Here is a 72,089-nt window from a genome sequence, read left to right on the forward strand (position 1 = left end):
ACTTATAAAACGCTATAAGAATAAATTCACTCACCAAAAGATAAGCGACCCTCCGATCTTCATCCGGTGCAGCTGCACATGAGCTCACTTGGCGATAAGATAAAGCCTGGCGCGACTGCCTGGCACGGCGAACACCTGCGTCCGGTGCGATAAGACCAACTCGCCACATCTTTTGTTCAAAGAACTGCAACGGTTAAAATACTTTTATATTATAATGCAACACAATTATTATTAACAATTATTTAATCAATATTAATCAAAAGTACATGCACCTATATACACATGTACAGATACATCTATATATACCGTATAATTATTAAATAACAACTGTAATTATAATGGTTTATAACACCAGAATTTATTAACAATATTATTAACTAAAACTATACAATTAATGGAAGATGAGTTAAATATTACTTTTGAACGGAGCATGCTAGAAAGACCGTTCACATTTCTTTTGAAAGAGGCTAAAATTTTGCATTGAAAAATATATGTCTGCAAACTACAATAATTCTGGTTGTTAAAAGACTATTATAAAAACCTTACCGTTTGTAAGATGAATTAACGAGCTCGACGCACGGATAATACTGACAGCTCCGTCGTCCCCACTATCCCCACGCAAGAGCACGCCCACTACGTCACAGCGCGCTCGAAGAAGAAGGACAGCTATAGCGGCAAACGGCGGTCGAGCCGCCTACGCCCGGGAGCGCCGCATTCTCCTACCACTGCGGACGCCCGGCATGGAGTAGGGACCAGAGGGTACCTCAGGGAGCGCAGCTCAGTCTTCCGTGCATTTGACCTGGAGATCTCTAGAAGAAAGGAACAACAGCGATCACGAGCAAATAAAGACTTAGTCTCTGAACATTTTCCGAGCTAAGGACTTAGTCCAGAGAGCTGTTAAATATCAGTGTACTTTAAATAATAAAGTGCCTTATTCGAAACATCATTGAGGTCTCCTGCCAATTCTTTATCACCGGCTCCTTCGACTCTCCCTCAAAGGCATCGCCGAGGCTGACTGTCTTCCACGGAGATTCGACGCACGTTCCAACGGCAGTACTTTTGGGTAAGTACTCACTTTAATTATGCAATATTTTCCTTTTCATCTCTCGTGATCTGCAACTAGTAACCGAATATTATTATTACTTTACCATACCCTATTGAAGAATTTTATTACGCGTAATAGAGTCAACAACTTACCTTCATACAGTTCCAACGTCTCCTCCTGATAACACGAGTACGTCGATTGCATTTGAACATTAAACGCTCAGTCTGTCTTTGGTTTTATCCACAAGAGTGAATCGTCGCCTTCGACTTGTCAATCGATGTGCATTGGGTAGCCTACCCCTCTGCCGTTTCCGCGAATAATTTTCTCTAGAGAAATTTCTTTACGGACTCTGTGCCGCTGTGACGTGACGTCTTGCACATCGACACTTGTCGTAGAGCACGGGACGCGCTCTTTAAGGACCGACTGACACCTAGTATGATAACTCTGGTTTAGTATGATACATTAGAAGAATAATTTTATAATAATAAAACTAAACCAGCAGGCACGGTATCCATCTCATCTTCACACATCCCTGCACCCCTCCCTTTACCTTGTCATGAGAAGTAACTAATTAATAATCTTCCTTTATAATAATTGAGTTGAGTCGCGATTTCAGAATCTATCCTGTCTCTTTCTCTAAACGTGTTACGAACCTCCTTACTTACGCGCCACATTCATTTTGACAGGTGTCCCCTCTCGAAACTCATAACCGTAAGTAACTCTAACCTCGAGTCATTTCGAAACAATAGAAAGAAAAAATTTAATGAACAATAAATATTTCTCGGTAGATGGTTAATGCACGGCGCATCGATTCCGTTCGCCGCCGCGAGATCCCCCTCCTCCAAGCAGGCATAAGGCGTCGCGAGCTATTTAGACAGCGATTATTAAGAGACCGACGTTCCGTCGCGCGCCAATTATTCGTAGATCGGGATGAAATTCCAGATGAAATAGTACGAGCAATAAACGATCGCGAAAATATTCCTCAACATTTTTCATTCGCCCCTTTGCCCCCCGAGGTTAACCCCGAAATCAACAGCGGACAACCTCCAAGCGATATCGGCTGGTGAAGAATCAGAAGAGGAGCTAGAATCAACTGACGAAAATTCGAGCAGTACGAGCGACGACTCTACAATAGTTTACGACCTGGACGGTCATACGGCCGGGATTCCGCCAGGACTGCTCCGCGCTTGGGAGTGCAACGCGGAGATAAGAAGAAGCCCAGTGACGCAGGACCGACAGGTCCAGACTACATTTCTCCGCCGTCCCGATAGCCCGGCCTCTTTCTCCGACTACTCAACCCCGAATTATTCTCCCGTTAGACCCGGAGAATTCGAGTTCGACCCCATAGAAATCACTCCTATAGACGAGAGCTTGGCGGACCAAGAAGTCAATAATCTTTTAGACTATCTAAATAGTGAGGAGTTCTTGGGAACTATAGATGACATGTATCATACATAATTTAACGATAAATTGAGAAAAGAAGGGATAATCCAAATAGATTTAAATGATTTTGTTAAATATACCTTATAAAATCAGGCTAATAAAATTGAAAAAAAAAATATATATATATATATATATGTATTTTTTGTATGACAATAATAAATAAGGAAATCTTGTAAGGAAACATAATAACAAGGATTCGACTTTCATTCATTCGTCAACCTAAGCATCTCTGAAAAGAAGCTTCCTACATAGCCGGCTTAGCAGGTTGCCCTGAAAAAGAAATAGAGAGATACAACATTGTTCGTCCCTGCATGGTACGCCCTGCGGAATCGTCGAAAAACGATAGAATAGGACGTAACACCGTGCATTTGACCACCAGCTCTCTAGAAGAAAGGAAGCAACCGAGTTACCAAGCGTCTTAAGAGCCGTCAAATATTGTATCGAGAGTTTATTTAAATAAAGTGCATTCAAACTTGCAACTTGGGTCTTCTGCCGTTTATTCACCGGCTCTTCTGACTCTCCTGAAGGGACATCGCCGAGGCGGATAGCCCTCTACGGAGACCAGTCATCTTCATCCAACATCTGCAGCATAACATCAACTGGTAAGTACATCTTAAACCAATTCAATTTTCTTTGCTTCCTGATACTTATTAATAATTAATAATCTACACAGTCGCATGCTACTTGACTGTCATTTTCTATATCTTTTAATTCTTTACCTTCAACTATTCATATTCCCACATCCATACACACAATTTATTTAAATCTTACTTCGAATTGAAAGTCTTTTATGGGGCTTATCCCTTTATTTTCGAGACGACTCGAGTAACAGTGAATAGTGCGAAACTGCAGCGGCAGGACGAACCTAACCCCGGCCCAGTGAAAAGGCAATTATCTTGAGGAATTTATTCCTATGATAGAGGTTTCCTCTTGACTTGGAGCTGGTGAGGCAAATAAAAAATTAGCGGCCTCCTGTTATCGTTCATCGTTTGGAAAGTGATTTTACGCTAAACAAATAGAAATGATTAAATGTGTGGATGTTTCTTAACCAAACAGAAATAAAACCCCATACCCTTTTTTTTTCTTAAATATACACATACGTTGATTTTACTTGAACATCGAGTGTTCAGTCTGTCTTTGGTTTTAACCACAAGAGTGAATTGTCGCCTTCGACTTGTCAATCGATGTGCATTGGGTAGCCTACTCTACTCCTCTGCCGTTTTCGTGAAGTATCTTCTTCAGGGAGATTCCTTTACGGACTCTGTGCCGCTGTGACGTGACGTCTTGCACATCGACACTTGTCGTTAGAGCACGGGACGCGCTCTTTAAAGACCGACTGAAACATAAAATAATTACTCTGGTTTAATGTGATATATGGAATGAAATTATTAATTAATAAAACCTAAACCAGCAGATACGGTATTAATCCTTCTACTTTTCTTCATCCCTACATCTCGTTCTACCATCATGGCACAGAGAATAACTATTTAATAACCCCTTCATTAAATAAATGAATTAAACTGAGACTTTAGGATCTATCCTGTCACTTTCTTTAAAATCATTCGTGGAACTTTAGACTTACGCGATACGTTCTTTTTGACAGGTGACCCCTAGAAATTTCCATCATAAGTATTAGATGCCGCGAAATAATTCCAAACTATCCTTTCGATAAAACAAATCTTAAAATTTAAATTATTTCAATAATAGATGGTTAGCACTCGACGACCGGATCCAATAACTCGCCGCGAATTTCCCTTACAAAACGCAGGTGTAACTCGCAGAGAAATATATAGACAACGGTTATTGCGAGATCGTCCTTCCGTTGCACGTCAATTATTTGTGGATAGGGATAACATTCCTTCTAATATTATACGCGCCGCCACCGATCGTGAGGATACCCTCTTTGATTTGTCTTTCGCCCCCTTGTCCCCTGAATATAATCCAGAATCCGACAACGGCAATCTCCCAGCGATACCAGCGGGCGCAGAGTCTGATGAAGAGGAACTTGAATCAGCAGGCTCGGACACATCAAGCGACGCGTTTACAATAATTGTCGACTTAAACAATCCTACGGACGGGATCCCGCTAGGACTGCTCCGCGCTTGGGAGCGCGGAGCAGTGCTAACGAAGAAATAAGGAGAAGCCCTGCGACAAGGGATCAACAAGTCCAGACTTCACCGCTGCCTAGTCCTCCGCGAACCCCAGACTATTTTTCGGGGTACTCGACGCCAAATTATTCCCCCGTCTTGCCCGGGGAGCTAGAATTTGAACCCATAGATATTTCCCCTCTTAATGAGAGCTTCATTGATTTCGAAGCCAATGAAGTTTTAGATTACCTAAATAGCGAAGAGTTTCTCGACACAATTGCCGAATTATAAGAATATTAATTATATAAATGAGCATTTCTAATGTATAAGGAAGGAAATAAAATAAATAAAGGAAGAATTTTGTAACTATATATATATATATACAGGGTTTGTCAAAAGTGTGGAAACCCCTAAATATCTCACAAACAGTGCATTTTAGAAAAAAATGTTTCAGGCAAAAGTTGTTTGGTTTCAAAGGGGCCATAAGACGGTACCATTGGTTTGACCTTGAAGAGTCATTTGAAGGTCACGTGAAGGTCACTTCAATTTTTTTAAATGGAATACCCTTTATATTTTTGCACACTCTTGTAGATTATCTCGAGAGCTTTCCAAAACACTATAATTAAGTACCTTTTCGTTAAGTACTTTTTGAGTTATGAGGCTTGAAATAATTTCTTAATTTTACATAAACCGTAAAATATCTTGTAAAATATTCATTTTTCGATTATCTTACCTTAATACTTTTACGTACAAAATAATGAGAGGAATCAATTGGTGTAAAGAAAACACATAGTTGTTTTGAAGAAAAAATATGTAATTTACAATTAACAATTCCATATTTTTTCTTAAAAACAACTATGTGTTTTCTTTACACCAATTGATTCCTCTCATTATTTTGTACGTAAAAGTATTAAGGTAAGATAATCGAAAAATGAATATTTTACAAGATATTTTACGGTTTATGTAAAATTAAGAAATTATTTCACGCCTCATAACTCAAAAAGTACTTAACGAAAAGGTACTTAATTATAGTGTTTTGGAAAGCTCTCGAGATAAGCTACAAGAATGTGCAAAAATATACAGGGTGACCCATTTTAACTTAGGCAGCCAAATAACTCGAAAAATAAGCAAGATAGAGAAAAATGTTTTAGACAAAAGTTGTATGGTTTCGAGGGGGCCATAAGATGGTATTATTGGTTTGACCTTGAAGAGTCATTTGAAGGTCACGTGAAGGTCACTTCAATTTTTTTAAATGGAATACCCTATATATTTTTGTACATTCTTGTAGCTTATTTCGAGAGCTTTCCAAAACACTATAATTAAGTACCTTTCCGTTAAGTACTTTTTGAGTTATGATGCTTGAAATAATTTCTTAATTTTACATAAACCGTAAAATATCTTGTAAAATATTCATTTTTCGATTATCTTACCTTAATACTTTTATGTACAAAATAATGAGAGGAATCAATTGGTGTAAAGAAAACACATAGTTGTTTTTAAGAAAAAATATGGAATTGTTAATTGCAAATTACATATTTTTTCTTCGAAACAACTGTGTTTTCTTTACACCAATTGATTCCTCTCATTATTTTGTACATAAAAGTATTAAGGTAAGATAATCGAAAAATGAATATTTTTGATAATAAATTAAATAATAAATTATTATTGATAATAAATAGTTAAAAATAAATAGGTGAAATAGATAAATAAATAAATAAATATATAAAATAGTTAAATAAATATATAATATTAATATTTTATATGATAATAGTAAAAGTAATAAATATTTTAAAAACACTTATTTAATCTAATTAATTTTTAAATAGATATCATACGATGTATGGATATCACACACATTCATGATAATAATAATATTAATATGTTAAATGTTTATTATGTTCACCGCATTCTTCAATCGAACACATGATCGCGTTCGATAGCGCCAGTAGTACATTAACTTACCGTAACCTACCGTGACAAAAAACTGCTTGCAGTCGCCGAATAATTATCGTCGCATTGTCGCGTCGTCGCGTAGTAACGTGTCCGCGCGTGTTTCTTTCATCGAGTGATTTTTAATCGCCAACAGTTATTATTCGACAGTGATTAATAGTGATTAGTGATTAGTGATAGAGTCATTAGTAAATTTCTCGTCTCATCGAGTGAGTAAATAAATGTGATTACGTTAAAGTTTATAAAAGAATACAGTTCATGAAAGAAGAAAAACTTTCAGTTAATAATTTAGTGTGGATTTCTTGTCTTTTGCAACGTGATATCTACGTTAAATTTGAGAACGTACGATCTATCAGAAAATTCATTTCTCCTTCAAGCAATTACAGCAATACATCAAAAGTCATCGAACAAGGTAATGATAACTATTTTTTGACGTTATGTGAAAACAGATCTCGGGAAGTCAGAGGGACAGTGTGTCAAAGGAAATTCGTGAAAAGAGAGGGGTTTTTAGTGGGTAGGGAGTACCGAGTTGGTAATTAGACTTGGTACTCGAGTCCCACATAACTCACCGGACCGACCGGTGAGTATGCATAAAATGCATTTTCTCCTCGTAAAAAAAAACACGGGTAAGTGAGCGAATGAGAGAGAGAGAGAGAGAGAGAAGAGAGAAAGAGAATGTATGTATTCGCATGTATGTCCGTGCATAGTATAGCGACCAGCTGATCGCAGCAGGCGCCCCGCGTAAGCACCCGCGTCTGACGGTGAATCGCGCCACCCTTGCCTGCCTCTTGTATTCGACCCGTCATACGTTAACTACTTCCTTTAATAATTCAAAAACTATGCTTTGCACGAAATTTTGCCAAAGGAAAAATTGTCTTAGAATGGTGTCAGGAATACGTCATTTTACAGACAGAACGTTTTTCGGGATCGCCCTGTACATCTCAACTTATTTATTCGTCAACCCGAGTTCCTCTCAAAAGAAGCTTCCATAGATCCTGAATCTCTCGGCGTCCCAGGGTATAGCCGGCCTAGCAGGTTGCCCTGAAAAAAAATAGAGAGATACAACATTGTTCGTCCCTGCACGGTAAGCCCTGCAGAGTCGTTGAATAAACGATCGAATAGGACGTAACAGTGTCCTTGACCTCACCTTAGCGATGCCATCCAAGGTCAAACCAATGACACCATCTTATGTTCCCCTCAAAACCATACAATTTTTGTCGAAAACGTTTTTCTCTAAAATTCTTAGTTTTTGAAAGAAAAGGGGTATACGGGTGGTCTAGGACACCCTGTATAATATTCATACATACATTATTTTTGAGTCCCCTTAGTCTTAAGACTCGGGCGCGGATGTTGAAAACATTCAGGGGAGATAACGCGGCGATAGGGGAGATAACGCGGCACGCTGGACTTAGTCTGTGCGCTTAATTCAATTCAATAAGTCGCGCGTACAAAATTATGCTCGTTAAATATTCATCATATATATATATGTGTTCGTTCTTCATTATCAAAGCCTCTTAAATTTTAATTTTCAATTTTTATGTTCGGTATATATATATTACATGTTTCTTGTGGCTATGAATCTTGCAGTACATAATGTAAGTTGTATTTTATTAATAATCATATATGCTAATTGCTTAAGCAAAAGTCGGTCTGAATTTGTTTCACGTCTTAGTCTTATATTATTTTCGAGTCCCCTTTGTCTTAAGACTCGGAGCGGACGTTGAAAACTTTTAGGGGGGATAACGCAGCGCGTTCGTCTTGGCCTTGGGCTCTTATAATTAGACTTATAATTCATCTCAATCATGCGTAGTGAATTTTTATAAGACCGTATAATTATTACTATTAAAGCTGGAGTTAAATTTTGTATTTTACTTCTCTTATACATATATAAATATATATATATATATATGTATAGGTTTATTTTTTCCTTATTAAAATTTTTAGTTATTTATATATATTTTGTCACTACTTTGCATTATTTATTATTATTTAATTTAATAACTGAATCTTTAATTTTTATGTTTCATATGTACATGTGTTACATATTCTTTATTTATAATTTATTATTTTATCATATTGTAAAATATGTTTTATTAATATTTATGTGTGTTAAAGGTTAAGGCAGAGAGTCTTAATTTTATTTCACGCCTTGGTCTTATAAGAATATTACTGTAGAGTATCTTTTGTCTGAAGGCTAACGCATGAACGTCGCATGCAATAGGGGAGATAAGACTGTTGGTGCATTCCAACAGATAATGCGGCGCGCTGGCTCAGCCTTGAGCGCTTAGATTGACTTATTAATTCACGCGTATAAAATCACGTTGCTATTTTATTCTTATTATTAATTTCCCGGTACATACACTTGTCATTTTGATTTTGACATTAATTATTACGTTTTTTATGCTTAGATTTTAAATGTATTATTAATTAAATTTTTTTCTCATTTGTCTAGGTTGCATTTACATATATAATATATGTGTTGGAAAGATATATAGGGCCAATGAATTATCCACGGATGACAGGCAGGCTTAAGGCATATGAGAATGTGCAGTATTGAAATGGTTTTGAGGCTGCTGCGTAACTTATTTCGGAAGTTTATTTGATAAATTTATTAATTAAAAGTCTTATTTAATTGCATAATGCATTTATTAATTATATATATATATATATATATATATATATGTGTGTACTTTTTTATTATTTTAATGTATTGTCTTTTAAATTTTTATTAATGAATTAATTTTATTCTCAGCGTAGCGCGTTCGGGTGACGCAAGTATTGACGTACACCGGACATAGGAGAGATAATGGAGCGAACGAAGATTAACCTTGGACGCTTATAAGACTTATAATTCTGCATGCAGCAAAGAGTTATGTATAAAATTTTATTCATACTAATTTTTTGAAGTTTTCTTGATAGTTATTATTTAATTTAATATATTTATTGTTAAAATTTAATATATTAATGTTTGATTTATCATACTTCTTTATAGTTGTACGCATTTGTAAAATATTAAACCTTTTTAATATAATAATTTTGATTAATCGAACTTTTATAATGATAATAGATTTTTTGTATAGATTGGTTTTTTAGTATATTTTTATTAGGTTAATTTTTCATACGGCCAAATATTATTTGGTTGTCATTTTCAGCTGCTGGGACTTGGAATTCTTGCTACTTATTTATGACAAGTTGTCTTATATTATTATGAGGAGGATATATATATATATATATATATATATATATGTATATAGGATCGTAAAATGTGTGTAAGTATGTATTATATTTTAAATGTTTTACTTAGTAATTTTTATAATGGATTTTCTTATATATTTATTATATTTTTCAGGTATCAAGACTCTGAGGAAAATTATTTTCTAATAGTGAATATGTATATATATATGTTTGGATTTACGGGAACTCAGCGAGGATTGAAAATTAAAGTAATCTAGGATTTTAAAGGAAATTCTTGCCCGATTAATTATATTTTATTCGTTAAGAAATATTTAAATCATTAATTTTTAAGATAATCTTGTTACTTTACAAAGGATTATTATTCAGTCGTTACTGGCCATCTGTTTTTACATTTTAATTTTGTAATTAAATAATCAAAGTAAATATATATGTTATTCAATAATAATTAAAATTTTATATAGACATATTTGGCCAGTGATGTTAATGTACAATGAAGATTTTATTAGAATACTTAGAAAGATAATTTGTCAAGGAAAATTTATTAATTTTATTTCTCTTGAATGTATATATATATCGTCAATTATTTTATTATTGATTATTATTGCTGATTGAAATTAACGTATTTTAGTAATAATTATTATTCATGGATATTAATTTTTGATTGACTCAGTACATTTATTTATTGTTCGTTGGTTTATATTTTGTATGTAGAATATTAACCTTATAACTTTCCTTTTATTATTGATAATTCTTTGTAAATTTTCGAATTAATATTTTTATGTGGCTCGCTTTCGGAGCATTTTTATTATAGGTTATGTCTTTTATTTATCCAAATATTAATTAGTTATTTTCCATTTTCAGGTTTCAAAATTTGTAATTGTTGCATCTCACTTATGGCAGCCCAGTTACATCATCCATCGAAGCGATCCGTATAGGACAATAAGATCAATCATTAAGAGATTTTAGGTAAGTATTATTTTGTAATTAAAGATGTTTTTACTTAGTCTTTAAATAAATTGTTTCTAATATTATTTTATAATTTTCAGGTGAAGAGTTATGTTTTATGAGGTAGCTTGGTTGGTCCATAAATATTTCCGTATTTTATTGTAAAGGAAATTTCATGGAACTTTACAGTATAGTAAGTATATATACTTATATGAACGTATTTTCCTTTACGGTATTTTTGCTCTAACAATAAAAATTACTTGAATTCAAAAATAGAAATTTAAATTTGTCTTCTCTTTGACTAAAAGAGTTAATTATAATAGTGTTTTATATAACAGTTATGCTCACTTTTCTGTTATTAATTTAAAGTATATAATTATTTTACATACACGATTACTGCAGGTATAATATAGTATTTTGCCTAGATTTTTGGTTATATATATATATATATATGTTAATTGATATTTTAAATAGTAGAATTTTATGGTAATATTCATATAATGATTTATACTGAATGATTTATACTGAATTTTGTCGCGAACACCTTTAACACATTTTGCATTATTCAAAATAATTTGTTGGAGGTTTTCTTTAGTAACAAAATTTCGAATCTATTTCTCTCTTGAATAAAGTTGATTAATAATAATACTTTATATAAATATCTTCGTACATGGTTAGTACTCTCTCTCTCTCTCTCTCTCTCTCTGCCAATATATCATAATATACTTCTGGCTATATACTATATTAATCAATTTATTATTGATGATTGAAATTTGTGACATATATATATGTATAACAATTCGGTAATTTTCGATAAATTAATTAATTTGAGAAATATATTAATTTTATTTGATTAATATATGTATGTAAAACCAGCTATTCAGTTAGCACTGGTAGTTTGCTAGTATTTTAGTTATATAGGATAACTAAATAATATGAATATTGATTGATTACACATAATATATATAATGATATGAATATATAGTGATTATATATAATTACATTTAAAAATTATATAAGATGAAAAATTCTTGATATTATTCTACAAAGCAATATTTAAAATTTTTTGTTGCGGGACGTAACAGCGGAACGGGAATCATCGTACCCGCATTACGCGACAGTGCTGAATCTCCGGGACATTGAGTTTCCAGTGACTGTGAATCAGATTAAGAAATTTGAACTTGTTAATGACATTTCTATAAATGTGTACAGCATCGAAAACGAAGGCATTGTTTCGATACGTCTTACGGAGCAGAAGCGGGATAAGCATGTGAATCTGCTATACGTGGAAGACGGTAACAACGTCGGACATTTCGCGTGGATCAAGAACTTATCCTGGCTCGTGAGCTCGCAACTGAGCAAAAAGGACCATAAGAAATATATCTGCGACCGGTACGTATAATTTATGTAATTATAAGTTATATAACAAATTGTATATAAATTATAATTAAAATTTTTCTTTTACAGATGCCTGCATTATTTTAATTCGGACGCCAAGTTGCAGTCGCATACAGTCGACTGCGGAAAGATGAATGACTGCGCTATCCGGTTACCGAGCGATAAGGACAAGTGGCTCGAGTTTAACAACTTTAATCGGAAGGAGCGGCTTCCATTCATCGTATACGCCGACTTGGAGTGTGTTCTGACCAAGACGGAGGAAGAACAACAAAATTTGTGCCAGCATCACCAAGTATTTAGTATAGCCTATTATGTACATTGTTCGTTCGACGAATCGTTATCGGCATATTATTCGCGTCGCAGTGCCGATTGTATAGCATGGTTCGCCGAAAACCTCAAAAATTTAGCAATTCGCGTTAAGAATAGTTTAACGACAAATGTCACCATGGTAAATTTGACGTCCGAAGAGTGGGAGAAATTCCATAGCGCCACTCAATGTCATATATGTGAAAAACCGTTCGAGCAAGACGAATACACGCGTTCGCGATCATTGCCATCTGACCGGACGGTACAGAGGTCCCGCCCATTCAAATTGTAATTTAAATTATAAAGAATCTTTTTGTATTCCGATAGTTTTTTATAATTTGTCCGGTTACGATTCACACTTTATTATTGAGGAAATAGCCACAGCGTTCGAAGGGAGAGTCGAGTTACTTCCAATAACGAAAGAGAAATATATATCGTTTACTAAAAATGTTAAAATTACGGAAGATAAATCGAGAAATCACGTAAAATTACGTTTTATCGATTCCTTTAAATTTCTCGCATCGAGTCTCGACAAATTAGCATCACTTTTGGACAAAGACAAACTCAAAATTTTAAAATCAGAATTTCAAAATTTATCAACAGAAAATTTCAATTTATTAACGCGAAAAGGTGTATTTCCGTACGAATACATCGACTCTGTGGTGGACAGGTTGCATGATACGTGTTTACCACCGCGCGAATCGTTTTACAGTTCCTTGACCGGCGAAACTGTATCCGAGAGCGATTACACGCAAGAGACGCGATTCTCCATTCGGACGCTAGGCGAATATAGCGACTTGTACCTCAAAATCGGTGTCTTGTTATTAGCCGATATTTTCAAAAACTTTCGCGATAAATGTATCGAAAGTTACGGACTCGACCCCGCGTATTACTATACTCTCCCCGGATACACGTGGGACGCCATGTTGAAGCATACCAAGATTACGTTTGAATTGCTTACCGACATCGACATGGTTATGTTCATCGAACATGGTATACGCGGCGGTCTGAGTCAATGTTCCAACAGATACGCTCGCGCTAATAACAAATACATGCAGTCGTACGATCCATCGAAACATCGTCATACTTGATGTATTTCGATGTAAATAATTTGTACGGATGGGCAATGTGTCAACCGTTGCCCTATGCCGATTTTCAATGGGTCGACGACGTGTCCAATTTTGACGTATCATCGATCGCGCTAGATTCGCCTACAAGCTATGTCTTCAAAGTTGATCTCGAGTATCCGCAACATCTTCACGATGCGCACACTGACCTACCGTTTTGCCCGACACGCGATGAACCACCTGGCAAGCCAGAGCTCAAGCTGCTCGCAACATTATACGATAAAAAGCGTTACGTGATACACTACCGCAACCTGCAGCAACCTGCTGCAGACCTGTACACGTCACGGTCTTCGCGTAACAAAAATACATCGAATTTTACAGTTTTCTCAATCTCCATGGCTTCGAAATTATATAGATCCAAATACACATTTTAGAACATTGGCTAAAAATGATTTCGAAAAAAATTTATACAAATTAATGAACAATGCGGTATTTGACAAAACGATGGAAAATGTGCGCAATCGTGTAGACGTTAAACTCATAACGCACTGGGACGGACGATACGGCGCAGAGGCAATGATCACAAAGCCAAATTTCCACAGCAGAAGCGTCTTTTCATAAAATTTAATAGCTGTGGAATTGCGTAAACTCGAGCTGAAATTCTACAAATCAATTTACGTGGGTATGTGCATACTCGACATATCCAAGACGTGTTTGTACCAGTTTCATCACGAGTATATCGCGCCAATGTATCGCGACAAAGATAAAGTCATGTACACCGACACAGATAGTCTCATATATCACATTGAGTGCGAAGACGTATTTGAGAATATGAAGCGCGACGTCAACAGATTCGACACGAGCGATTATGCGGTGGACAATGCGTACGGTATGCCGCTTGTAAATAAAAAGGTACCGGGTCTAATGAAGGACGAAAGCAACGGTGCCATTATGACCGAATTTGTCGGGCTCAGAGCAAAGATGTACGCGTTACGAGTCGATGGGAAAAAGGATACGAAGAAGGTTAAAGGCGTCAAGGGCAACGTTGTCGCGAGAACGATAACGTTTGACAATTACACGCGGTGTTTGCATGATGAGATTGAAATGACGCGTCAGCAGTCGTGTATAAGATCGAAATTACATCAAATATACACGATCAGCGAGACGAAAATTGCTCTGAGTCCGTACGATGACAAGCGGTATATCGTACCCGAAACCACCGATACGCTACCGTGGGGACATTATAGGATACCTTTGTAAATAAATGTATAATTTATTTATTATTAATTGTGTATATTTTGTACATAACCATGTATATATTTTATATATTTTATATATTATTAAATATTTATATATTAAATTATTTATATAGTTTATGTATATTATTTTAATAAATGTTTATAATACATTATTTTTATGTATCCAAGAGTTGTGTGATTTATCCATTCCCAACCATTTTACATATACGTCATCACCCTTTTCCCGCAAAATTTTTTCTACGAGATATACGTCAGGATTAGCGACGCGTTGTAACTCGTATTCGTAGAAATCCTCCAGCGACGGGATTTCCACGCGAATCTTTGAGTATGAATGTCGCGGGATTATTCGATTGTCCAATTTGGTATAAAACCTTTTTCAAAGATGATCTTGTATTTACTTACGCGTACCGAATCATCTACTTTGAATCATATTTTTTTATCGTATGATTTGGTTCGTAAAGCATATTTAAAAGTTTATCTACGATGCGGGAGTGACATCGACAAGTCTCATACCGATAGTGTGATGTTTCCGTATACAATACATAATTTTTATATATCCAAGAGTAGAACGATTTATCCATTCCTAAACATTTTACGTAAACGCCTGATATTACATTTCAATACTACTACATTGCGGTACATGATAAAACATTTTAAATATTTAATAGATAATTGAATATAGTTTTGAGTTGATAGTCGCTTGATAGCAAGTTCAATGCTGTTCGATAGCCGTTCAACGGTCGTTCGATAGCCGTTCATTTTCGTTCGACAGTCGTTCGATAGCCGTTTAATTGCCGTTCAACGGTCGTTCATTTTCGTTCGATAGCCGTTCAACGGTCGTTCATTTCCGTTCGACAGCCGTTCGATAGCCATTCAACGGTCGTTCATTTCCGTTCGATAGTCGTTCAATATCATTTCATAACCATTCATTTTGCAATAGCCGTGGATTGAACGACTATCGAACGGCTATCGAATGGCTGTCGAACGGAAATGAACGACCGTTGGACGGCTATCGAACGGCTGTCGAACGGAAATGAACGACCGTTGAACGGCTATCGAACGGCTGTCGAACGAAAATGAACGACCGTTGAACGGCTATCGAACGGCTGTGAACGGTAATGAACGACCGTTGAACGGCAATTGAACGGCTATCGAACGGCTGTCGAACGGAAATGAACGGCTATCGAACGACCGTTGAACGGCTATCGAACAGCATTGAACGGCTATCAAACGACTATCAACGCAAAACTATATTCAATTATCTATTAAATACTTAAAATGTTTTATCATGTACCGCAATGTAGTAATATTGAAATGTAATATCAGGCGTTTACGTAAAATGTTTAGGAATGGATAAATCGTTCTACTCTTGGATATATAAAAATTATGTGATCAATGTAAATAAAGTAGTCGACCAAAACTAGCCAGAACTTTTGTTTATTAATTACGACGTTTCGACCATATGGTTATGGTTCTTATCAAGTATAAACTGGAATATGAAGATAACAATTAGATTTCCAACAGTTTGAGTAACCAGTACACACACGAAATGTGAGCAATTTGAGTACATACGGATCAAATAGGTATAAATCATAATGTTGTAAAAAGCACAAGTCACGTTTGCAAGATCATTACATCCTAATAAATTTAAATCGAAGAGATAAAAACGATGTGTGTTCGCGGATGAACGCGTCGTTATGAAAGGCGCGATGCGACAAAGTTTTACTGGAGGACACCACACGATTGACTAATAAAAACGAGCCACGACACGTAATTTTTGTGTTTTTGGTTTTTTATTGCACGACACCAATTATAAATTAAGAAAAAATATATATATGTATATACAGAGTCTGAAATTAATCTACTTTCAGATTAGAGCGGTTTTTACACAGCGGTTTGATCAAGGCGGTTTTCCGAAAAACTATTAACGAAAAGAATAGCGAAAGTCCAAGTGAGCAAGCGGTCGGATACTGAAATGGCGGTTTTAACAAAGCGGTTTTAACTAAAGATGCGGTTGAACGTAAAGTGCGAGACTTCGGCGGTGCTCGCTTGTGGTGCCCGTTATATAGGGCGCAGATTTTTTGGCCCGCTGCGACGTGGCCCAATAATTTTAATTAGTTAGCGGTGACTTCATGGCGCCGCGCACAATTGGCCGCCGATGAGGTCTGACGTCGACTTTTTCGCGGTTGCCATGCGCGCAGTCGTTTTAGAACAGCTGATTGGCGATCAGCTGTTCGTGACGTATGGGCGCGCATGCCCGTGCGTCACGCTGATTTTGTCGACGGTTGACGTTGTTGTTGTCACTGTTTATGACACGCGTTTGTTATGCCCCAAAAAAAATTGGAGATAATACGAACGATCGAGTTTTTCTGAAAAATAGATATCTCGAGAAGTTTCTCGACGCCCGTTAAATTCGAATTTGCGAATTTATAATATATTGAAAAATGCGAGTTCTACTTGCGAATAATTTTTAAGCGAAATGATATTTCGGTTTTCGAACATCCCGCCCGCCTCGTCAGTACGTGACGAAATTTGCGATTGTGATCGGGCGCGGGCAGGTGTCGCGAACGGTCCGATTGATGAGTTGATGATAGTGATCATGAATGGAATGCGTGACGTAGTACAAAGACACGTGTTGTTCAGTTTATTCGTGTCTTTCGCGAGAATGGTATCGTGTGAAGTAAAGAGATTTATACAGTGATGAATAATGAGAAAATGTACAGTGAATTTGTGAATAATCTCGCGAGTGCAGTGAAATGTAAAAGTGAACGTGAAATTGTGACGCAAGAGAGAGAACAGAGAAACCAGAAAAAAAGAAACTGATGACGCGGCTCGCGGATCTCACATAATATTGAATGTGCCTGAATATAATTACATGTAATTAAGCGCGGTACGATTCCCGGAAATATGATACCGTGAAACATAATGTGAGTGAATATTATACAATGCGGATGAAACATTTGAGAAAATTCGGAGTTTAGAAGAGTTCACGAATCCGAGTGCGTTGGAGAGGCTGCGGTGTCGGCTCCTGGCAAGAGGATAATCTTCGCGAGTGGCCGAACGAACTCCGAGGATGCTGTGCGCACGGTGACCACGCGTGTTACGCCGTCGTCTCCCGGGTGCAGTGCCGTGATTCGGGCGAGTGGCCACCGGGTTGGAGGTGTTGTCTCCGCCCGCAGGAGGCACAGGTCGCCGACGCTTGGGCCGGTCTCGTTCCTCTGCCATTTCGGTCTGTAGGCCAGCGTCTGGAGATATTCGCGCGACCACCGTTCCCAAAAGTGATCGCGCATTTTTTGGAGAAGCTGCCATCGTGACAGCGTGTTATCTCTCTCGGTGGCAAGCGACGGCTCGGGGACGGCCAGAAGGGGAGCTCCGATCAGGAAGTGACCGGGTGTGAGTGCCGCCAAGTCGTCCGGATCGTCGGTCAGTGGTTGAAGCGGGCGCGAATTGAGGCACGCCTCCACCTGTGTGAGAAGAGTCGTCATCTCCTCAAAGGTGAGCGTTGCCTCGCCGATGACCCTTCGAAGGTGATGTTTCGTTGACTTGACGGCTGCCTCCCAAAGTCCGCCAAAGTGAGGAGCTGCGGGCGGGTTAAACCGCCACCTTATGCCGTCTGAAGCTGCTGCCTGTGCGATGCGACGGCCGTCGGCAGTTGAGGCGCGAAACATCTCTCGGAGCTCTCGGCTTGCTCCGATGAAGTTAGTGCCGCAGTCCGAGAACACCTCGTAGCAGAGTCCCCGTCTGGAAACGAAGCGACGGAAGGCAGCCAGGAACGCCTCAGCCGTGTAGTCGGAGACCACTTCTAGATGAACTGCCTTGGAGCTAAGACAGACAAAGACAGAGATAAAACCTTTCTTTGCTCGATGGCCTCGTCCCTTGCTGGTCCGGATGAGGATCGGACCGGCGTAGTCCACCCCGGTACGCAGGAATGGACGCGCGCAGGAATGGAGTCACTCGCTCCTGAGGAAGGTTGCCCATCAGTGGCTGCGGTACAGTGGCTCGCCATCGCGTACACACGATGCATCGATGGATCTGGCGCTTGACTATGGCTCTTCCTCGCGGGATCCAGAATCGTTGGCGGAGCAACCCGAGGGTGAGCTGCACTCCGCCGTGTAGTGTTCTGCGGTGGCAGGAATCCACCAGGAGCCTTGTCATCCAGGAGTCCGGCGGAACGATGATCGGGTGCCGCTCATCATGAGACAGGATGGCGTGTTTGAGTCGGCCTCCGACGCGCATTACGCCGCTGTCATCAAGGCGAGGACTCAGCCTGGTGAGCGAGCTGCGTGGTGACAATGCACGTTCCTTGCTCAGTGATGAGACTTCAGTGTGGTAATGCAGTGCTTGTGACGTTCGAACCCATCGCAGAAGTGCGTCTTCGATCTCGTGTGGCTCGAGATTTTGTGCGGTGTCAACGGAGTTGTGCGTCCTCTTGACGGTTTTTTGACGCCATCGCAGACACCAAGCCGTCACCCTGAGCAGCCGGTGCAGCGAAGAAAAGCGGAGAAGAACGTCTGGCTCAGTAACGGCCTTGCCGACGGCGTTGAGCGAGCTGACGGCTCGTTGCTCTGGCAGTTCCGCGTCTGGCAAGACGTAATCGTTGCTTGGCCAAAGTGCCTTGCTTCCCAGCAGCCAGGATGGTCCCGTCCACCATAGTGGATGACTAACCACGTCACTTGGCTGGACTCCTCGGGAGGCGCAGTCGGCCGGATTGTCTCGTCCCGACACGTGGCGCCATTGAGCCTCGGGTAGCTGGACCTGGATTTGCGACACCCTGTTGGCCACGTAGGTCTTCCAGCGGGAGGCGTGTCCTTGTATCCAGTGCAGCGTTACCCTGGAGTCAGACCACAGGAAGACCGGTGCTGTGGACAAATCTAGCAGAGTGCGCGTGTGAAGAGTGAGGTTCGTTAGTAGGGTGGCCGCGCACAACTCGAGTCGCGGCAATGACACTGGCTTCACAGGAGCGACCTTGCCCTTGGCAGCCAGCAAGTGAAGTGCGGTGTTATCTTCAGTGGTGGAGCGGAGGTACACCACCGCGGCGTATCCTCGCTCCGAGGCGTCGGCGAACCCGTGGAGTTCGATCTGTGCGTGCGGCCCGTCGCTGCCCAACCAGCGAGAGACCCTGATCTCGTTCAACCGCGGAAGGTCAGTGAGAAGGTTGCTCCAGGACAGGGCGTCTGCTGACGGAAGAGGAGCGTCCCAGTCCAACTTCTTCAACCAGGCGGACTGAATTAGGATTTTGGCTCGCATTGTGACTGGAGTGAGCCACCCTAGTGGATCAAACAATCGTGCGGTTTCGGACAGGACGCGTCTTTTTGTGAGTTCCGTGAAGTGACGCGCCTGTACCGAGAAAGTGAAGTGATCACTGGCCGGGTGCCAGTGAAGACCCAGTGTCGCGTGGCTTTCGTGAGACCACGAGTGCGGTGAGCTTGGGAGCCAGTGTTCGTGCGGGACTCCATCCAGAATGCTGGTGTTGTTGGCTGCCCACTTCCGAAGTGGAAACCCGCTCGCCGTGCAGAGACTGCGTAGCTCCCGCTGCAATGTGGTGGCCTCCGGGATGGTGCACGCTCCGGTGAGGATGTCGTCCACGTAAGTATCGCGGCGCAGTGCGACAGCTCCACGCGGATATCGCAGACCCTCGTCGTCGGCGAGCTGGCGTAAGGTCCGTATGGCGAGAAATGGCGCGCAAGCCAAGCCATACGTGACCGTTCGTAGGCGGTATTCACGGACGTCGTCGGCGGTACGGTGCCGCCAGAGAATCCGTTGATAGTCGCGGTCCTCCGGGTGGATGAGGATTTGGCGGTACATTTTCTCCATGTCCGTCACGAAGACATGGCGATGCCAGCGCCAACGGAGGAGCACGTCGGCAAGAACTGGCAGGAGGTTGGCGCCCGTCAGCAGATTGGCGTTGAGAGAGGTGTCCGAGGTCGTGAGCTGTGAGCCGTTGAACACGACCCTGAGCTTTGTCGTTGTGCTCGTTTCCCGCAGCACTCCGTGATGCGGTAGGTAGCACTTAGCGGTACCTTCTTGTTCGGATGAAGTGTTGATTGTCTCCATATGTTGCAGGTCTTCATACTCCTGCATGAAGCTGCGGTAAAGATCGCCGAATCGAGCGTCCTTGGAACAGCGGCGCTCCATGGCGTTGAGCAGACGTTCGGCCGGCTTGCGGGTCTCGGTGAGAGAGGGCGGTACTCCAGCGAACGGCAGTCTCACAACGTACCGTCCGGTGCTGGTGCGTGCGTGCTCGCGGGTGAAGAGGTCTTCGCACCTCTTCTCTTCGGCGGTGAGAGCGACGGGAGCGGCAGGCTCTCTTTCCTGCTCCCAAAACAGCTACACCAGGTCGTTTAGGTGGTGATCGACCGAACATTGGTGGGTATTTTGGTTGCCTTGGGTCGTAGCCCTGTTACCTCCTGACAGGATCCAGCCGAGTGAGGTTTGCTGCGCGATGGGCTCGTCCCTGCGCCCCTTGCGAAGACCGTCTTGAAGAATGGCGGAGTACACGTCCGCGCCGAGCAGTAACTCGATGGGATCTCGGTCGAGGTACTGCGGGTCCGCCAGAGAAAGACCGCGAATGTGTGGCCAGGTGATGGTACTTCGCACGATGGGACCCTGGTATGTCGATAGGCGCGGAAGGACGTACGCCATGACTGGAAGCGTGGCCCCTGTCACTCCAGAGGCGAGGCTTAGAGATAGCCTTCCGCGAGTAGCTCCGGATGCTCCTCCAACCCCGGCGATGATCATCGAGGAGCGGATCCGCGGCAGACGCAAGCGTTGCGCCAAGGCCTCGGAGACCAGAGAGACTTCCGATCCCTGGTCGATCAGCGCGCGAACGTCTTGAGGCCTCCCCAGGTGATCCGTAACAGTGACGCGTGCGGTGGCGAGGAGGATCGCCTTGCGGTCAGACGCGACTCGTTTGGCCGACAATGAGCTCGCTCCGTCGGCTGGTGCGTATGCGTCGTGGAGTAGCGTATGGTGTCGTGACTTGCACGTGAAGCAAGTCTTCACCGACTGATACTTGGCGAGGAAGTGATTGCCGAGGCAGTTGAAGCACAGTCTGTTTGCTTCTACGTAATTCTTTCGGTCGCTCGCGGTTTTTGACTTAAACTCTGCGCATTGCATGAGGGAGTGCTTGCCCTTGCATGCGGCGCACGTCGAGGTGTCGGATGTGCGTTTCACGAAATGCGATTTCGCGGATTTGGAAGTTCCTCCGGATTTCGCAACGGAGTTCGGATGCACGGCGTTGAGTGTGAGGATCTGCTCGGACATGAAACCCATCAGGACGGCATTACTCGGCGGATCGACGGAACCGCGTATGGAGGACTCCCATTCCATCCGAATTTGCGGATCGAATCGATCGACGAGCAGGTGATTGAAAGGTCCATCCCGTGCGTGGCAATGGGCCTATCGATGCTCTCCTGAGCGTTGATGGCAGTCGTGGCGGCGTTATAAATGCGACTTAGCTCGTCGGCGGTTGCGGCTTTCATTTTTGGCACGGCGGTATAAGCGGCGAAGTTGGCGCGAATGAGTTCCCGCTTGTTCTCGTAATGCGAGCTCAGAATCGTCCACGCCCGCTCATAATTGCCCCCGACAATCGGTAATGACCGGATTAATTTTTCCGCAGGACCTTGTAAGCTGGTACGGAGGTAATGGAGCTTTTCCACGTTAGAGATTGACGGATTGTCTCCTATAATGGACAGGAAGATGTCGCGAAACGCTGGCCAGTCTCCGTACGCGCCAGAGAACGTCTGGAGCTTTATCCGCGGCAACGATGTCTTGAGCGCGTGCTCCTGGTAAACCTCGGTCTTCGGCGCGCTGGACGGCTCGCTTTTGAGTTTGTTCGCGTACCCGACTAACGTGTTCTGCTGTGTCACGTAAGTTGATTCCGCAATATCAATAAAATCAGCTTTTGCGTACTCACTCTCGAGATATTTCTCTTTCAGCGCAGTCCTGATGAGTTCGTGCTGGGCCTCGAACTTGTTCCACAGCGTCTCGAGGAGGTGAAGGCGAGCTTGGATGGCTTCGGCGGTGATGTTTGAGACGCCCATCTTGCGCAGATTGTCCACTGAGCGAGACATTCGCCCATGGATGTCGTTCTGTGCTTCGAGCAACGCCTTCAGGTCGACACTCATTTTTATCAATTGTCTTTCTGTTCAGGTTCTCGCACTGGACGGCACGCGTGAATTTCACCCACGAACTGCGGAAGCGGAAATTAATCCGGCTCGCAGGACCAGCGAATGTTCGCGGATGAACGCGTCGTTATGAAAGGCGCGATGCGACAAAGTTTTACTGGAGGACACCACACGATTGACTAATAAAAACGAGCCACGACACGTAATTTTTGTGTTTTTGGTTTTTTATTGCACGACACCAATTATAAATTAAGAAAAAATATATATATGTATATACAGAGTCTGAAATTAATCTACTTTCAGATTAGAGCGGTTTTTACACAGCGGTTTGATCAAGTTTTCCGAAAAACTATTAACGAAAAGAATAGCGAAAGTCCAAGTGAGCAAGCGGTCGGATACTGAAATGGCGGTTTTAACAAAGCGGTTTTAACTAAAGATGCGGTTGAACGTAAAGTGCGAGACTTCGGCGGTGCTCGCTTGTGGTGCCCGTTATATAGGGCGCAGATTTTTGGGCCCGCTGCGACGTGGCCCAATAATTTTAATTAGTTAGCGGTGACCTCATGGCGCCGCGCACAATTGGCCGCCGATGAGGTCTGACGTCGACTTTTTCGCGGTTGCCATGCGCGCAGTCGTTTTAGAACAGCTGTTCGTGACGTATGGGCGCGCATGCCCGTGCGTCACGCTGATTTTGTCGACGGTTGACGTTGTTGTTGTCACTGTTTATGACACGCGTTTGTTATGCCCCCAAAAAAATTTGAGATAATACGAACGATCGAGTTTTTCTGAAAAATAGATATCTCGAGAAGTTTCTCGACGCCCGTTAAATTCGAATTTGCGAATTTATAATATATTGAAAAATGCGGGTTTTACTTGCGAATAATTTTTAAGCGAAATGATATTTCGGTTTTCGAACAATGTGTCAGTGTGAGACTTCGTCAACGAACTGAATGTGTTAAATCAAAAATAACGAACTACACGACCTTTATTATTTTGTCGTAGATGTTGTTTAAACTGTCCGTGTCTTTCTGTAGGTTGATTAAATTATTGAATTTTTTAATATAAAACATTTCAGCAATTTCTCTCGTTCGTACATATTTTTCATTGTGTAAAATATTAGGTTTCGACCAGTCAAATTCATGTCCAGATCCCAATCTATGTTTACTTATGACAGAATGATTCGTTTCATGTAATTTAATATTACTAAAATGTTCTTTTACTCGAGTACGTAGATGTCTTTTTGTTTGACCAATATATGACAAATTGCAATTTTTGCAATTTAATTTATATTCAACATTAGTTCTATCATTATTATGTAAAATATCCTTACCGCGTTTTATTAAAGTATTTAGTTTCTTAGTTATTTTGTAGACGACATTAAAACCACTGCCTCGTAATAGACGGCACAAGTCATGACTCACGTTTTCCACATATGGTAATGAGATAAAAGATGTCCTGTCAAACCGTGCAAGATTTGCGTCAACAGTATGTTGTGGTCACGACTATTTAAAAAATTGATTCTTTTTTGTATGCGTCGTTTTATGATATGTATAGGAAAACAGTTATTGAGTAAGATATCATGTACTAACTGAATATTTTTTCGTTGGAAACTGTCGTTAGATAATAAAATTGCATGGTCAACCAAGTTATAAATAGTGTTAATTTTGTATTTCAGCGGATGGTTTGAATAGTAATTTATGTACCTCCCAGACCATGTAGGTTTCCTATACCAATTAGTAATAAGTCTGTTGTCAGCCCGAATGACTGTTACGTTTAAAAAAACTAATCGACGAATTAACTTCAATCTCATACGTGAATTTCAAGCATTGGTGGTAATTACTAAACGTCGTTAAAATCTCGTCTATCTTTGTAAGTGGCACTATGGCAAAAACATCGTCTACAAATCTATAATAAATGGGGATAGTAAAATTCAGTGAATTTAAACATTGTGTCTCCAAATCGTCCATCACCATATCTGCTAAGACTGGTGATAACGGAGAGCCCATTGGGGTGCCGAAGATTTGTTCATAAAAACGTCCATCAAAGGCAAAACAAGTTGAATCCAAAATCACTTCTATTGCATATAAAAACTGAGCTAAATTAAATTTTGTGTTCTTCGCTGTATCATCCCATCGTTTTCTAACGGTATTTAAGACTAAATCCTTGGGAATATTTGTAAATAATGAGCTAACATCCAACGATACCATAATATAATCATCCTTGATAACCGTATTTTTGATATTTGTGACAAAGGACCAATCATCCTTAACATATGAATTTGGTTTCTTGACAGACTTATATAAAATATCGTGGATATATCTCGAGATATTGTATACCGGGCTCCCTAGTGCGGATACTATAATTCTTAACGGAAAACCGTCTTTATGAATCTTCGGCAGACCATAACAACGTGGTAAATTCCCATTAGTACAATTTAAATATTTATAAGTAGTTTCATTAATCAGATTATTCTTACGCCAGGATTTGACTAAATCATTTATCTTGTTAGTTAACAGTTTTAAAGGATCTTTCTTCAATTTTTTGTATGTAGATTGGTCATTCAATAATAAATCCATTTTTTCAAAATAATCCTTCTTATCCATAACGACAGTAGTCTGATCCTTATCAGCTCTTGTGACCATAATATCGTTGTTATTCTCGCGTATTTATTTTTTAGAGATTGAAAACGAGTTAAGGATATATCTATCCAAATAATTAATATGCTTTTTCTCACACAAGAATTTTTGAAGTGTGTTGGCGACAGAAATTCTAGTTGTTTCAACGAAATCAGTGGGGACAATATTACAGTTCACCTCAAAATTTTTAACAACCTCCAACACATAATTAATACGATCATTTTTTTGATCATGTATCGGTAAAGCAAAATTGTCACCTGAGCTTAAAAGGTCAGAGACAGCGTCAGGGATGTTTTTACTACTGAGATTCACAAGCCATTTATAACGATGCATCCCGGTGCATCGTTCCGATTCCCGGCAGAACACCCGCCGGGCAGAGGCAGGGGCGCGGTGCGCCCACCTTTTTAATCCGTTAATCGTTTAATTACGGCCCAGAGCCGTTAAGGTCTCAAATCGGCCGAATACTGCCGATCATAGCCGACGTGGCCCGAACCGCCGACCGGCGAAAACCCGCGTTCGGCGCACAACCCGAACCCCTCCGAACGGGCCCGACCGCACCGTTTCCGAAAAACCATTCGGAAGGGGTTATACCGCCGCGCGCCGACGCGGGCAATTAGCCGATATAAAAAGGGCTCATTTCGGCATCTAATAACCATTCTCCTGATCCGCTCTTAGCTGTACGCTACAGAAGCTAAACCTGAGACTCCTACCGAGCACCAACTACCACGGACGAAAGCTGGAGAGAACTCCGTCTTGGCCGAGTGATCTCGATTCCACGGTACAGGTGCATCCGCCTAATCCTGCAGCTGGGCCCTCACGGAAGGTGAAGCTCAGAGCCGCCCTGAATCGAGTGCTCTCGACCCAGCTGCAACGCGAATCCCATCCTTCGCGACGCGATCCTGTTCAGCGCATCAGAGTTACCGCAAGCGCAAAGCGCATTCCGTTGTCACGGCCTCCGCCGCCGTCGTTAAAGCGCATCGCGCAGTCATTTATCGCGGCCTCCGCCGCCGCCGTTAAAGCGCAGTCATTTAGTACGGCCTCCGCCGCCGCCATTAAAGCGCATTCACTTATCACGGCCTCCGCCACCGCCGCTGACGCGCATTCATTTATCGCGGCCTCCGCCGCCGCCGTAAAGCGCATTCGTTTATCGCAGCCTCCGCCGCTGCCGTTAACGCGTATGCAGTTATCGCGGCCTCCGCCGCCGTTAAAGCGCACCGCCTGAAATAAATCGAACGCCGGCTTTAAGCTAAGCCTCTGGGAACAAATATTCCCACGAAAGCGACCGTCGATCCCGAGAAACCGAGGATTCTTGGAAACACGGGGATTCCTCGCGGAAAAAGCGTTGCAAAAACACGCGCTGTCTCGCGCGGCGTAAACACGAACAGGTGTTCGAAACCGAGACCGGATCTCGGACGAAATTGCATTCGCGACGTTTACCGATTACCGCGTTAATTGTAACTCAGCGAAATTGCCACACACACACGCATACACACACACACCCACAAGCACCCACTCTGTACATTTATACATTGCATTTATACATCATTACAAATACATACATTTCAGTCACACACATCGCGTATTTTCTTATCAAGAACCTTGCACCGGCGATCTATCCGCAGCACGCAAAACGACCGAAAATACGACCGTTACACATTTAGACCTGTCCATATTTGAAAAAGGATTTAAACAAACGTTGTATTTTTGTTTTAAATCGTTGAATTTTTTGACTAAATTACTTTTTATATTATAATCAAATGATGCAATTCTAAAGGTGTAAATTCATGGGAGCGTTAGCGTTAGCGTTAGAGCCAGCGTTAGGAGAAAATCACCAGATTTGAATACGCTCACCACTAGAAAAAATGCGCCAACAGCCAACAGTAAACATGAGCAGACGCTTCAATTAGCACTAAGTTTGAGGTTATAAATTTCGTGAACCGTAAACATTGTGCAAATAAAAAAGTAAAATTTTGAAAAATAGTGTTATAAATGTCTGATACATTTACTAGATGGTGGTACGAAAATCAAATGATTCATAGAAGTAAAAAACGTAAAAAGAAAAAGGCAATTGTAGCTTTAGCAGTTATAATGGCAGCTGAATTGGAGTTGCTAAAAAAAAGAAGCTACTCCAAAAAACGTTATTGGACTCATTCATTATGGGAATTGCGACATCAATTTGGTTTTTATGAATCGATTTTCCCCACACTTGCTAACAGTGATGAACAATTCAGAAAGTACATGAGGATGTCATTAACTCAGTTTGAAAATTTATTGTATACAGTTGGACCTATGATTACAAAACAATTTGTAGTAAGAGTCCCCATTCCAGCAGCAGCTAGATTAGCTATGACTCTAAGGTATGTACTTGTATAAAAAATGTATTCATTAATCATTGATTTTGTAAGACAATTACAAGAATATTCTTTTAAACTTAGATACTTGGCAACTGGTGATTGTATTTCATCTACCTCTTATTCATATCTTGTTGGTTATACTACGGCAAGCGATATCATCAAAGAAACTTGCCAAGTTATATGGGAAATTCTCAAAAAAGAAGTTATGCTTTCAAAATATACTAAAGATGAGTGGTTAGAGATTGCCAAAAAATTTGAAGAGCAGTGGAATTTTCCATTATGCGTTGGTGCAATCGACGGCAAGCATATAGCAATACAGGTAGGCATATTTAGAAAATTATTTTTAATTTTATTAATTTGAAACTATATGTAAAATGTCATTGATTATATTATTATTAACTTGATTGTAGTGCCCAGATGATGCTGGTTCTCAATATTTTAATTACAAATTTTATCACAGCATAGTTTTATTAGCCAATTGTGATGCTCAATACAATTTTATTTTTGTGGACATTGGAGCCTGTGGACGTCGCAGTGATGGAGGCATTTTTAAAGATTCAAAGATGGGAAGAAAGTTCATAAACAATGACATGAATTTACCTGACCCGAAACAATTAATGGCTGATGGCAATCCTCTGCCATATGTTCTTGTTGGCGATGAAGCTTTCCAACTTACCAATTACCTTATGCGCCCATATCCAGGCAAGAATTTAATCAATAACGACAGACGAATATATAATTATAGGCTCAGTAGGGCTCGTCGTACAATAGAAAATTCATTTGGTATTCTTGTAAGTCGTTGGCGAGTTCTGAAAAAGCCAATTGAATGCAGTCCTGAGAATGCAGTTCCTATAGTGAAAGCACTTACATGTTTGCACAACTGGCTCAGAAAAAATGATGAAGTGGAGTATATGCCACCAGTGATAGAAGATGAAGTATTACGGAGGGAAGTTGAAAATTCAGTTTTTACAGACACTTATTTTTATTCCAACAACAACAGCACTCGTTTAGCGATGGACATCAGGGAAGAATTATGTACATATTTCAGTGGAGAAGGTGCTGTTCCCTGGCAGTATAATTTAAAATAAATTAAGTTTTACAATGTAGTAAGATTTATAGATGGAAAAAAATTAAATAAATAAATAAAACTAAACAAGTATGTTTAAAACTATCTGAATTTATTCATATAGAACAAGAACTGTTTTTTATAATACATGCTAATTTATCACAATGTTTTTTAAATTGTGCAATCTTCAACTTTTAACAAATTCATGGATTCGTTTTCGTAACATAAAATTATATAATACTTCACTTTTTATAAATTTTGCTAAACAAAACCTGCTACTTTGGAAGAACAAGGGGCTATCTCCTATCCTTATACATAGGAGATAGCCTCTTGTTCTTCCAAGGCAGCGAAACTTACTAAAATCTTATTTTATTCATATTGTATTATTCGCTTTTAACAAATTCATGAATTCGTTTTAATAACATAAACCTTATAATACTATATTTTTATAAATTTTGTTAAACACAAACTTACTAAAATCTTATTTTATATTACGAACAAAAAAGTAAACTGCTATGTTTATACGTATTAAAATATACAAAGGTAATAAACAAATATTACTGAAATAAAAAGGTAATAATCAAATATTACTGAAATAATATAAAACAAAAGTTAATTATTTTAATCATCAAAATTAGCATATTCTTGAAGCTTTTCAAAAGCAAAATCCGAAATATCTTTGGCAAACCTTATTCTATGAACTTTTTGTGGCACAGCTCGTACGTAGGCTCCAACTGTTGTCAACATTCCATCTACTTCATCTAGTACCGGTGCAGGCTGTATTGGATCATCTTTTTCGAACGTTTTAACTAGTTGGAGAATTGCATCAGCCGGGCTTGTTGACTCATTTGTCTTTTTTGTTTTTTTGGCTGGCGCTACAGTGCAAAAATTTCATTATAATCATATGTAACTTACAAGGAAAAAATATGCAGATAACTATAATAAAATTTAATTTTTATAAGAAAAAAAAATAGCTTAGGTCCATTAAATTTAAAAAAGAGAAAGCTTACAATAGTAAAGCTTACTGCAAGATTTTTCTGGAACTGTCTCGAGTGACTGACTAGCTACATCATTTGGTTGCTCATCAGAAATATTACCATCAGTTCTGTAACATTTAAATAATTTTATAAATTAGAAAAACAATAAATAAGCAATCATTAATTACAAAGTTACATATTTTAAAACATATTTAAATAATAAATCTTACGGTTCATTTAAAAGAAAGTTCCTTGTGAAGTTCATCATCTTATAGAATTTCCAATCACTAGTGCTTTTCGATGCAGAACCACTCGGCAGTTTCTCAGCTGTTACAATTTTCCTAAAAAAATCTTTAAGGCTTTTAAATTTAGCCCTAGCTTGTGTACCATTCACAAGACCTGCAAAATTTGAAATGAAACCATTAGTTTGAAAAATCGAGAAAAACTTTGAAGTAAACAAAACTAATAGCAACCAATAGTAATGGAGTATGCAGACTCTCATAAACAAATTATTTTTAAACTATGGACAAGATTTCATAACAAAATGTAAATTTTTTATTTTTTTAACTAGTGATAACTTGTAAAAACTAACCTTTAAAACTGAAAAAAATAATCCAATATGTACTAACCATTTAAACCTTCACAAGTTGCTATCTCTTCCCACAATTGTGTAATAATAGTTGACTCTCTTTCACTCGCCTCTATTCTAAAATTCCAAAGTGGCTCTCTTTTTTCAACCTCAGCAATTAATAATTCTACTTGATCATCTGATAAAGGGCATCTTAGCCTTTTGCCTGCACCTTTACTTTTGGAAGTACTTTTAGGTATAGATGCACCTGCATAATATAAATAATATTTTAAAACTAAGAAAATGATTTTTTATGGGAAAAAATGATTTATAAATATTAATCTTACGTCGATTTGGACACTGGTTTTGTAGATCTTCAGTCGTTGATAAAGATTGAGGTACTATAATAGAACCATCATCTGATAAATAAAAAAAATTCAATTATTAAAAAAATATATGCTTTATGTTTTTTTAATTCATTCTTTTATAATACGATTTACATACCTAATTGTGGATAAAGATGTTTAAACTTATCAATGCATACACTAGAGTATCTTTGGAAGCAAGAATGGTCGACCTGATTATTATCTAAAAAAACTGCCCTTTTACAGATTCCACATCGATAATCAACCTGATTTTCGTCTGTCTATAAAATTATTTTTGTATTAATATTATTATTTAAAAGAAAAAAATCAATTTTTGTTGAATTTTTATTTATAACCTAAAATGCAGCGTGACCAAGAAAATTCATTTAAAAATTTACTATATAAAAAAAATTTATTTCTTTACTTACCTCTTCTGATGCCATTTTTCAAAATTTTAATAGAAATAATTATTTCTTATTTACTTGACAATCACACAAATAATTTTTAAATTTCAATAACGCTACGTTAAGTGGAAAAAGCTAAACTGATTTTGGCTTTTTTTTCTAGTGACGAGCGTTTACTGATATCTGGTGATTTTTTCATAACGCTGGCTCTAACGCTAACGCTAACGCTCCCATGAATTTACACCTTAAGTCTGTTTAATTCATAAAAAAGTGGTCACTAAATCTAGTGATAAACATTCAAAAAGTCTTTCTTCAATGTTTTTAATTTTGTTATGTAGATAGTTTAAATTAATATTTAAATCTTCAATCTCAAAATTCAACAATTTAAATTGATTCGCTTTCTTAAAATTGTCAAACTTGCGCTTAATACTATTACTCCAAAACAAGATGCTAATTTTTAGATTCTTGATATGTGTAGGAATCAAGTTATATCTTTTGCAACGAATTAAAAAGGATAATTGTTGTTTAGAAGTGCAAATCTTCTTGCAATTTATCCATGATCTGCCGAAGATTCATAAAGATGGTTTTCCGTTAAGAATTATAGTATCCGCACTAGGGAGCCCGGTATACAATATCTCGAGGTATATGCACGATATTTTATTTAAGTCTGTCAAGAAACCAAATTCATATGTTAAGGATGGTTGAAAATTAAAAAATGAATATGCAGAAGCATTTTCTTTAATACAATTTAAATTGAAAGATGCTCTTCAGTATCACGAAGGAATAACTGACATTTAGCAAGGTATGGATAATATTCAAGAATTAATTGAGAAAAAATATTAGAAATTACAAAAGATGATAAAAACGACTGTCTTAAAAATGGTGCATTAAAATGTGTTCCTATCGAAGTGGAAGGAGCTATGAAAGACTTTAAAGATATTGGCAATAAATTTGATGAAGTTAACGTCGATGAAATGGTGACGCAATGAAATACTAAGCAAAAACGAATGTTTGATAGAATTACTGCTGGCATTTCTAATGAAAATAATAAAGTTTTTAGACTTTATGTAAGCGGTGAGGGTGGTACTGGAAAGAGTTTTTTGATGAAACCTGAAAAAATAGGGATGTATGTGGGAGGAGGTCGGACATGTCTATACGCCCATTTGATCAACGAGTGACAGAATCCACCCGTGGCAACGGCATCGACGCATATCCTGTGGAGAGAGCATTCACACATTTTTCAGCCCAAAATTAGATTCTGGATCAAAAAATATATAGAAAAAGATACAGCAGTAACTGCCCCAACTGGTATAGCAGCTTTTAATATTGATGGACTTATTATTCATAGATTATTTCGGTTACCAGTAGAACATGGCCATATTGCTAAATATAAACAACTTCCTGATATAGTCCTTAAAATTATACGAGACGAACTTAAAAATGTTGTTTTAATAATTATCGATGAAGTTTCAATGATTTCAAATATCACTTTAATGTATATACATCTTCGATTGTACGAATATATACCCGCGATCCGGGTAGTTTAATCAGGTGGAAGAGAAGACAATGAATTACTTAACGAGACTATATTTGCTCCACAGTTCAATAACTGTCTGAGGACGGGACAATTTCCTCCCATTTGGAAAGAGGCCAAGCTGGACCTTCTCCTCAAAGTTGGAAGGCCCGCAGATTCCCCCTCTGCGTATCGCCCGATATGCTTGCTCGACGAGGCTGGCAAACTCTTTGAAAGAGTTATCGCTGCCCGCCTTGGAGAGCACCTATCCCGAGTAGGCCCCGATCTGTCTGATAGGCAGTATGGTTTCCGAGAGGGTCACTCCACAATTGACGCGGTAAAACGCGTCAGCGCCCTTTCAGAAGAAATTATAGCCCAGGGCGGGGTGGCATTAACGGTCAGTTTAGACATCGCTAATGCATTTAACACCCTGCTCTGGGGAAAGATTAGAGAGGCACTCCGCTTTCATGGGGTGCTTCCCTATCTACGGAGAGTCATCGGGGACTATCTGCGGGATAGGCAGATAGTCTGTACCGGGCGGTACGATAAAGTGTATCATAGGGGGTGACTTGCGGGATTCCACAGGGGTCGGTCTTAGGTCCGTTCCTGTGGACCCTCGCCTATGACTGGATTCTGCGAGCCGCCCTCTCCACTGGCTTGGACATGATGCGTTACGCTAATGACACATTGGTTCTTGCTCGTGGGGAGGACTGGGGAGTCGTGACTAGATTGGCTAGGGTCGGGACGGCCTTCGCCGATAGGATTCGCGCCGTGGGAGGTGGCCCTCCACAAAACCGAGGCCCTGTGGTTCGCAGGTGGGGCCGTAGGAGGGGCCCACCACCCATCTGGAGGTAGAGGGAGTCCGCGTCGAGGTCAAGTCCTGGATGAAATATCTGGGGCTTGTCCTCGACAGTCGCTGGTGCTTCAAGGAGCACTTTGGCCGGTTGATCCCCCGACTTGGGGTGGCGGTGTCAAATTTTGGATGCCTGCTGCAGAATCTCGGGGATCTCGTGATAGGGTACGCCGCCTCTACATGGGAGTGGCTGCGTCCATCGCGCTGTATGCGGCCCCCGTGTGGGCCAACGATCTGGCCGCCAGCTAGAGCAACATTAGACTGCTCCATGCGGAGCAAAGGCGGTCAGGCTCGCATGAGGATATCACACCATCTCCTGTGAGGCAGCATGCGCGGTGGCGGGGACTGCACCATGGGTACTCGTGGCGGAGATGTATGCGCATCTGTATGAGAGGCGCGCTGCACTCCGCCATGGAGGTGCAGTCTTCAACCCTAGGCTGCGTTCGGAAACATCACCCGAGTGTACCCGGGTATCATTTTATCCTTGTTTAACATTCGGTGTACAACAAGGATAAAATGATACCCGGGGGCACTCGGGTGATGTTTCCGAACGCAGCCCTAGAGTGGCCAAAGCCTTGGAGCACCAGGCTCGGCAGCTCTTGCCAAATGGCAAGAGAGGCTGGCTCATGTTAGAGCTGGCCTAAGAGCTGTCGAGGCTATCCGCCCAATCCTTATGGAATGGGTGGATAAACAACACGACGGACTGTCCTTCAAACTTGTGTAGATGCTCACCGGGCATGGATGCTTTGGTGAGTATCTGCACAACAAGATGAGGCGCGAACCGACGACGAGGTGCCATCATTGCGGAGCGGACCAGGATACGGCGCAGCACACGCTAGAAGAATGTCCAGCGTGGGATGCTTAGCGCCGTGTCCTGGTACAAGTTATCGGGGGCGATCTCTCGTTGCCGGTTGTGGTCAAGGCCATGGTCGACAGCGAGAGGTAATGGTCGGCGATGGTCTCCTTCTGCGAGGAAGTTATCTCGCAGAAGGAGGCCGCGGAGTGGGATCGGGAAGCAGACCCGGCCGCCGATCTCGCCCGCAGAAGGGTTGGGGCCGGAGAAGAGCTTTTGCCCGTCTACAATAAAGAGTCCCCCCTTCATAGGGGCTATGGGTGTCCTGATGCGGGAGCATCGAGACACCAATTAAGCAGCCACTGAGACAAGGCGGCGACAGGCGGCTGTGGCCCCATCCGTCGCCCCTAACCATCAGTGGATTGGTGGTGTTTATTTACACCACCCGTGTTGGGGCCCCTTTCCCTAACAAAGGGGAGAGGGGAGGGGTTTCGGTTGAATGCTTTTGCGAACCCGTGACCCCTCCTACACGCGGGATGTTGGCCACCGTGGGGTTTTAGCTGGTAGTCGAGAGGTCTGTTCTCCCAGAGTCCAGCATAACCCCCCGACTTCCCTCGAAGGCGGAGCGGGTATGCGTAAACGCATTTCCCCACGCTAAAAAAAAGGGTTGTAACCGGTCTTCCCACCTTGGGTGTCGAAGCTGCCCGCCTCAAGCGAGGCGGGCAGCTTCCCCATTGATGTCCTTCTAGGCCAGGGATCTCTATAAGCAGACCCCCCCCTGCTTATGGAGACCCTGACCCAGAAGGACACCAGGTGGCGGACAGATTTGCTGTCGCCATACAGCAGGTCTGCCAGGAGAAGCAGCTGGAAGGAGTTCGAGTCGCCCGGCCCATGAAATCCGCGGATATGCAGATTGGTGGGCTGAACGACTCGATCAGGAGTGAGGACGTAAGGGACGTCGTAGTAAGGCGACGGGATGTTTGCCCGGGGCAGTTTGGGTTGGGGGCCTCCGCATAGGGCCACCTGTGGCCTCTATTCCGCCTGGATGCGGTGCTCCGTCGCCGCCACGAAGAAGATCGCGCAGACTGGCCAGGTGTGCGTCGAATGGGCCTCGACAAACGTTGAGCCAGTCGCGGCCCGGCCGATGCGCTGTTACCGCTGCCTCATGCTGGGGCACGCGACGACCGGCTGTGAGGGTCCGGATGGGGGCCAGCGCTGCATTAGGTGCGCCGGTCCCCATCTAGCGAGTGGATGCAGGTTTTGGACGCTCAAATTCCCGCTTTGTGCGGACTTTGAGCGTCCAGACAGTCATATTCTGAGGACGAAGGCGTGTTCCCCCTCGGAAGGGGGATCGAGAGCGGCCCCACGTGGGAGAAGCCAAGGTGATCAGGTAGTGGGAGACCCCCCGGAAGGAGCACCCAAGCCGGTCACCTCTGCAGTGTCCACGGGCGGGGGCGGCCGGCTCGGTTAGGAGTCCCCTCCCCCCACCCTGTCCGGGAAAGGGCACAATGGAGTCCAGCGTGTCCAGTGAGGCCACCCTGTTAGGGACCTCTAAAATGGACGTAGATGCCATGCCACCTTCGGCACGGACGGTGATAGTTGGGCGGATGCCTTCCTCGGCCTCGCCTGAGGAAGAGGGTAGGAGCCCTCCGTTCAAAAAAGAAGGGGGGAACTTCGGAGGGCGCTGGGGAAACCCAACCGACTCCGAGAGCCTTCCTCCTTGGCGAACCCCGGATTCTGGAGTACGCCGAGGAAGGAGAGATCTGGGGGGACACGACAGGAGAGGGACCTGATTATTCGGACCCCATTCCTGGTACCTCGTCAGCATCGTAGTAGGTTCGCGTAGTGGAGGAGCGGTGTAGGACGCCTACAATCTGTGCAGGCCAGCCCACGTCCTGGAAGTAATGCTTTCGCGGTTCCCGGGACGTGGACTATAAAGGCGGAGAGGCATCGCAAGAGAGAGGTTTTTAGTGGATATATCCGAATCTGCTCCGCCCGGGGAGTCCCACATACCCCGCGGGGGCGGTTCCCCGCAGGTACGCGTAATGCATTTCCCCCTACCCTCATAAAAAAAAGGGTTCCAGTTACAACTGGTCGTAATCCCCGCTAACCCTAGTTGACCCTTTTTTTTGTTGGAGCAGGGGAAAATGCATTACGCACACCTCCGATGCTACGGCGCGTTGGGGGTAGTGTCGGACTCCCTGACCCTTGGAGAGATAGATAATCCATCTCCCCAGGAGTGCAACGCCAGGTATACCGACTAAAAACCCCTGCCTACTAGATCATCCGTACCTATTTGAACCGGCCGAGGAACTGTTGACACATCTTCTCAACCGATCCATACTGCAGCATTTAAGCCGCCCATCCCGCGAAGAGGGGAGGCAGCGAGATCGAGTCTATTTCCGATCCGTCCTCGCCCCTTAGCTTTTCTCTTCTTCTGACCATCCGATGGCTCCCTCATCCTCTTCCGTCAGATAATCCCCGATGGTTCGAGGTTCCCGTTCGGAGAACTGGGTCGCCTCGGACGTTTCTCCCCCTTCTTCCGAGGAGGAGACAATCCGGGCGGTTCTACTGCGTCTTCCTCTTCTTCCGAGGCGATTCCGAAGGTCCTCTAATAGGTTCCTCTTCTCGTCCCCCGTTGCTGCTTGGGCAGGGATCCTGGAGGCAAGTATCTTTGAGGGAGCCGCCCCTCCTTACCTTTCCTCTTCTTTCCAGTTGAAACGACTGGATCCGGTGTGCTCTCGGTGGGGGGAGGGCACAATTGAGTACCCTCCTTCCTGGTCTTCTTTTTCTTTCTCTGCTGCCGGTTCGGGAGGCCTAATTTCGAACACAGCAGACATCTCGGCCTCTCAGCTTTGCACTCCCTAACCCGATGCGTAGAATCGCTGCACCGATGGCAGCGACCACTTCTATCTGGTCTCTCGCAGACCGCTGCTATGTGCCCGCACTCCAGCCAGTAGAGGCAACGCGTCCGTTGGACCCGGAGAGGCTTAACGGTCACCCGGGACCAATCAATACGCCACTCTCCCTTTTCCAACAGCTTGTTGGAGATTGCCACAGGGCACCGCATCCACACCGACCCCAGTCCATTGGGGGAGGGCCGAATCTTCCCCATAGTCAGGTTCTCAGCATGGCATTCGGCTATCCCCGTGGCATTCTCCGTCAGCTCCTTCTTGATGATAGAATCGTCCAATCCTTGGAGGCGCAACTCTGCGCATTTCCTAGGACGGATGATTCTAACTCTTCTCGTTCCCTCAAGAGCCTTCCTCATGGTGTCCGCCAGTCGATCCGCTACTTGCTAACTCTCTCCATCTGGAACCTCTATTTATAATAATCCTGATCTAAATGATCAGCAGGGGGGCTAGAGAGAGGAGTCCGGGCTCCTCAAGCTCATCCTCCAGCTGGCGTATCTTTCTTTTAGCATATTCTTCTCTTGATGCCACCAGTTTTAGCTGGGGCTGGTCCAGCTCGGCTTGAGTGGAACCGAATGCTCCAACCTCTGTGGTTTTGTAGGTCCGGTAGACTAGGATCCTAGTCGCAGGAACTGCATGCCGCGCAGCCACCTTAAGCTTACTCTGATAGCTCTTTTAAGGTTACGTGACCTGCTTGCCACGTAGTCCACATGGGACATCTGTTCCTCGATATCCTTCAGGAGGTAGTCCGAGGAGTAATCCCGGAGCTCCATAGTGAGGGCTGCTGCAGCAGAAGGAGTATCAGGAAGTTTTGTCAAAAGTAGACTCAAACTTACTGATGAGCATATCCCTTTCTGCCTTCATCTCTTCAAGCTCCTTCTGGAATCGTTCCTTTTCCCTGCGAACCTTTTCCACTCCAAACCACTCACCTGTGGTAGGCTGTCGTCCGCGTCCTCTCTTACCGGTTGTTCGCTCTTGTCCTCCGCCTTAGTGAAACCGAGGGCCGCAATTGTACTCGACGAAAACTCCGAGTCCTCTGTCCACTGTGCCTGCCGCATGCGACACCGTGCGGTAGGCCCTGATTATTTTCGCGGCCATGCTGCGCTGGATGCGCTTGAACATACTTTTAGCGCTTCGCAAGGCCGCGATGTCCGCCGCCCATACGGGCGAGCAGTACAGAGCCACCAAATCGCGGTGCCCATATAAACACGGCGGACACGACCATCCGGTCCCCCAAGGTTCGGCAGGAGCCGACCTAGCGCGGTCGATACTCGCTTCACCTTGGGGACAAGGGCATTAAAGTGATGTCCGAATCTCCACTTGCCATCCAATAGGAGATCGAGATATTTAATTCGGTCCCCTACCAGGATGGAGGTCCCTCCTACACTGACATAGGTTTCCGACGGCACTCCAGAGACCTTTCCGAAGAAAAACATGGCCTCTATTTTATGTGCCACTTTGAGGCCCATATCAGTGATGCCTCGCACCACGCATGCCACCGCCGTTTCAGCCCTGGTCGCGATGTCCCCCCAACTGTCCCCGGTGGCTACCACTAGCGTGTCATCGCGTAGCAGATGGCGTGACAGCTCCGGAGTAACGGAAGGTAGAGGATACAGTCGTAGGCGAGGTCCCATAGCAGGGGGCTCAACACGAACCCCTGCGGAACCCCGCAGCAAACACTCCTTCTATGCTGGAGCATGTCCTGTTCGACATACTCCAGCTCTCTGCCCCGGAAATATTCCCGCAGAATCCCCACGAGGTAGTGGGGGACTCTGCGTCGCAGAGCATCTCCCACACTATTCCAGGGCAGGGTGTTGAAGGCGTTCGCTATATCTAGCGATATTGCCATCGCCACCTCGTCCTCCGTCACAGCGGCCTCCGTGAGAGACCTGACGCGCTTGATCACGTCGCTTGTGGATCGCCCCTCACGCAAGCCATATTGTTCCTCGTGGAGATTTACACTCCGGGACAGGTGCTGGACGAGTTCGCGAGAATTCTCTCGAATATTTTCCCGACTTTGTCCAGCAGGCATATCGGACAGTATAGATGGAGTGTCTGCCTCTCTTCCTTTCTTTGGAAAAAGGAACAACTTGGCCCTCTTCCATTGTTGGGGGAACATCCCTTGTTTGAGGCACTCGTTGAATATGTGCCTCAGGCGTTCGCCTAGGAAACCTAGGGTCCGGATTCATATTTTGCCCGGTACACCGTTCGGCCCGGTGGCCTTTCTAGACCCTATTCGCAGGATGGCCCGGACAATCTCGTCTCCGATATCTCCACGTCCTCGCTTACTCTCGGTACTACTTCAGCGAATTGTCTGATCACCCAGGCTTTCTCATCACGACAAGATGGCACACCGCGAGAAAGTACCCTAGTTGACCTTAAATTGACTTTATAAATCGGACAAGTAAATGTCCGGCGAATAAACGAAAATAATCCATTACCTATTTAAACTTGTTTATTGCACTTTACATTTTAAATTACCTATTTGAAATTACCTATTTAATTTTGGTCGAATCTAAGAGCATACGCCAATCAGATTCACGAATTTTACAACAGTTGTAAAGCAGCTTTTTGTGCTGAACGCAGCCATTGTAGACGGCCCTTTCCGTAACCGTAAACGTAATCGTAACATAAGGATTCGACCAATCGCGTTGCTTGATTCAGTTGTCCGTCACGCGAATCAAGCAAGGCGATTGGTCGAATTCTTACGTTACGATTACGTTTACGGTTACGAAAAGTATGTGCAAAGGCCCTTAACGTCGGGATTAGTTTAGTACACTTGTTCACTACTTCTGCTGCCATTGTACGACGCAGTTTATATTATCGTAATTTTTGCATTTACTGCATACTTGCATATCGAATTTTAATTCATCGTACTTCGGATTTCGGATCATCATCCTTCTTCTGTTCTGTTGATATAGGTAAGTACTGCATTGAAAGACTTAAATGCATAATAAAATCTGAACCACGCCAATTGTGACATTATTGGGGTGTCTCCTATTGGGGTAGCGTTCTGCATAAAGTCTTGCAGCTGCTGCATAATTGTTTTGACTTTGTCCTAAAATCATTATCATATCAACAATGTCGTTGGCACGATAATCAGCCATGTTCCAATTCAAAAAATTTGTTTGAAAAAGGTAAATTGGAAAACAGACTTTTTTTCAATAGAAAATGACGATGCACAAAAAAGTAAAATTTTACTAACTACTCATAACGCTTGGTGGTAAATCTCAGTTAGGTGCAGAATAGCTGGTATATCGTTGTTTTTTTCAAAAATTTTACTTTTTTGTGCATCGTCATTTTCTATTGAAAAAAAGTCTGTTTTCCAATTTACCTTTTTCAAACAAATTTTTTGAATTGGAACATGGCTGATTATCGTGCCAACGACATTGTTGATATGATAATGATTTTAGGACAAAGTCAAAACAATTATGCAGCAGCTGCAAGACTTTATGCAGAACGCTACCTAATAGGAGACACCCCAATAATGTCACAATACAAACCCTCGTTCAGAGAGCTCGAAATGGAGCTCTTGTTCGTCAACGCCGACACCACGAATACGACGAAAATGATCCGCGTGTTATTACCATTTTAGCGATTATTCATCTTGATCCTCACATTAGTACTCGACAAATAGAAAGAGAAATAGGCATATCTCAAGCAACAGTATCGCGAATATTGAGAGCGAGAAGATATCACGCTTATCACATTACATTAACTCAACAGTTAACCCCAAATGATATGATTTTGCGTGTACGTTTTTGTCGATGGGCAATGCGAATGATTCGACAAGATCAAGACTTTTTCAGGTATGTTCTTTTTTCAGATGAGTCAACATTTAAAAATACTGGAGAATTGAATAGACATAATTGCCATTATTGGTCAGATGAAAATCCTCACTGGTTCAGGTCCATAGACAATCAACACCGCTGGAGTCTTATGGTCTGGTGTGGAATCGTCAATGGCTATTTGATTGGTCCTTATTTCTTTGAAGAGAACGTGAATAGGCAAAACTTTTTAAGTTTGCTTAGAGACATTTTACCACAATTACTAGAAAATGTGGACTTAGCAACAAGGCTAAGGATATGGATCCAATTAGATGGAGCACCGCCGCATTATGCACACATTGTTCGCAATTATTTAAATACCCATTACAATGGCAAGTGGATCGGACGAGGTGGTCCTGTTGCATGGCCTCCTCGTTCGCCTGACCTAACTTCTCCAGATTTTTACTTATGGGGATCTTAAGAACGCTGTTTATGCTCAACGGCTAACAACGAGAGATAATATGATGGAACGCATTCGTATAGCTTGTGCAGCAATACCTCGAGATGTTTTACTTGGAACAATAAGACAATTCAGGGTACGATTTGATCTTTGTATCCAACAAAACGGCGGTAATTTTGAACAATTAATCCGTGATTAACTCAAGTAAATATTGCATAAAGATTGGAAGTCTCATCGCAATTGAGCACCTTATACGTGAGGGGCAAGGGAGTTTACAATTCAAATAACATAAAAATAACAAAAAAAAACAAAAAAATACAGAAAAACACAAAAAAACACAAAGAACACACAAAAAAAAATGGGATGCTAAATCCTTTTGACAACCTCCTCGACGGTGCATCCTGGGTTCGGCTGATGTCAAGGGTAATTTCAAGCCTCATAACTCGAAAAGTACTTAATGAAAAAATACTTAATTATAGTGTTTTGGAAAGCTCTCGAGATAAGCTACAAGAATATGTAATGAGAAAATGTAGGTTCCATTTAAGAAATTAAAGGTGACCTTCACGTGACCTTCAAATGACTCTTCAAGGTCAAAACAATGGTGCCATCTTATGGCCCCCAAAGAAACAAACAACTTTTGTGGGAAAATTTTTTCTCTGTCATGCTTTGCCAACGAGATAATTGGGATTAGATTAAAATGACTCACCGTGTATATTTATATATTACATATATATTAATATTAATATATATTTTTTTTGTTATCGCGATCTTAAACTTTTGGTTTTATCTCGAAACAGAATATAAACTACATGCAATAATAAATATTGTTCGTTTCTTTTACGAGGAGATTCCAAAGCTGGGCACATCACGAACGCTGTTCTGTTTATGATAGCAAAAGACAATCTTCCGTTTCAAATAGTGGAAAACGAAGGATTCCAATATCTCCTAAAGACAGCAGCTCCTCTGTAAGCTCCCTGGAAGAAAATCGATAACAAACCTCATGGAAGAAAAATGCGAACTATTATCTATGATTATGAAACAAAAGTTTTCGGTTGTGGACGCTGTAACTTTGACATCAGACGTCTGGACGGATACGTTAAATACACGGAGCTATTTGGGAATGACTGCACACTTCGCATCGGAAGACAAACTGGAATCCGTGATGCTTGGCATTACTTCACTCGAAAAACGACACACCGCAGAGTACTTGGATGAATGGTGTAACGGTCTGATTTTCGGTGTAAAAGTGCGGATAGTTCGTCGGATGCAGGGAAAGAAAGAAAGAGAACAAAAGAAAGCGTGAGAGTTATCAATATATCGTGAGGTGAGTTTATTATTGCAGTAGATTATGTACAAGGATGACAGTGTACGCATGTATCGTGGTGCGAGTGTGTATGTATGTGCGTTGTGTTTTGACGCGCTCGGGATCGGTCGATGACCGCGCGTATGCGTTGACGGTGTTTTGTCACGTTTCTTCCCCGCCGGGGAATGCCGGCGTTCCGAGCATCCCGGTATACGCCGAATAGCCGGTCGCTTACGTAGAAGCGTGTCTCGCATTGCGAATGCGACTGCGGGTGCCGCGTTATAATTTTAGCGCAACACGCGGGCAAATACACCAGCCGCGATACAGAATAGGCGCGGTATAATATTTCGTCGGCGCGGCGGTTGCGGCGGCGCGCTATCAATATCTCGAACGACGGCGGTGGATGCCGCGATACGTTGTAATTCGCGAGAGAGGATCGTAGCGCGAAGAAATCACGAGGCCTGCAGCTGGATCGAGATCTCTCGATTCGGGGCCCCTCTATCTCCACCTTCCGCGAATTTCCAGCTGGGGATGTGGCGGTGATGAGGGAACACTACCCCGCGCGGTATTGAGATCACTCAGCTAAGGAGGAGTTCTCTCCACCTTTCGTCTGGGGTGGTAGTGCTTTTCAGGATTCTTTGGATTTTGCTCAGAAGCGTACGGCTTAGAGCGGATCGGGACAATGGTGGTTAGGTGCCAAAATGTGGCCTTTTTATACCGGCTAATTGCCCGCGTCGGCGCGCGGCGGTATCACCCCTTCCGAACGGTTTTTTTCGGAAACGGTGTGGTCAGGCCCGCTCGGAGGGGTTCGGGTTGTGTGCCGAACGCGGGTTTTCGCCGGTCGGCGGTTCGGGCCACGTCGGCTACGATCGGCGGTATTAGACCGATTTGAGCCTAACGGCTTAGGGCCGTATTTGCGGTTGATTAAAAAAAGATGGACGCACCGCGCCCCTGCTTATGCCCGGCGAGTGTTCTGTCGGGCGGCAGCTTCCGGCGGATGGTATTGCCGGGAAAACGTAACGATGCCGGGATGCATCGTTACAATGGTTACTGCATATCTGCATCCAATGGGGAATCACGAGAGAGCAAATTGTTGCCGTTGTAACAGATAATGGTGCAAATATATTGAAGGCCGTCATCGATATTTTTGGAAAACACAAACACCTTCCGTGCTTCGCCCATACTTTGAATCTTGTCGCATTTAATCTAATTGATGAAGAGCCAACAGTTCATGCTATGTGCGATAAGGTGAAAGCACTCGTTACGTTTTTCAAGCAGTCTGTAGCAGCGACAGATGAGCTCAGGAAATACACCGAGAAAAAGCTAATCCAAAGTGTTGCGACGAAGTGGAATTCAACGTATTTTATGCTCGATCGATTTATCGAGCTATCAAAAAGCGTCGGTGCAGTACTGCTTAAGTTTCCAAAATCATTACCGATGTTATCTGCAAGTGAATTGCAGCTCGCGAGAGAGACTGTCCAAGTATTGAAGCCTATCGAGGCTGTATCGAAAAAAGCGTGTGAACAAGCTTATGTCACGGCCAGCAAAGTTATCCCATTAATGAACTGTCTGAAAAATAAAATGGAAACGTTGAAGACGGATTTGATCACAAGCGCGGAAATAAAGTTAAGAGAGTTACTTTTGGCTAGTTTCGATAAGAGGTCGGAAAAGTTGCGGAAAAGTTGAATACATGACTCTTCTCGCTATTTCGACGATCCTGGACCCAAGGTTCAAAAAACTGCATTTTCATCATTCACTCGCGTACTCGCAGGCGATACAAAAGATTATGAAAAAAATGCAATTGACATTTAAAGAATCATGTGATACTGAAAAGGAAAACGTCGCTCGCCAAAAAAACCACACCACCGACAATAATCTCTGATCTCATCACGAAACTCTTCTCAGTCATCAAGCAGTTCATGAAGAAGAAATCTATTCGAGAAGTGAAATGCCGACCGATCTAAAGCATTATCTTAATCAACCGACGACTCCACTGAACGATGACCCTTTGAACTATTGGCATAAAAACAACGTGTATCCGATATTAAATAAGGTAGCACATCGTTATTTACCTATAGTAGCAATATCTGTCCCGTCGGAACGCTTGTTTTCTAAGGCAGGTAATATATTAATCAAAAGTCGAAACAGGCTTTCGCTGAAGCATCTACAACAATTGTTGTTTCTTTCGTCACTTTCGATCAAAGATTGGCTAATCGATCAATAAAGAAAAGTGAAAAAGATTAATGCGTTAAGATACTTTTTATTCTTGTTTTCAACCTTTTTTTGTGATATAAAAAGATCGATTCTCACAATTTCGATCTTTTACACTCTGATTTTAGAGAGAATCGATTTTCATACCGGCGATTCAGAATCGATTCAGATATCGATTTTTAATACAAGATCGAACATACTTTTTCTCTAGTCATTGTTCCGTCCGATTTCATATACTCTATACAGGGTGTAACTGAAAAAGCGCCCACGGAGCAAATAGCGTTATTCCTGATTAAAAATCGAGTTGAAAAGTCCTGAACCATTTTTTTCTATAATGCTTAATAAAGCGGTAATTATTGAGTAAAATTGCGCCAATAAGCACCGACTTTAGACGAGCGCACGTCAGTGAGCCGCGCGCCTGGTAATGTACATGAGCGCTCCGCCGTTATGCCGCCATCGTGCAATATTCTTATGCGTTGTAATAATGTGAAAAACTTTAATTTGCATTAAAAATCATATTTCTTCCGTCAAAAACGTTTCCTTAAAAAAAAATTTCGACAAGGAGGCTAAAAGTCGGTGTTTATTGGCGCAACTTTACTCAATAATTACCACTTTATTAAGCATTATAGAAAAAATGGTTCAGGACTTTTCGACTCGATTTTTAATCAGGAATAACGCTATTTGCACCGTGGGCACTTTTTCAGTTACACCCTGTATATCTGTTAGATAAGTAATTAGATACACTCTTTATATATTTTCGGATTTGCTTCCTTATCAGGGTGTATTTTATCTTGGACCATGAAATATTATTAAAGGCATTTTTTTTTTAATGTCTAAACTAATGCCCACAGCAACGCAACCATTAGCAATTTTTTCTTCAATTATTCTAGTCACCTTCTGTAGTGCATCAATTGTTGAGTGATTTCTGTGGAAACCAAACTGGTTTTCTAATAGTCTTCTTTTGTTGTTTGTCAATCACTCTTGGATTCTCAACATTATGATCCGTTCGAAGGTTTTGGCGATTTTATCTAAAAGACAAATCGGCCTTGCCTTCGGAATTCCATGCTCATCTATTTGTCCTTTAGAGATTAAAACGAGTTTCGCTACCTTCCATTCAAAAGGGAAAATATCTTCTTTAAATATCTGGTTAGAAACTCTGCTATAATTCCAATGAGATCTTTTCTCCACGCCACACACGTCAATTCATCAGGACCGGGCGCAGTATTATTATTGCAATCCTTTCTATTGATAGTTCGGAACACTTTGCCTTCCGTAACGTTCCATTCAAGAGGAATGGATTTATTGGTGGTAATTTCATCCCTGGAAAAAAGACTTTCTATCAGTCTCATCAATACGTCGGGTTCTAAAGTAAAAGTTAGTCCTGGAGAATGGTTTCTTAGTCTTCCTATTACAATTTTATAAGGTTGGATTAGGTTAGATTAGGGGTTTCCTCAGGAGGTTAGGTTGAGACTGTCCCAGCGGGACACGTTGCGAGTAAATGTAGTTTAACGCCTAAATGCTTGATCTGTGCGGAAATTAATAAAGAACATAGGCATAGAATCGGTTCGACGATATGCATGCAGAATCAAGGATTTCCTCGGGAAGTCCAAAAGATTCGCGGAACGGTAAAGAGCACGAGTGGAGGAATCGTGCAGTCGCACGGCGTTCAATCTTAAATATAATGAGTTTTAAGTGCGTTCAAATAAACGTGAATCATAGTTGGTCAGCTTTTGACTTGCTTAAACAACACGTTTTTGAATCTGCGATAAGTCTTGCTGTAATATCAGAACCCCCAAATAATGTAGTAACTTCCAACCGCTGGTTTTCCAGCTCAGATAAATTAGCAGCGATACTTTGGAACCCGGATAGTTCCATAACAAATATTTGTAGGCAAGTCAGAAGCGGCGTTGGTTTCGTTGCCGTCAAATATGATAAATTTAATGTGTTGTCTTGTTATATTTCGCCGAACGTGCCTATTAGAATTTTTGAGAACACATTGGAAAATATAAGCGGGTGTATTCGCGCCTTTTCGGGTCCTTCCATAATCGGAGGCGATTTTAATGCCCATTCGGTGCACTGGGGCTCTTCTAGCACGAACAGAAGGGGTGCCCTGATGGAGCGATGGGCTGCATCTGATGGACTGTGCATTGTGAATAAAGGTGGTGCATATACATGCATCAGGCCCCAGGGCAGTTCCGTGGTCGATTTAACTTTTGTTTCGCACGGAATCCTTGATCGAATATTTAACTGGAGGATTCGTGAGGATCTTGAATCTCTCTCGGATCATTTGTATATTAATTTTGAAATCTCTAATGTAAATAAAAAGAATCTCGATTCCTCGCACAACAAAAGATGGAATTTCAAGAAAATGGATATCGAATTGTTTGTTAACTCTTTAGAATTTATCGCCACATCTCAAGTGTCTGAAGATACCTTCCAATCCGCTGAATTATATTCTAAATGGATGCACAAAATAGTGAGAGATTCATGCAATGTCTCAACCCCAACGGTATCAGTTAGGAATAGTCGGAGGCTCACATTTTGGTGGTCCCAGGAAATCGCTAATTTAAGAACCAATGTCGTTAAAGCACGTAGACACCTCGTGCGTAGCAGACGCAATAGGATTTCTGTGAATGAGGCAGAATCGATGTATAGAATAAGCAAGAGAGCCCTTCGTACAGCCATTAAACGAGCTAAAAATAAATCCTGGGGAGAGCTTATAGCTACGATTAATAAGGACCCATGGGGTCTCCCCTATAAAATAGTATTGGGGAAATTACGAAGGTCCATCCCCACAATGTCTGAAACATTGGAAAAGAACAACCTAGAAAGATTGCTAACGACTCTCTTTCCAAACAACGTGAGTACGATTCGCGCGCCCATAATTCCTCCTTTTGAATGGGACGAAGAGTTAGAGGTTAGTTTCGCCGAAATAATGAGATTCGTTGTTAAGCGTCCAGCCAAAAACACCGCTCCTGGGCCTGATAGTGTAAAAGCGACTGTTTGGAAAAAAGTTCCACCTATAATCTTACAGCACCTTGCAAAGTTGTTTACTGTCTGCATGCGAGAAGGAATCTTTCCAACCGCCTGGAAGCGAGCTACACTCGTCCTAATCCCGAAAGGATTGTCACAAGATCCGACAATTGAAATAAAGGCTCGTCCTATTTGCCTGTTAGACGAAATAGGCAAGATCCTTGAGCGGATTATCGCAGATAGAATAAATCTGGTTGGATGCGAATCCAGAATTCGATCTTTCTGAGAATCAGTTCGGCTTTCGACGGAACAAATCCACAGTAGACGCACTGATCGCAGTTAAGAGTTTCACGCAGGAGATTGTTAGAGAGGGTGGAGTCGCGATAGCCGTTGGACTCGACATTACTAACGCTTTTAACTCGATCCCGTGGTCGGTTATTATGTCGGCAATGGAAACCAGACGGATTCCTGATTATTTGCGTCGGCTGGTCGGCGATTATCTGTCCGCCAGATATGTGATGTGCAAAACCATCGATGGCACAACAGAGGAAAGATCGGTGAGGGCGGGCGTTCCGCAGGGGTCGGTCCTAGGACCACTCTTGTGGAACGTCGCCTTCGATTCCGTTTTGCGTCTACGTCTACAGGAGGGTTGTCGTGTAATTTGCTACGCTGACGATACCCTCGTCATGGCATCTTCGCGTAGACTCTTCGGCGCAATAGTGAATGCTAATTTGCAAATTGCTAGAGTGGTTCGCCACATATCTGAACTAGGCCTCACAATAGCGGAGAATAAAACGGAGGCAGTTCTGTTCTCCAAAAGAAAGCCAAACCTCATGCCATCGATAACCGTCGGCACTTCTAGGATACTGGTCGGAGAGGCCATGAAGTATCTTGGCGTGATTGTCGATGGCTCTTGGAAATTCCGCGAACATTTCGGTTATATCGAAGCCAAATTGGGTAAGGTCTCAAGCGGGTAATCAGTTCTGGATGGATGCATCCAGCCTGGAGTCCCGCACTACCCGAAGCTTCCCCCGAAGTGGAGGGTGTCCGTAAATGGACACCGTTAAAAAAAAAAAAAGGTTGAGACTGTCCCACTAAAGTGCGGTTTTGTGAGGGAAAATTTTTAAATCGGTTTTCTCGATGTTTTAAGTCGCGGGGAGTCTTTTGAGACTCATTTGTGAAAAGTGGTTTTTTAGTGTCTCGTATACTATGTGGATTTCGCTCGGGGAAGCTGTTAATATTATATATTAACAATTAACTGTCGCTTGGCTCCACCTTCCCTAGGGATAGTGACGTGGCAATGTGAAATTGTAAAAATATTGTTCAGATGAGAAAAATATTCTTTGGCCTAGCCTTATACCTGTGCGTGGAGTTCCAACAAACAGTAACTGACGAATATTTTTGCGAACTGATGCTTAAAAATTAAGACAGATGCATATGGGTGCTCTAACCTCACTTTCATGGTGACATCTGCCACGTGGCAGGTAGTTGGTCGGTATACGTATGAGAAGTAAGAAAACACTTATTAATAACAATAGAAGTGTAATTTGAGTGTTACTGAATCGTTTTCGTGTGATTGACAAGATTCAATCATATTAGATGTTGTATAACAGAGAAATAAGTGATCTAACCTCACTTCTCTAGTGACATTTGACGGGTGACAGGTAACCTGTCAATATATTTGAGTGAAACGAAATAATCAGTTATAGCAACAATAATTGTGATTTTGGGTGTCGATTGAGCTATTTTTGCGTGGGTGATAAGGCCGAAAACATAACAGTCGAGGAATAATCAAGAAATAAAGAGGAGTAGGATCTGGTGAGTTTCGCGGAATTGTGCTATAGTGTGTGTACTCTTTCGGTTCCGGTTTTGTGAAATTCCACTAGGATCTGGTGAGTTTTGCGGAATTGTGCTATAGTGTGCGTACTCTTCCGGTTTCGGTTTTCGAGAATATCACTAGGATCTGGAGATTTTTCTCCGGTATTCGCTATAGTGTGTGTACCTTCTTCCGGTTCTATGGAAACCTACTGGGTCAACCTATAGTATGTGCTCCTAGACAGAAGGGGCCGATCGGTGTAGTAGAACTGTACGATTGGTGCAAATGATTGCGCGCTTCATGTGAACGCGGCTTAAGGCAGTGCTAATTATAAGTCATATAAGTTTGTACTACCTATTCAAAAGACATCGAGCAACACTGTATAATATAAGAGTTTGAATTTTAAAAAGTGATAAATTGCAATTATAGGAAGTAAATAACAGAAAGGGTGACGTAATTAATTAACTAAAAGAGGAGTTACATTAAGTATTATTTATTGCTGCTTCTTTTTGGTGCACTCCTTACAACGCATCCAAATAATATTGCCGCGTATAGAGATTATGCGTGTGCGCCGCAGGAAGATCCTTGCTGAGGTCAGGTGGAGGATTACTCTCGTGCTAAGGCCCATGCGGTATACCGGGATCCTTTGAGCCCCGCGTATTACATGACATTTTTGCAGGATTACCCGCTTGGGTACGAGTAACTTTCCTTCTTTCTCGCGAGGCATGATTTGCCTGGAGTTATTAAATAATTAATAAATTTTGTTACAAGGATGGTGGAAGGAACTTAGTTTAGCTGTAATTAAGTAATTACTCACAATTATAATAAGCGGATGGTGCGTGAATAGCGTAGCCGATGCAGATCGTCTGATATGCTGTGCGACGGCTGTCGAAATGTCGCAGTTTTCAGCTAGGAATGATTGGAATGTGGCTTTTTACAATTGGGAGTTCTTGTGACATGTACTATCTGGTCAACTTGAATTCGAGTCTGGACATGAGGTATTACCCGTGCAATAGCCGGAAGTGACTCTTATTAAAAGCATAGTTGGTGCAGGGAAGGAGTTCGAAGCCGGAAAACGGCACGAATGATGTTATTGTTTATCAGACTATTGAAAAATAAGGACCGGAAGTGCAACTTTCAGGCCTTGCGCAGTGGGTCTGTGAGCAATTCCGAGGGTGCGCGCCGTGTGGGTGGGTATCGCGAGGCACCCTACTGTTGATTTATGCACACCGGAAGTGCATTTTTTGCCCGATGCGCAGTAAACAGGGGGGTCTCTCCGGCGTGCGCAAGGGGGTGAGTAGGCCTTTTTACCATCAGGGCTACAGGATAGATAAGTAATCCTAGAACCGGAAGTTAGAATTGGACAAATTTTGCGGTCCGGACCTTGCTTCCGATGGTTGGTTATGTGATTGGCCGGAAAACCTCACTGGGCTAAATTATATCTGTGGCTCGTGCTTATAGGCAGAAGTACAGATAGTAAGTATTAAAAGTGCAATAGGTGTAGAACAGTTTGTTGAAAACGGAGCCTGAGGTGCGATTCTTGGGCCCTGCGCAGTGGGTTTTTGGGCCCTTCCGATGATGCGCGTTGTGTGGATACGTATCGGAAGTTAGTATACTATTGTTTTTTGCGCACCGGAAGTGCTATCTTTGATTGATGCGCAGTGGGTTTCTGGACTCTCCCGGTGTGCGCGAAGAGGTGAGCAGGTCTCTCCATTCAAGACCATAGGGGATAGCAGCAGAATCGCTTGACCGGAAGTGAATCTGGACAACGTATGAGATCTTGGAGACATCTATAGTGCGTGCTAATGCGCGGAAACCGACAGACGGTATAGCGTGTTTGAGCGGGTAGTTTGAATATTTAGGAGAGAGCTGCTGTACAACGCTTTTTCGTGCAGTTGTACGGCATTTGTTTATGAGATTTAAGGGTAAGTGATGAAATGGAAAGCGTGAATGTGATAGAGAAAGAGGGAATTAGTTAAAATAAATAGGAAGAAAGGCACGACTATATGTAATTGTGATTATTAGTGTTTATTGTTTATTGCTTTTTGATACAGTACGTATAATGCGTTTTTGAAAATATATTGCGTCTTGATTGTTTCGAATGGAAACAACCAAAGTTCGACGTAATACTACACGACAGGATGTAATGTGTTTGAAGACCTTCAAATCCATTGTTATTAGGTAGGATAACAGTCGCAAAACGCCATGTACTACACGACATTTTACAATAGTAACTCGCTTTGGCACGACGAGCTTTGGTTTTGGCTTCGGTCGTGGTTTGAGGATCGAGATGAGCCGTTTAGGAGGCATGATACGATCCTGGATAAAATAACGGCAATTAGCGTGATATTTATTTAGGTATAGGCAGGGGTGATTTTGTATATTAACTACATATATTGACTACTCACCTCTGAAGTTATAGTACGGATTGTGATATCGGCGAATGCGAGAACACGTGTTAATGCTGCGTGAATTGGATAACAAGTGTCGTAGTTCGCGTAAAGGGAATGTTTGGAATGCGTTTCTTGTGGTAGTTTTTCTGACGTCGTACTATCTTTATGGCCTAAATTTTGTATGAGGCAAAATGTACTATCCTTATTCTATCCGAAATAAATTTAAGGTATTCTGTTATGCTACCAGATGAACTACCTTGCTCGGAAAGGCGAATTTAAGCTGAAAAATGATAGGAGCATAACCAATGGTCAACGAGGTGTTTAAATACAGTGACCGGAAGTGCAACTTTTAGACGCTGCGCATTGGACTTGTGTGCTCTTCTGAGGATGCGCGTTATGTGCGCGGTCATCACGAGCCAATTGGCCCTTAGAATAAGGGCACCGGAAGTGCAACTTTTGTTGGCTGCGCACGGCGTGTAGGGACCTCTCCAAGGTGCGCAGAGGTGTGCATGTGAACGTTCGGCTGGGGTACTAGCTGGATCTGGGGCGAGTGCGAAACCGGAAGTGCGAGGTTGGTCTGGTGCGCGTAACCGGAAGTTGATGATCTACCTCGCTTGGAACTGCGAATCTGAACGAGAAAATGATAGGAGCGTGACCACCGATCAATGAGGTGTTAAAACAGAGACCGGAAGTGCAGCTTTTAGACGTTGCGCGCTGGACTTGTGTGCTCTTCCGAGGATGCGCGTTATGTGCGAGGACACCGCGAGCCAATTAGCCCTTAGAATAAGGGCACCGGAAGTGCAACTTTTGTTGGCTGCGCGCAGCGTGTAGGTGCTTCTCCGGGGTGCGCGGAGGTGTGGATGTGAGCGCTCGGCTGGGGTACCGACCGGATCTGGGGCGAGTGCGAAACCGGAAGTGCTGAATTGGTCTGGTGCGCGTGGACGGAAGTTGAGCTTGTCGACGCTGTGCGGTGGGCCTCCGCACCTCTTGGGGGACGTGTGTTGCGTGCAGGGATATTGCGAGCCAGCCGGCCTTTGGAGTGTGAGCACCGGAAGTGCAACCTTTGATTGCTATACGGTGGACATCTGCGCTCCCCTGAGGATGCGCATTGTGGGCATGGATATCGGGAGCCAGTAGACTCTCGGAATACGCAGGCCGGAAGTGCGGCGTTTGATCGCTGCGCAGTAGGCTTCTGCGCTTTTCTGAGGATGCGCATTGTGCGTATAGATATCAGGAACCAATAGACTCTTGGAATACGCATACCGGAAGTGCAACTTTCTACCGCTGCGCGGTGGATTTCTGCGCTTCCCTGGGGGTGCGCGTCACGCGGGCTGACATCGGGAGCCAATGGACTGTCGGAGTGTGCATGCCGGAAGTGCGACTTTTGACTGTTGCGCAGTAGACCCCTGCGCTCTCCCGGGGATGCGCGTTATGCATAGTGATATCAGCAGCCGATGGACTCTCAGAATACGTATACCGGAAGTGCGACTTTCGGTTGTTGCGCGGTGGATTTCTGCGCTTCCCTGGGGGTGCGCATCACGCGGGCTGATATCGGGAGCCAATGGACTCTCGGAGTGTGCGTGCCGGAAGTGCGACTTTTGACTGTTGCGCGGCAGACCCCTGCGCTTTCCCGAGGATGCGCGTTTGTATAGTGATATCAGGAGCCAATAGACTCTCAGAATAAGTATACCGGAAGTGCGACTTTCGGTTGTTGCGCGGTGGACTTCTGCGCCTTTCCGATAATGCGCGTCATGCGTATGACTATCAGGAACCATCATAGTTTCAGAATTTATATACCGGAAGTGCAACTTTCGACCGCTGCGCAATTGGTCTGTGGGCTTCCCCGGGATGCGCAGGGCGGTGAAGGGATATCATCAGCCAAGGTACTAACCGGCCGCGGGGAGAACGCGGGACCGGAAGTACAAAATTGGACAAGTGCGTGGTAAGTGATTGCGTTCTTTCGGGGTGATGGTTGGCCGGCTTTCGCCGACCCGGCAGGCCTTCTCTGGGTAAGATGTGTGGTTTATGGTTTATGTTAAACGACGAAATTACTAAGGAACTAGATTCTAGCGATACTCACTAAAGGCCACTCACAGTTTGGGTACTGCGTATTACGCACCTTGTGTTGGTGACCCCACTAGAAGGTAGTAATATTAAGCCAGAGACTCTGCCTTAGGAGACACCTATAGTAAGCAAACTAGCAACTGGGGGGTTTGCTAGGTCATTCTAGAGTTTGTGTAATATCCCTAGATTCTGGGGACTTCACTGGGACTCACTTGGTGACTCTCGCTGGGCGATATTTGGGGAATTTCACCAGACCATTGACATATGGGAGAAATTTTCCCCAGGAATCGGTAATAAAAGGGGAGATACGCGCCCCAACTCAGTTCTACAGAGACAACTTTAACTGTGGTATATGTGTAATCTGCGCGCGGTTATAAGCTATAAACGGCATCCTTGGTCTCCTTTAAAGAGGAGACAGATAGTATAGTCGGAGTGGCCGCGCGTAGACAAATAATATTCTTATTCCATTCCCCCCCCGGAATTGCGTGCGGGTCCTGTGCATTGTGGCTGCAATTCTACAGTGATCCTGATTTGCGCCGGTGGGGAGTTATGGCTGTAACAGTCTGCTGGAGGCTGACTGGACACAGGCGAATTATAGTGTTTAGTTAACTAAGGACTGTTCCTATAACTTTAAGAGAATATACACCATGGAAGAGATTTTGGACATACAGGAATATATGAGTATGATAAGTCGTAACAACACCCCTCCGGAAGAAGTATTCGGTCGAGCCATACGCAACCTCTACATGATGGAAAATTATTTTATGGAGAAACAACACCTGGCAATTAGGAATAGTGTCCGCGCTACGATTGCGCATCTTAAACTATTATATGACTATGGACAACAGATGTCCCTAGCCAGAATTTATTTAATACATAGAATTAGAATATTTGAGGCTCGGGAACATGATTTTGGGGCTGAAACTGAGCGTACTTAGGGGGGCGTCATCCTCCCCGGAGAGTAGGCCGTCCCCACCAATTGAAGGGAATGAACAACGGAAGGGAGATTTCACTTTGGACAAGGAAAAGGAGAGTGACGCAGAGCTTGACATCATCCTTGACACGAGGATGATTAGAGAGATCGACCTCTCCAAGGCAGCAGTAAGAGACATCAGCAAGCGGATCGAGGATAAAAAAAACGTCCTGACAAAAATCGAGCAGCAGATGGACGACGTATCGAGCTCGCTGATTATAGGTGAAGAACATCAGGAATCGTCCCTGCAAGAATTGGAGCCGGAGATCTCCGGCTTCTCTGGGGTTGAGTGGACCCGGGGTCTCGAGTCACCCAACCACTCTAGAGACGGGGACACTCGAATATTGTCCCCAAATATGAATACTATGGATATGGAAAAGGACACGAAAATGAACTTACGGCTGCAGAGGTCCCGGAGCCTCAGTGGCAGGCGTACCAGCCCTACGGTCCCTGGGGCGGGTATGTCTTCATCCTACGCAGGGCCTGCTCACTCTCCACCGACGGGGGAGGACCTTAAATCGGCTACCGTCGAAGATGAAGAAAAGGGTGGAAAACTAGCGGCCGAACTTATTTCCAGCCCAATAGAAAAAAAAAAAGAACAGCAAGCAAAGAAAGAGGCCACTTGTAAGGATGAATTTAAAACACCTGGAAGCAAGAGGAAGGCGCGGGCTTCACCAGGGATTCCTTCTCCAGGTGAAGAGGAAAATAGCGAGGCTCGATTAGAGGATGGCGAGCAAGACAAGGTTGCAATTAGGAAAAGGAAAACCAGACCAAAAAAGGTCTGTCGTAATACAGAGATGTTAATAGATTTTTCAGAAGACTCATCCCCGATTGAGTCAGATGACGACTTTGAAGATAAAAGAAAAGGAGATAGAACGCCAGAGGAGGTGGTTGATGTTATGGAAGTGGATGAAGGATTAGAAGAGGATAAGGGATCGAAAAGAGTCACTAGAATGTCAGGTAAAAGAAGGAGTGATATACCGAATATCTAGTGATGAAGAAGAGTATACAACGTCCACGGCATCTGCAGGCACTTTCCACCAAGGACAACAAAAGAAGAATAGGAAAGGAAAAGATAAAAGTGAAAAAAGGAAATACAGTATGGGTGAGGAAGCATATTTGGACCTTACAAAAGAAGACGAAGACAGTGGACGAGGAAATATCGAAAGAACGGATGGAAGAGGAAAAGGATTGATATACAAACTATCTAACAAAATAGCACAGGAAAATAGGCGGAATAAGGTGGACTACGGGTTGTGGACAGTACAGGAATTAAAATCTTTTGCGGAAAAAATGACAGACGATATAGACACTGCAAGGATGAAATGCAGCAAACTGCAAGGAGTAATAGATGGGGTGCTGAAAGACAGGACAATGGGTTTGAAAGATATAATTGAATGCTTGGTTGAAAAAGTAGAAATGCAAGGAGACACTAACCTGTTGCAAAAGGAAAGAATGGAAGCAATCACGGAGAACAAGCGTTTAAAGAAAGAGATAGGAAGCTTGGAACAAGAAAAAAGCCAAAAAGAAAAGGAAATAGAAGGTGTAAGATCTATGTATGAAGAAATGGAAGATAAATACATACAGTTAGAAAGGATAAGGGAAAAAGGGAAGAAGCTCTGGAGTATTGAGGATACAGAGAAAGAAGAGGGTAATAGGACCAAAGAAATTCTACAGGAAACCTATGCATTTATTGAGGAGGAGAGACCGGTCCTTAGGCCTCCTCTGAAAGGCATAAGTAAAGTATTGATCACCGGAAGCCCGAGGATGGCCGGAAGAAGTACTCTGGCGGGGACTCCCGCGAAGACTCCAAGAGGACAGGCCTCTCTGAGGACGGATCGAATGGAGGTATCACCCGTGAAGACTGCAATATTCCCGGGAACATCTAGGGAATCCATTAGGGAACCTGAAAACAGAAAAGAAAAGGACTTTAATAAAGACAAAGTAAGCGAGATCAGTAGAAAGATTAAGACACTGCACGAGGAAAGGAAATGGTTAATTAGAGAAGGTAAAGAAATTGAAAGAAATAGAGGAAATGAGAAAAATATGGAAACCAGGGGAAAACCTAGAATCATAGGAAATATACAAATTGCTCCGCCTAGAGATGAATACAAGAAGGAACAGAACTGGATTAGGAGGCATGGAAGAATAGGATCAGTGGAGCAGTTTGAGTCTTGCACTGATGATCAGGAAAGTCAGAGAGGCGGGGATTGGACAAGATTCGAAGATAGAAGAGTAAGAAGTAAGAAAAAGACTAGAAATGATACAGAGACAAGCGGAGAAGGAAGAGCTCAGAGTGGCGTGAGATTGAGACGGCCTCCCAGAGCAGCGGCGGTAGCCATAAGGGCAAAGAATGACAAAGTAAGCTATGCAGATGTGCTAAAGAAAGCGAGACAGGAGGTTTCACTAGGGGAGCTAGGAATAGAGGCAACGAAGATAAGAAGAGGATTGAATGGAAGTATAATGATCGAAATACCCGGACAAAATAGTAGTAGTAAAGCAAAAATGTTGGCGGACAAATTGAGAGAGAAGCTAGATGAGAGAGAAATAGTAATATCTAGACCAACGGCGATGGCGGAGATAAGGATAACAGGCCTCGATGAATCGGTAACGAAAGAAGAAGTAGTGGGCATCATCGTAGAATATGGAGAATGCTTGGTAGAGGAAATAAAAACTGGGGACATCAAGAGGATGTATAACGGATTGGGAATGATTTGGGCCCGCTGCCCTCTAAGGGCAGCAAACGTTATTGTGTGTGTTTTAAGTGTTGGGAATATGGACATACAGAATTTGCATGCAAAGCTAGCATAGATAGAAAGGGACATTGTTTCAATTGTGGTACACAAGAGCACATAGTGAGCGAGTGCAATAAGGAGCCAAGATGCGTAATCTGTGAGGATAAAGGTTATCAATTTAACCATAGGATTGGATCGAAATGGTGTGATGCAATGAAACAATTTGAAAAAGGGAAACAGACACAAACCATGAGAGGAAGAACAGCGGAAGGAGAGAAAAGAGGAATGACCAAAATGGAGAAGAAGGCGGAAACAACAGAAATGGAAGAGGTGGATATGGAATGCAAAAATGAACGATTACAACATTGTCCAAATTAATTTAAATCATTGTTGGGGGGCACACGACATGCTGCAAAATTATATTAAGGAAAAGGACATGGATATTGCAATAATCGCGGAACCTGTGAAAATACCGGATGGAAACTGGGCAGGCAGTAAGAATAAGGGATCAGCAATATTATGATCTAATAAAATCAGGGAGAGAATTAAAGTAGTGGCTAATGGAAATGACTTTGTTGCAATTGAATTAAGGGAAATAGTAATATTCTCCTGTTATATATCACCTAAGAAAACTTTGAAGGAATTCTCTAGAACACTGAAGGATATGGAAAACAGCCTTAGAATACTAGAAAAGTGGAAACAAGCTATTATAGGTGGACTTTAACGCACACTCGATGGCCTGGGGATCCAAAAACAACACGAACAAGGGGATAAGGCTTGTGAATTGGGCAGAGAGAAATAATTTGATCTTGAAAAATTCTGGGGACCTGCCGACGTGCGTCAGACCTCAGGAGATTTCAGTGGTAGACCTAACCTGGGCAACACCGAGCATAGCGAATAGAATAAAGGAATGGACGGTGGAGGAAAGATACCTTTCGTTATCAGATCACAACTATATTACATTCATGATTAGGGGTAGTGGAAGTAAAGGAATAGGGGTAAAAGGTAACAGAAAAAAGGAAAGTGAAAATATGAACAAAAGATGGAAAATGGACACGTTAGACCAGGAGATATATGATGAGGTATTAAAGTGGAAGTGTGATATGCACAGGTTAGGGGAATGGACGACTGACGAAGGTGTGAGGAAGGACATAGATTGGATACAGGAGACCATGGTCGAGGCGGCGGATGCAGCAATGAAAAGGGCGAAAAAGAGGCCTAATCAAAACCAAGTTTACTGGTGGAACGAGAGTATCGCGGAGGCCAGATCTAAGTGTATTCAGGATAGAAGAAAGTGGACGAGGGCAAAAAGCAAGAAGAGGATAAAGGATAGGATACAAGGAAGAAGAGAGGTAGACGAGGAAAACCTATACCATCTAGGGAAGGAATATAAGAAGAGCCGGAGAAAAGTGGTAAAAGAAATATATAAGGCAAAAGAAATAGCTTGGAGGGAACTTATAAGTGAAATCGACGAAGATCAATGGGGGAGACCGTACAAGATCGTCATGAACAAATTAAGATCGGCAGGCCCGGAACTAACGGAAACACTTGAGGAGGAGAAATTGGAAAAACTAGTCACCAAGTTATTTCCACGGGAGACAGAAAAGGTAGCTAGAGAGGTGACGAGGGTAGAAGGTTGGAAGGATGAATGGATGATTAATGAGGATGAAATGTGTAACACGATTAGAAAGAAGAGAAGAAATACAGCTCCTGGCCCAGACGGGATTACAGCGAGAATGTGGAGGAAGGTGCCTGGCAGAATGATAGAAGAAGTGACCAAAATTATGAATAAGTTATTAAAGGTGGGGATATTCCCAAATAAATGGAAGGTTGCGAGGCTGGTACTAATACCTAAAGGAAAGCAGGACGAGGCGGATATACCCAAGGCTAGACCCATATGTCTGATCGACGACGTTGGAAAATACCTGGAAAGGATTATTGGAGAAAGGATAGACAATTGGATGGATTATATGTACGAGAGAGGATGTGCTTTTAGGGCTATCGGAAAAAATCAGTTCGGATTTCGGATTGAAAAACAGGTCAACAATCGATGCTCTGGACAAAGTGAAAAGTGCGGTGGAACAGGCCAGAAAAGAAGGGGACACTGCGATAATGATCTGTCTAGATATAGAGAATGCTTTCAACAGCATACCCTGGATGGAAATTAAGAAAATGTTAAAAAGAAGAATGGTTCCCAAATACCTGATACGTATGTTAAATAGTTATTTTCAGGATAGGTATATAGAATATACTATAAAGGATGGATCTACAGCAAGGTTAGAGGTACAGAAAGGAGTTCCGCAAGGTTCGGTACTTGGTCCGCTTGTATGGATTATGGTATACGATAAGGTCCTTAAGGTAAAGAAGGAGGAAGGATGCGAGGTGATTGGCTACGCGGACGACACGGCAGTAATCTCGGTGGCAGCAACGTACGAGGAAGCTAAATTGAATGCTTGCATACAAGCGGAAAGAACAATACACGAGATTAGGAAACTGGGACTGAGGGTAGCAGTTGAGAAGACAGAAGTTTGTGTATTCCAGGGAATAAAGGGGAAGAGACCACCTAAGGAAGATACTCTAATGATGGATGGAAAAGAAGTAAAAATAGGCAGGAAGGTGAAATATCTAGGAGTGATACTGGACACTAGGATGGACTTCAAGGATCACTTTAAGTATGTGCAAAAGAAGGCAGAGAAGGTGAAGAGGGCTCTGTGTAAGCTGATGCCTAACCTCAGAGGCCCACATGAAAGTAAGAGAAGGCTATATGCATACGTAGTTCAGTCAGTAGTTATGTATGGAGCACCGATTTGATATGAGGGAATGGCGAAGAATATGAGCATTCAAAGGCCGCTACAAAAAGTACAAAAACAACTAGCAATTAGGATAATAGCGGGATACAGGACGGTTGCCTATGAAGTGGCATTATTACTATCCAGGACACCACCATGGAACTTAGTGGCAGAGAAATTTCATAGGATTTACGGAAGGATAAGGAAGGCTAAGAGAGATAAGACATGGAATAAGGAAATGGAGGGAGAAATAAAAGAGGAAGAGGAAACAGCGATGCAGAAACGATGGAAAACAAGGATCAAAAGAACAGATTTACCGGGACATTGGATTAGAAGGGTTATTGGAGATAACTTTGACGAATGGATGGGTAGGAGATACGGAGGTATCAATTACCATCTGACTCAGTTATTGACAGGCCATGGGTGTTTTAACGCTTACTTGCAAAGAATGAAAAAGGTGGAATCAGCAATGTGTGTTTACTGTATGAGAGCAATAGACAATGCAGAACACACTATTATGGAGTGTGAGGAATGGAGCATGGCTAGGGATGCACTGAAGGAGGTAATAAGGGATGCTGTAAGTATGGAAAGTATAATCGTCGCATTATGTTCGGGAGAAGAAGGATGGCAGGCTGTCAATAGATTTGCGCAACAAGTGATTGGCAAGAAAGAGGAAGATGAAAAGCTGGAGCAGCAGAGGAAAAGACAAGAGGCTAGGCAGAGGATATCACTTGGAATGGAGGATGACGAGGATGGACATGAACTGAGAACGGAAGAGGAACTGGAGGAGGACGAAGAGGAGGAATGGGAAGAATGGACACAAGACCCTGGTGGTTAGGACTAGGCATACCTTTGGAGAATAAAACCCTAGACAGGTATAGGCTAGGAACAAGACTAAGAGATCGATTAAGTGGTGTAGCGGATTAGGGAGAATACCAATTTGGTAAAAAGGCGTCCGCATCGAAGAAGAAATGCGTCTGCAGTACCTTCGAGGTGGACTAGTCTCAAGGCAGGAACGCCGCCGATATAGGGAGAGTTTTAGTCGGTAGTCGGTCAGTACTGACCGGAGTCCGACAGTACCCTGATTCCGCAGCCAGGGTCTGCGTAAAAGCATTTCTCTTCCTTCCGCCCGGTAAAAAAAAAAAAGGGGGGGGTTCCTCAGGGGAGTTGGAAATGAGACTATCTTCTACGTGGTACGGAAATTTCTATAGCAATATTTAAAGTACGGTTTAAACGACTCCTGGAGGTCTAAAACATCTTTTGGACTACCTCTGGGGAGAACTTTTTTCGAGCCGTTCATTTAAGATATTAATTATTATGTGGGAAGTTTTAATTAATGAGAAATGTGTTAAAATAGTCTCGGCCGCTCCCTTCCCCTATTGACTTTTGCCACGTGGCATATCAGTTTTGTGAAGTGCTCTGAGAGTATTAAATAATTCTCAAAGGTGGAAAATATTGACAGAAACACTTAGTAATGGAGTGTAACAATTAATTTAAAACATTATTTTGTGTTTGGAAGTGACAATAATTAATAACATTATACACGAGTGATCTAACCTCATTCTGGGGATATTTGTCACATGGCGAGTAACCTGTGTTTTATAATCACACAAGGTTATTATTATTTGCCAGTGATATGGTGACGATTATTTAATCGCTAATAAAGCTGTTAAGTTATTTGTAAGTGGATTGTTAGTGTTTAAAACACTTTATATCAAGGTAGAGTGTGACTTAACCTCACTTTTGGTGACAAGTGACACGTAGCTTTATGTGACATAAGATAATATTTCCTAATTATAGAGATGGTAATGTGATTTAATTAAATGATTGAATTACTCTTAGTGATGACTGAATGAAAATCTTGCTATAATTAGAAGGTTTTTAAGAAACAGGAATACGTGATTTGCTGTCTAGGGATATTGGCTAATGACACGAAGTGCTTTTGAGAATATTAAATAATTCTCAAGGATGGAAGATATTAATAGAAACACTTAGTAATGGAGTGTAATGACTAATTTATACATTGTTCTGTGATCGAAGGTGACCAATGTTTAATAACATTATGAGTGAGCGATCTAATCTCATTCCTGGGGATATCTGTCACATGGCGAGAAACCTGTGTTTATAATTATACAGGGTTATTATTGTTTGCTAGTGATACCGTGGCGATTATTCAATCGCTAATAAAGTTGTTTAACTTAATTGCAATTGGTTGTTAGTGTTTAAACACTTTATACTATAGTAGAGTGTGACATAACCTCACTCTTAGTGACAGGTGACACGTGGCTATATGATATAGGATAACATTTCCTAATTATAGAGATAATAATGTGATTTAATTGAATAATTGAATTACTCTGAGTGCCGATTAAATGAGAATCCTACTATAATTAGAAGGTTTATTAAGAAATAAAGGAACGCGTGAACTGTTGTCTAGGGATATTGACTGGTGATACTGCCACGCGACATGTGTAGTGTATATCGATATATCGATAAGCGGATGACGATATACTGGATTTAACCATATTAATTAATACTTATAACGGTGCTATTTGAGGTGATAATGTTCTCACTAAATAATTAGTTCACGTGGTGTTAAAAGTAGGAGATTGCTTACTTTGTGATTGGTAGGAAAGAGGTCAGCTAACCTCACTGTCAGTGCCGTATCGATCGATCGACACTTAGTATTGATGCATAGTGTAAGTTGGGTGAGAATTGAATTCAGTGAGTGTAGTTGAAAGTGCAGAGGTAACTGCACCCACAGGTTTCAAGAGGTGCGCCTGAACTTCGCGCTTATGTGTATTTTGGCAAATAATGCTAATTTGAAAATTCCACTAGAATCTAGTAACTTTCAATAGTTTTTGCTATAGTGTGTGTGTGTGTGTCTTTCCTGGAATCTGGGGAATTCCAATGAAATCTGGTGATTAATTTAGACTGCTATAGTGTGTGTACCTCTTTCCGGAAATGGGGAATCCCATTGGGGAAGTCTACAGCGAGAGCTACGATTAGAAGTAGGTGGTTTGTATAGCATAATTTGTGTAACCAATGCTTGAGACTTCTTGACGATACATATGTAGGCGGCTTGAGGTAATTTGGATACGGGATATACCAAGGTGCATAACCGATTCAAAAGACATTGTGCAGTTTCATAAGACAGCGATAGACAGGACAGATAGTAGAAATAGGATGTAAGAATTTGAATTACACTTAATTAGATATAGAATATTAGGAAATAAATGGTAGGGAGAGGGTTATAAATAATTAAATGGAATTGCGAGTATATTAAATCATTTATCTATCTATTTACTGATACTTTTTGAGCCCTCGCTATCACGCGTCCAGATTATATTGTCGCGTATTGATGTTATGCGGGTACGTCGCAAGACAACCCTCGCTGAGGTCAAGTGGAGGATCACCCTGTCGCTGAATCCTGAGCAATATGCTGGAACCCTTTGAGATCCCTTCATGTAAAAACATTCCTGGAGGATCACTCTCTTGGGTATGAGTAGTTTTCCCTCTTTCTCACGAGGCATTATGGCCTAAGAGTTGTTGGAATGCATTTGTATTTTTAAAGATAGTTGAGGAAGTTAATTGTTTATATGCTGAGGACTTACAGTAATAATAGGCAGTTGATATCTCGGTGATAACGTAGCCGACGTGGATTATCTGTCACGGGCAACGATAACTATCGAAATGTCGCAGTTATGTAGAGAAATTATTGGAATGCGGTTTTTTTTTTTTTTTTGCCGACTGTTTTTGTGATATATACTAACAGGGCAACTTAAATCTTAACTTGGACATTGGGTACTATCCTTGTAGACCGGAAGTGACCTTTAATAAGGCATAACTCGAAAAGGAGGAGAAATTACAGCTGACAATAGGCACGAGTGTTATCATCATATGTTAAATTGTTGAAATATAGAGACCGGAAGTGCGACTTTTAGGCACTGCGCAGTAGGATTGGGAGCCTCCCCGGGGGTGCGCCTTGTATGGGTGGGTATCTCTGGATGCCCTACTTTCAGATGGTATGCACCGGAAGTGCGACCTTTGTCTGATGCGCACTGGATTTGGGGGGTCTTTGGACGTGCGCAGTGTGGTGCATAGGCTTAGGCACCCAAGGAACTATAGGATAGTGAGAAATTTTAGAACCGGAAGTTGGGACCTGGACAATGTGTGAGACTTCCGGTCGGCAAATTGGCGGCTGGACCATTGATATCGACTACTCGGGGATGATCTCGGACTGTGTTTAAGTGAGTTCGGGTTGTGTATAATACACACTCGATGTTGACTAGGTAATGTGGATGCGGCTTAATGATGGCAATAGTGTACACAGAGTGTAGGACGATAAATGGATGATTTAAAGAATAGAGTTAAGTCTCTTTGTTATTGATATTTTATTGTTATTATTGCTCGAGTAGGTGATACATTTGTTGTATATCACGACAAACTGTGCGTATTACCCTGACGTGTCGATGGAAGCTGCGTATTGACACAACGAGGGTGCGTTGAATTACTACCCTGGCAGAAGTCAGATGTTGTACGACTCTGTCGCTTAGAGCCAGGGCATAGACAACTATCTTTTTTTGGCCCCTTCATTCTGTAGCTATTCTTCACGATTACTCGCCTTGGAACCAGTATCTTCCCCTCGCGAGGCATGTCAGGCGGAAAAATATACTGGTAGAAGTTAAGAAAACAATTTATCGTAACATAAAGTGCTCATGGTAGTATTTTATATAAAGTATAAGTATTTACCTGAAATAAGGGTTGAAATCTTGAAGAGTACTCTGAGAAACGTCTGTCCCGTGAGCTTTTAGCAACTGGAATGTGGCCGTTTCAATTTAGAATGACAGGAATGTAAGTTTTTATCGCGGGGTTTTTTGGAACCCTACTATCATAATAGATAAACTTAGCAGATGGACCTTTGTACTACCCTTTTGCTTATCGGAAGTGGTATGTAATACGATAAATCTCGAGAAATAAGCCCAAGGGAAAGCGGAAAACAACTTGTAGACCTATATTGTATGACGGGCATTTAAAAAACGTGGACCGGAAGTGCAGTATCTTGTTGCTGCGCAGTAGCGTACTAGGCTCAATTGAGGATGCGCATTGTACTTGTGGCTATCGTGGGATATCATACTACCTGAAAACGTATACCGGAAGTGCGGTCTTGGTGCGATGCGCAGAAGAGTTCTGTGTCTCTGAGGGATGCGCAAAGGCATGATTGGGCACCGTAAGCGATCATACTAACTGACCGCAGAGGAAAAACGGAGACCGGAAGTGTAGAATTGTTAATGTTGCACAGTAACTTTCTGGGTTTTCCTGGGGATGCGCGTTGTATGGGTGGGCGCCCTGGACCTTGTGCCATTGGAATTCAAGCATTAGAGTCTTATCCCTTGCGCGTCGCGTAGGACTCCTTGGTTTCTCTCCGAGATGTGCGGGGGATGGATAGACATCGCTGGGTGCTACTGGCTGGTTGAGAAGAAGTGAACGGAAGTGCGGGTTTGGAGGGTGCGTGACCAGTGATCTTGCTAGGCAGCAGACGTGTGGGTCCCTTGGGAAATGCAGAGGAGAGTGAGCATCCCTAGATGAGGAGATTCCTGCCGGTAGAGAGAATTTAATTTGGTAATGTAAACCTGATAAACTATTAGGAGATACATAACTTCTTACATCTAGTGAGTTCTAGTTAATATGTACTGATGACTGAATAAACTTAGGAGATATATAATTTCTTACATCTAGTGAACTTTAGTGTATATTGATGGATGTCCCGAATTGGAGTTTTCCATGAAAAGGTAACTTGAGGATGATATTATTAAAATTTAAGGACTGACTTAGTATCTGGGAATTCCACCAGAAAATAGGGAATTTCCCCTAAAAAATAGGAAGTTTTTCCAAATTGATATTTGCAATGGAAATAATGGATAAGTTAATTAACATTCGTGACCTTATGAGTGCGTTAATAATGAACAATGCTACTCCGGAGGATATGATAGGGTGTGCCCTACGTAATTTGTACTCTGTTGAGGCATATTTCATGTCAAAGGGCAAACTTATTATGCAAAATAACATTCGCACTACAATAGCGTACGTTAAACTGATATATGATTATGGCCAACAAATGAGCTTAGCTAGGACCTATTTACTGCATAAAATTAAGCTTTTGGAGGTACGAGAGAATGATTATTTCTCTGAAATTAGTATACTTAGGGGAATAACACCCCCTGTCGGCCGGGAGACGTCGATTTCGCAGGAGGAACACTATAATCCCCATCAAGATCATGACGAAAATAGTGACACGGAAATGGATACCATCCTAGACACTAGGATGATTAAGGAAATCGACCTATCCGAAGCGGCATTGCAGGATATCAGTAGGCAGATTGAGGATAAGAAGAACGTCCTAACTAATATTGAGCGGCAGATGGACAATGTCTCTGGCTCACTAGTAACATCCATAGAAGAACATCAAGTTTCGTCCCTGCAGGGGCTAGAGCCACAAGTGGTTCCTGGCCCCTTTAGGGTTGAGTGGACCCAGGGTTTCGAGTCACCCAACCACTCTAGAGAGGGGGACACTCGAATTATGTCCCCAAAAATAAGACATATGGAAATGAACATGGACACGAACGAAAACTTACCGTCGCAGAGGTCTCGGAGCCTCAGCGGCAGGCACGCCAGCCCTACGGTCCCTGGGGCGGGCGCGTCTTCATCCTGCGTAGGGCCTACTCCTTCGTTGCAGACGGGCGAGGAGCAACAAAATGCTACCGTCGTAGAAGAGGAAGAAAGCATGATGGATCCGCTCGAGGTCACAGCACTGGATTACTTACCTGATATGGAACCAGAAGAGGAACATCTGGAGGATCCACTTGAGGTTGTGGCTGTGAATTGCCCACCTAACAATGACCTGGAAGAGGAACACCAGAGAGGTGAAGAAGTGGTTGAATCAACCATGACCAGTACACCTAGACCAAAAAGGAAAGCTCGTGTCTCCCCGGGAGTCATCTCCCTAAGTGATGAAGACGAGGAAGCGGGTTCGGTGAAAAGCCGCGATTCATCAACCGCACTCAGTAAGCTGAGAGTAAGGAAGAGACATAAATCACAGGAGGATGTGGAATTCACTAGTGATGATCATAGAGAAGAGAGGTCCCTAGCGGGATTATCAACTGAATCGGACCACAGCACTAAAGGAGGTCAAAAAGGTAGGAAGAAAAAGAGCACGGTTAAAAATCCTACTCCTAGGACCAAAAAGATGTTAGCGTTGTGATTTCGTCTGAAGACGAAGAAGCTGGAATGGATTTTGCCCCGGATGACCTTCGAGTAATGGGTGCAACATGTGTAGGAACGATTGGCATAGACTGCATAAAGAACGTAGAGCGTATGAGAGGCAAAAGTAAAAATTTACAAGGCGGTATCAGTGGTAAAATGCGTAAGGATCTTGCACGAGCAATAGATGTGATTAAAACCTTAATTCTTAAAGCAGAAACAACCGGAGATGTACACAAATTGAGAATCGATAATAGATCTCTAAAAGATGAAATAGAAAGACTTAAGGTGGAAGAGATTCACCGTAAAAGAGAAATGGACGAAATGAAATCTATAGTGGGAGGCCTTAAAAAACAAATTGAAGACCTCAAGGATCAACTGGATTTTGCCGAAGAGGACCGACGAAAAGCAAGAGAGAGTCAAAGAATTGCCGAATGGAAGGCTAAGAAAAGAACGGATAGTGAAGGTTCCAGACCGGACTGATGTCCCTAGCGGGAATATTCCGCCCAATATAAAAGTAGATATGAGATCTACTAGTGAACAAAGATCGCTAAAGGAAAACCTAGCGGATGGACAAGGGTGCTCGGGAGAAAAATCCATAAAGGATGTCACTAAAGAAGTTACTATAGATGATGCTTCTATAGACATGGACAATAGGAATAATAAAGAAATACACTTAAAGGAGGAGTTAGCAGATATAAACATGCAGATAAAGGAACTAGCCAAAAAGAAAGCCGAAATAAAGAAGCAGGGAACAACTGGTGATAGAGATGGAAATAAAAACAAAGGGGCAATGTCTCAGGATACTTTCCCCCCTCCCTTACCCCAGCGTATACCTAGGACTAAACCAAAAGTTTTATCTAACATCCAACTAGTTCCCCCTAGCTCGGATAATACCGCGATCGAGATAATCCCTAAGAACTTTACTAAACAGGTAGTATCTAGGGAAATGATCGGCTTAAGTGGTTCGGAGGGTCCTAGCGATAGTGCATCGGATTGGAAGACAGCTAGGAATAGAAGAAAAGGAAGAAGGAATCGGAGGAACATTAATCCCAATCAAAATAGACAGGAAATTAAAGGACAACAAGGAAATATAAACAGAGTCCCAGATCGCAAACCATTAAAAACAGCTGCAGTCACAATTACGGGCAAAGATAAGGAATTTTCATATGCGGTGGCGTTAAAAAAGGCAAGGGCTTCAATTTCATTGAATGACTTGCAAATTGATAGAACAAGAATAAGGAAGGCAGCGAATGGTGGACTAGGCCCGGAGGGGACCGGAAAAGCCGATGCTCTTGCTGAGAAACTAAAGGAGGTCCTTAAGGATGAGGCCAAAATTGCAAGACCCACCGCTAAAGGAGAGATTAGGATGATTGGACTAGATGATTCAGTCACAACAGAGGAAGTTAAAGAAGCCATTATGCATTATGGGAAATGCACACTTGAAAATACAAAAGTTGGTGCTATTCGACCTATGAATAACGGCTTATTTACTGTTTGGGCACAGTGCCCATTAAGTGCGGCTGTAAAGATTACTAATTTAAAGAAAATAAAGCTGGGATGGACGTTGGTTAGGGTAGATTTGTTAGACCCCAGACCTGTCCAATGTTTCAAGTGCTGGCGATTCGGACACCTCAAAAACTCTTGCACATCTGAAATAGATTATAGTGGGTTGTGCTTTAAATGCGGAGGAGACGGACTATTATGGAGATGCTGAGTGTGTGTTAATTTAACATTTTGAGTTACTTGCGTGATGGTTGAGTCCGAGAATTTATTATTTGTAGAATAATAAGGAAATAAGTGAAGTGCCGCCTAGTGATATCTGACTAGTGACACTGCCACGTGGCGCGTGAAGTGTATATCGATATATCGAGATTTCGAGATATTGGATTTATTGAATATTGAATATTATTTATAAGAGTAAAATATAATAGATGTACTTATTGAGAAGTGTAGTGACTATTAGAAGTATCGAATTTGTGTGCTAGGAGGTTTAGATATTCAGTATTAATATTATAGAAATGCTAACCTCACTTTTTTAGTAACTTTGTTGTATGACAGGTAATCTGTCATTACACTTATGTGAGGCGAAGCAGTATCTGACAGCAATATTGTAGGTGTTTTATGGAGGTGATAATGCTGTTTTGAGTTATTCCTTACGATGACAAGAGTTGGAATATGCTAATTGACGTTCATTAAAGGAACGAGGCTACCTAACCTCACTCCTAGTGATTCTGCCCGAGTGTCAGGTGGCCTATCCTTTGGTACGTGTGAAGTGGAAAAATAATTATCAGTAATAACAGAAAAGTGATTTTTGGAAGTGAATGAGATGTCTCGTGTTCTGAAATTAGCTTCTAAAAAAGATTAGGTGACGAACAACTAAGTATTTGTTAATGACTTAACTTCACTTTTTGGTAACATTTGTGAGTAGCAGGTATATGTTCTATACTCGTGTGCTATACAGATTATTGGCACATTGCTGGTGGTTTAAAGTGATAAGTGAATAATCAGTGAGTGTGGCATATGTGCAGAGTGGTCTATACCCATGGCTTGTAGAATCAGGCTCGAGTCTGGAGAATTTGTGTTTGTTCCGGCGAATGTAGATCTGGATTAGGGATTCCACTATCTGGTCTGGTGATTTCCACTAGATTTTGATATAGACGTGTACTCGTTGTTTGCTATAGTATGTGTACTTGTTTTTAAGTTTGGGGAATTCCCCCAAAGTTTGGGAAATTTCACTAGGAGGATCTATAGTTTGTGTAAGTAAGTAGAAAGTATAGCACAAAATACGAGCAGTGTAAAAGACATTGTGCAACATATGTACACGCGGCTTAAGGAAAATAGCAGAGACAGAATATATGAAATTATATAGTCGATACAAATGACATTGTGCTATTTTAAGGTATAGCAAAGATAGTATAAATAGGATATAGGAATTTGAAATTGATATATATATATATATATATATATATATATATATATATATATATATAAGCTAAGGTAGGCAGAACAGAATAAAGTAGATAAATAGAATAAAACATAGAAGCAGATTTAAATAAATAAACAAGGAGTACATGAGATAATTATTTTATTTTTGTTCTTTGGAGAGTTTATTACATGGACGTACTCGGATTATTGCGGATTGTTGCGGATCGAGATAATTCGCGTGCGCCGTAGTACGACTCTGGCGGAAGTAAGGTGAAGGTACACCCTTTCGCTTAGGGCCGCGATGTACGTGAAGATCCGTAGGACTCCTTGTATTACATGGCCCCTTTGAAGGGCAACTCGTTTTGGTATAAGCATCTTCCCCTCGCGAGGCATGATGATCTGAGAAATTATTAACTAAAATCTGTATAAATGTTCATGAGGAAGGCAAAATAAAATTTCTGTGTTAATTACTTACGATAATACTGGGTCGAGATTTACGAAATTAGCCTGACAATTACGAAGTGTCTGTCTCACTACACATTAGTTATCGAAATGTCGTAGTTTCCGAGCATGGAATGTCAGGAATGTGAACTTTTTATAAACTGAGTTCCTTCTAACTGGTGTACTATCAAGATAGTTTAAATTCTAACTTGGGCATTGTGTACTATCCTGCAATAACCGGAAGTGTCTCTTATCGAAGGCATAACTCGAACGGGAATCGAAACTAAGGTCGGAAAACGACACGAACGTTATTTCCACCTATCAGATTATTGAAAAATAAAGACCGGAAGTGTAACTTTTAGGCTCTGCGCAGTAGGATTGTGAGCCTTTCCGAGGATGCGCGTCGTAAGGGTAGGTATCGCAAGACACCCTACTATCAGATTATGTATACCGGAAGTACAATCTTTGATTGATGCGCAGTGGATATGGGGGCTCCCCTGGCGTGCGCGAAGGGGTGAGTTGGCCTCGTTACCTAAGGCGCTGCAAGATAGCGAAGAAATTGTAGGACCGGAAGTAAAAATTGGACAAGTACGTGATTTCCGGGCTACATCTTTAGTGGCCGGACTGTGACTGGCTGGGAACTTCACTAGATTAGATTACATCTATGGTTTGGGTAAATAGGCTGAAATGAAGACAGTATAGCATCAAAAGTGCAGA

At 42.3% G+C, this 72,089-nt stretch overlaps 4 protein-coding genes and 1 pseudogene across 4 annotated transcripts; 2 read left to right on the forward strand and 3 right to left on the reverse strand.

Annotated features, from left to right (window-relative positions):
- Positions 1–17,682: 17,682 nt before the first annotated feature.
- LOC145962243 (uncharacterized) lies at positions 17,683–20,830 on the reverse strand. The gene is made up of 2 exons (XM_083083205.1): positions 18,783–20,830; positions 17,683–18,517 (listed from the first exon to the last, which is right to left on the reverse strand). Exons 1-2 carry the CDS (start codon positions 20,828–20,830, stop codon positions 17,683–17,685), a joined length of 2,883 nt encoding a protein of 960 aa, XP_082939331.1.
- A 192-nt stretch (positions 20,831–21,022) lies between these two features.
- LOC145962245 (uncharacterized) lies at positions 21,023–21,967 on the reverse strand. The gene has a single exon (XM_083083206.1). The coding sequence runs from the start codon at positions 21,965–21,967 to the stop codon at positions 21,023–21,025; it is 945 nt and encodes a 314-aa protein (XP_082939332.1).
- Positions 21,968–24,569: 2,602 nt separating this feature from the next.
- Positions 24,570–25,460, reverse strand: LOC145962246 (uncharacterized). Its single transcript, XM_083083207.1, has one exon. The coding sequence runs from the start codon at positions 25,458–25,460 to the stop codon at positions 24,570–24,572; it is 891 nt and encodes a 296-aa protein (XP_082939333.1).
- A 225-nt stretch (positions 25,461–25,685) lies between these two features.
- LOC145962247 (uncharacterized) lies at positions 25,686–28,896 on the forward strand. Its single transcript, XM_083083208.1, has 5 exons — positions 25,686–25,693; positions 26,130–26,621; positions 27,464–27,811; positions 27,890–28,127; positions 28,219–28,896. Exons 1-5 carry the CDS (start codon positions 25,686–25,688, stop codon positions 28,894–28,896), a joined length of 1,764 nt encoding a protein of 587 aa, XP_082939334.1.
- Positions 28,897–41,000: 12,104 nt separating this feature from the next.
- On the forward strand, positions 41,001–41,685 carry LOC145962248 (uncharacterized; annotated as a pseudogene).
- Positions 41,686–72,089: the final 30,404 nt, after the last annotated feature.

Source organism: Camponotus vicinus, unplaced genomic scaffold (genome assembly GCF_025532165.1).
Source record: "Camponotus vicinus isolate PSW18456_S1 unplaced genomic scaffold, iyCamVici1.0 SCAF_11, whole genome shotgun sequence".
NCBI classification, from domain to species: Eukaryota; Metazoa; Arthropoda; class Insecta; order Hymenoptera; family Formicidae; genus Camponotus; species Camponotus vicinus.

Excerpts from the sequence above, each read along its gene's own strand:
- LOC145962247 (XM_083083208.1), top strand. Across the intron at positions 26,622-27,463 it reads TCGCAGCCTCCGCCGCTGCC|ATGGTGGTACGAAAATCAAA; the intron begins GTTAACGCGTAT and ends TACATTTACTAG. Across the intron at positions 27,812-27,889 it reads AGATTAGCTATGACTCTAAG|ATACTTGGCAACTGGTGATT; the intron begins GTATGTACTTGT and ends TTTTAAACTTAG.
- LOC145962245 (XM_083083206.1), bottom strand. The coding sequence starts at position 21,967 with ATGGGTTTCATGTCCGAGCAGATCCTCACACTCAACGCCGTGCATCCG.
- LOC145962246 (XM_083083207.1), bottom strand. The coding sequence starts at position 25,460 with ATGGTCACAAGAGCTGATAAGGATCAGACTACTGTCGTTATGGATAAG.
- LOC145962243 (XM_083083205.1), bottom strand. The coding sequence starts at position 20,830 with ATGGAGCGCCGCTGTTCCAAGGACGCTCGATTCGGCGATCTTTACCGC. Across the intron at positions 18,518-18,782 it reads GGAGTGCAGCTCACCCTCGG|CTCCAAGGCAGTTCATCTAG; the intron begins GTTGCTCCGCCA and ends TGTCTGTCTTAG.